Genomic DNA, 72,089 nt, shown 5'->3' on the forward strand with positions numbered 1-72,089 from the left:
GCGATATTTTTGTTAAAGGAGGTTCTTTTGTCATCTAAGCGAAAGTCGAAACATCAGCAAATGTAAAATGTATATTGCAAAGCTGCATAGCTCAAACATTTAAATTCTAAAAGGTTCGCACCAGTCTTACAAATCCCAAAAGATTCACGCGAATATCTTGTGTTGAGATTCAAGTTAGCCATGTTCACATTTTTTTTTTATGAAAATTTTATCCTGTCTGAAAAATTTTCATGCCAATATCCTTGTTATTGCGATGTTGCGACCTTCAGACGCCATACATATCTATTGTGCGTACGTTCAACTTTTGTATAAAAGGTAAAACTGTCTTAAAAAGTCAAGAATGTAATTTTTAGCACGAGCTATTTTGACAAATTAATAGGTATTTCTGAAAACATGATATTTTAGAAGGACAGTACTATCATTTTCGGAATGAAATATCCACGTCATTTGTTTTGTTTGGATTTTCTGAATTTAAAATAACAACTGCTTATGGTGGATAAACATGCGTAATCGGCTAAAATGTTATGTATTCAAATAATCCAAACGGTCACTGGTAGTGAGGCATATAATAAATGTGCATTCAGCCTTGGGCACGGATAAGTAGCATACTACTGCATGCCCTGTTATCTCCTTTGGTAGCCAAACTTGTCAATTCAACGCAGATCATAAAATCCTTGAATCGTGTCCTCATCGATAAATGGAGACCATCAATCGTGATTTTTCAAGCCTTACTGTGGAGATTGTATGAAAACAGAGAGAGAGAGAGAGAGAGAGAGAGAGAGAGAGAGATTGCTTTTAAGGAGTGAGGTTGATATTTATTACACTCACAACGGCTTATACATTTGCCATGTTATGAAGAGTGAGAAAACAGTCATCGCAATTGGCACTGATGAGGTACAACGTGATTGCACAAAAAAATGTGCCACCTATTTTTTGAAAGGCGCATATCCATTTCTACCCCAAGAATTATTATTTTTTAATGGGGCTTGGTTACTTCTATTTAGACAAGTGCCATTTAAGGTAATGGGGCTGCACATTTTTTTTGTGCAATCACATTGCACTTGATCCCTAGGCCCTTGCAACAGGAGCAATTAAATTTTATTTTTTATTTTTACATCGTTATATCTTGTTAGAGTGCCAAATTTTTTTCACACTTACACATACATATTTAGAAATTACATGTTCAACTTAAAGGTCTTATTTTATTCACATTATTTTGTAATATATAGGAACAAATAAACCTGAATTTATACATTAAAATTTAATATTAATTGTTTTGATTAATCATGATTTATTAGAATTTACCCAATTAATGACAAATTATTGAGGTACAAGGTTCCCAAGAAAATGCAAGGGACGAGTATGGCTACCATGGATAGACTCCCAGCTTTTCAGGGTTGGAACCCAACACCCTTACTTTTAGGGGTGGCAATCGTGTCGGGTCGACCCTACGGGTTGGCGGGTCAGCATACTTCAACCCAAACCCGACCCATTTAATAAACGGGTAACCCAACACGACCCGCCAACCCATTTAATAAATGGGTTGGGTCGGGTAAACGGGTTCGCAGGTTCGCGGGTTGACAGGTCGGGTTAGCGGGTTGATGGGTCGGGTTGGCGGGTTGACCCACCCGCCTAACCCATTTATTAAACGGGTCAGCCGGGCTTGCGGGTTGGCATACCCCTAGCACAAACCCGACCCGTTTAATAAACGGGTTAGGCGGGTCAACCCGTTTATTAAACGGGTTCGTTTTTTCCAAACCCGAACCCGCCTAAGAGGCGGGCGTGTCAGGTTTTGCCACCCCTACTTACTTTCATAACAACTCCGACCCTCCCCAAAGGGCATTCTTGACATTTTGTAGATTTGAACCAAGATAGAACTGGACTCCACCCTCCTCGAGTCAGAAAGATCGCAAACGTCCTTGATTTATTTAAAAAGGCTATTTTGGTAAATTAATCCATCAGAATGAGACCTCTCTCTCAAAACAAGCAATGGACGGTGATCCGACAATCACTTGGCTTTAAGAAAAGTGATTTGGCATCCTCATCGTCAACAAATTAGATAAAGACCGTAGGGGTGAAGCAATGGACGGTGAAGATGTGAAATCACTTTCTTAAAGTAATTTGACGGATCACCGGATCTGCTCTCGTCCCTGGCAGGCAATCTTTTTGAAACTGCGAAATGGCGTGTTTACCCTCACCAGCCGCGACCCGTAAACGCTGTCGCCCCAGACATCATTATCATCCCGAGACCGACGGCCGAGAGTTCACCTCCCGAATAACCATTGAATTCGAGCCATCGGATCGCTCCCGTCGACCTATACCGTCCGATGGACCCGAGGACCCCGATCCCACCGTACAATATCATGAATTCAATTTCAAAAGGCAGAGAGGGAGGAGGAGAGAGAGTGAGAGAGAGGGCCATCCTGATGCTTCGTCTCGTTCCTTTGTTTTTGTTTTGTTTTGTTTTTCTTTCCCTTTTTCGTTTTCAATTTTGTGAACCATTTTCGAAGCGAAATCCCCTCCTTTTTTTCCCCGCCACGCCCCTTCGCCGATCAGAATCTCCGCCGGCCTCCGGCGTCCCTCGCCGCTTTCAGGGATTCCGGTGGAATCCTTCTGCTCGACCGCCGGACTGGACTGTTCCTCTTTCTATCTCTCCCTGCGCCCTCTTTCTTTTGAGCGATCGCTCGGAGGAATCCTTTGAGTTTCCAATAAACGAGCCGCCAATTCTCGTCACCCTCGACTGGTATGTGAATTCGGTTCCGCTGAGGGAGAGTCCTGATGGAGCAAGGGCTCCAGCAGGCGGATTTCGCCGGGAAGAAGCACACCGCCAGGCAGCTCGACTTCACTGGAATCTGCAGCACTTCTTCCGCCGTCTCCGAGCCTCTGCCTCGCCCTGCAATTGGTGTCTTGTGAGTCTTCCCTTCTTCCCTGCTTCCTCCTCGCTCCATTCCTTTCATTTGTTGTTCTCTTTGTTGCTGAGTATTCGATCCTTCCCTTTCGAAGAATTTCGTGTATTTTGCTCCGTTTCGAAGATCGGAAGATGTCAGCACACACGGACTAACAAGGATAGCTGATTTGTTTGACTATCCTGTTAATTTTTTTTCTTTTTATTGAGAAAATTCCTGGATTTTTATGCAGTCATTTTGATCCTTGTGTAATTCTGGATCGTGGATTTATGATCCTCTTTCTTTCGTGTAATGACGTTGTTGTGGCACTTATACTGTACACGCTTGATGAATACTTAAATTTCATTGTGGCTGGTCTTGAGTTTGAAATTTACGGACAGAATGGATGGCGAAAGTGTACATTGTTCGTTCTAGAAAGTAAGGTCTTGTTTTCCTTGTTGTTGTGGTTCTTCTTCTTCATCTAAATCCCCTTTTTTTCTTCATTTTTTTATTCTTCCAGAAACTACTGCGTATAAGAGTAAGTTTTTTTTTTTTGAAAAGAAGACGCTGGGGGTTGCCCCGATTTGCTATTAAGATGCTGGAACAAATTTACAATCGATCTCCCAGAGAGGGCAGCCAATCCTGTGGTTTGTCCTTCCAAGATAGATGGTTACAAGAACACGACATAAAAAGGACATGACCATGGCCAACAGAGGGCCCCTACAAGAAATAGTATCAATCTGAAAGCAGCGGGAAAAAAGGGCAGCAGCAGATATAGAGGAACGACCCTCAAACGCAGCAGAGACAACTTTACACCAGCGCATATTATTGGAAATCATCTTTACACGGCATTGCTGAAACTCAGACACAAGCCTACAACATTAGCTTTCAATATGCACCGAACTGATAGGCAATCTCAACCCTTCAATCAGAATAAACATATGGTGGTCATAAACCGCATAGCAAACCAGATTATAGCTTCTAAATGAAACTGATGCAAGCTGCATCATCATCATCCATTCAGACCTGATCAGCGACTATTCCACATTTAGCAAATAGATGCACCTGATTTTGGAATTCAGAATCCCACTCCAACAAGAGAATTTGATCAGCACAAGCTGCCCAAATAATTTCAGAAATTACCTGCCTACCCGGACAATCACTCTCATGGTAAGACGTGTTTCACAGCCTCCAGATTCTCCAACAAACAATATGAAAAATCATATCCCAGCATGCCTTCAACCAAGAACTCTCAAACTGGACCGACATCCACCATTTTTATTCAGCAATAAGATCTAAGTGAGGCATTCTTTTTTGCCCAAAGAGCTTGCAAACATATTTCCAAATGCCACTAGAAACAGGACATAAGAAAAAAAGATGGGAGTGATTTTCCTTGAACTTGAAACATAGAGGGCAACGGTTGGGGAGGGAGACTCCAAACTCCAAAGCCTTTCAACCTGTCTTGTGTTAAGAGCCTATTGTAGCAAGCTAAGTATACCACCCAAGAAGCCCAGGGTGTGACTTTCTTAACCCAAACAAGACTATGCCAATGGTATGAAGCAGCACCTTGATGTATAGCATCCCAAATTTCACCTCTCGTGAGATCAGCAACACTATGGGTACCCTTCCACCACAAACGGTCTTCTCCTGATGACGTCTGAAAGTTTGAAACTTGCTGCCACAAGGAGTCCAAACTTGAGAATGGCAGTTGAGTATGAGAACCCAGCAACCCCTCATTCACGGTCAACTTCTTAACGGTAGAGAGTCAAGCTTTCTCTCTTCCGGAGATGAGCAAGACAAGAGGAGGACCACTCCATGGATCAATCAAAAAATGAGTAGTGGCACCATCCTGGACTTTGCCGGACAGAAAGATTTCAATCTTTTTCCACCCCCAATAAATCCCTTTTCAAGCACCCGAACCAACGTTTGAATTTGCTCCCCAAAAGCTCCTATTCTGCAGGTACTTATTTCTCATGAAAATGGCCCACCACGAATCACCAAAATAAACATCTAGTGCTAACATGGCAAGGTAAGAAGAGACTAAGATAAAGTCTCTTGGTTCATTCTCTTCTGGGGATAATGTCATGGCTGTTTCCAGGGATGTGGGTGGAAGATGTGGTGATAGGACTAGAGGATGAGGGGAGATGAGATTTGGTAGAAGAGGTGACCTTAGTTATGTTTAGTGTCGCTATTGCAAGGGTTTTGGTCATACAAAGAATTACTGTCTCATTCTTAGTAAGAAGAAAGGTGGTGCATATGAAGCTTCTACTGAGAGTGAGGGTGTAATGCCCACGGAGGAGCGATCAGGTGGCTCTTCATCAGTTGGTAGTGGAGTGATGAGTAATGGACAACTTCAGAGATTAGAGCAGGTTCAATAGGAAATTCAGCATTAGATCCAACACTTACAACTTCTTGCTCAGTTAACCGTTAGCCTTTCTTCCTCTGCCATTCCTACCTCCTCCTTTAGTACTGCTTTCTCATGTATATCAAGTCCTTTCTCTGGTTGGCTAATAGACTCATTAAGTATCATTCAACATCAGATCCAACAGTTACAACTTCTTGCTCAGTCATTCGTTGGCCCTTTTTCTTCTACCACTCCTGCCTTGTCTGATACTGCTTTCTCAGGTATCTTAGGTCATTCTTTTGGTTGACTAATAGATTCTAGAGCTTTATGCAATATGATACCTCATGAGTTTGTCTTAGCTGACTGTTGTCCCTACAATGACATTTTTCGCACTGCAGATGGTTTTTCTATGTATGTCTCTAAAGTAGGTTATATTACTTGTGACTCTTATCCTATTAGAAAATTCAATCTTTCTTAAGTGTATCATGTTCTATCTCTTGTGATGAATCTTATTTCTGTGGGTTAAATTACCAAACTTAATTGTAATGTCATCTTTTCCTCTGTTGGTTGTGTTGTAGGATCAGTTGTCATGAAAGAAGATTGGGATTGACCATAGAAAAGGAGATTTGTACTATCTAGATTGGATTGATATGAGGGAGCAAAAGGAAGTTCAATCCAGATATGGAGTTTCAGTTTTGGATGAGTTTTTTTTGTGACACCAGAGACTGGGGCATATTTCCATCTCTAGGTTGCAAAGTTTAGTATCCTCGGGAAGTTTTGAAAAGTCCAAGTTAGTTGTGTCAATTCATGTTAAAGATTGTGTAAGTTGTAGATTGACCAAGAGCCATGCTTTGCCATTCAAGTCTAGTGATATGGAACTAAAAAGTCATTTTGATTTGGTATATTCAGATGTATGGAGTCCTCCTGTTGCGTCAAAAGGAGGATCATCCTATTTTGTGACTTTCATAGATGATTGTATAAAGTTTACATGAATATATTTTATGAAAAATGAAAGCGATCTTTTTGAAATCTTTAAGAGCTTTTGTGTCATAGTTGAGAATCGATTTGCGGTTAAGATCAAAACTTTGCGTACCGAGTACCGACTATAATGGTGAGTACATTAGTTATTGTGTTTGAAAGATTTCTGCAAGAGAAGGGTGTGGTTCATTAAAAGTGTCGTCCTTATACTACTGAACAAAATGGTGTAGCTGAGAATAAAAACATACATATCTTAGAAACAACAACAGCTCTTCTGTTTGGTGGAGAGGTACCAAAGTGTTTTGGGCAAATGTTGTTCAATTGCGCATTTATCAAATAAATTATATGCCCTCCGGAATACTTAAAGACATATCTCCTTTGCATAAGCTATATGGAAAAGTTTCAAACTATGATATATTGAAGGTGTTTGGTTGTGCAGGTTTTGTTTTGCTAGCTGACAGATACACAAACAAGTTATCCCCTAAAGTTGTCAAATATTGCTTTCTTGGTTTTGCTGAGGGTTAGAAAGGATATAAGTGCTATGATCTGGTTGGAAAAAGAGTGTGGGTAAGAGAATGTGTTATACTTTAGTCAGTATGGAGAAAAGTTGAAAAATAAAACTGACTTGTCCTTTTTGGTTCCTTTTGAAGAAAGTGAAGGTGGAAGAGAGAGGATGGAGAGTCAAGGGGAACAATTTCTTGATAGAGAAGATAGGTTTGGTCAGATCTATTCGAGGAGACGTGAAGGTGTGATTGAAATTCTATTTTTTGATCAAGTGGAAGATCTGGAAAGTGAAAAGGCCAATCTTGATCCCATTCTTACAACAGATGATCCAAGACATCAACAACAAAACTTAGAGTTACCATATTCTTCTTTTTCTACGTCTTCTCAGGTACATAAAAGTTCTAGACCTTCTGTACTTCCGTCTCGTTTTGTGTCCTATGAGTCTTTTGTTCTTCGTCACCGTGCTTTCTTAACCTTAATCCATTCCTATGTTAAGCCTGAGTCATGCAGAGGCATCGGGAAAGGAGTGGCAAAGAGCCATGGTTGATGAAATGAATGCACTTGAAAGAATACATGCATGAGAACTAGTAAAACTTCCACCAAAGAAAAATATCATTGGTAGCAAATGGGTGTACAAGGTAAAGACAAAAGAAGATGGGCCAGTGGGGAGGTATAAAGCTAGATTGGTAGCTAAGGGGTATAGTCAACATTTTGGAATTGATTTTGTAGAAACTTTTGCTCCTGTGGCTCATATAACCACAATTTGTACACTGCTAGTAATAGCTGCCGTGCAACAATGGGATCTTTGACAGTTAGATGTCAAAAATGTATTCTTGAATATGGATCTACAAGAAGTGTATATGGAATTACCACAAGGATACTCAGATCTGGAAGGCAGAGTGTGTAGGCTTCACATGGCTCTATATGGTCTCAAACAAGCGCCTAGAGTTTGGTTTGAGAAGTTCAGTTCAACAGTGAGGTCACGTGGTTTTGAGCAGTCATCATGATCCTGTCTTGTTTGTGTCTTCTTCTGATATTGAAGATGCATATTTCTTCTTTATGTAGATGATATGGTTCTCACTGGAGATGATATAAAGAAGATTGAAGAGACCAAAAAGAAGCTTGCCAATATGTTCGAGATAAAAGACTTGAGGCGGTTGAAGTATTTTCTTGGGCTTGAGATAGCTTACTCTCCTACGGGACTATACTTGTCCTAACATAAGTATGCTACATATTTGGTTGTAAAAGCAAGGTTGACAACTGACTTCAAACAAGTAAATTCTCCCATGGGGGAAAACTTGAAGATGAGGACAACTGATGGTGTTGAGCTAGAGGATCCTATAGTATACATACAATTAGTCGGAAGCCTTATATATTTGACTATATCCAAACCAGATATAATTCATGCAGTTCATATAGTGAGTCAATTTATGAATTTTCCCAAATCGGTTCACTTGGAAGCCATAGTCAGGATTATCGGGTATGTTAGAAATTCTATGCACTATGTCATGTTTTTCTCATCTTCGTCTGACAAAGAGTTGAGAGCCTTCTGTGATGCTGATTTTGGAGGCTCTACTAGAGATCGACTTTCCACTACAGGATTTTGTGTTTTTTTGGAAGCTTTTTGATCTCGTGGAAGAGCTAGAAGTAGCAAATAGTTGCATTGTCCATTGCAGAAGCCGAATATAGAGCGATGACTCTGTAATGAAACAAGAACAAAAGCAAATAAGAGCTTCTTATGAGCTTACAAGAACAAATAGAAGAACACAACCATCCCACAAGAACGACTTATGGATCGATCCACACCACCCACACAAGGGCTAAGAGAGTAAAATAAATACTTTATATTACAAAGTGTTTGAGAAAGCCTTGAGAATATACAAGTGGAGAACCCCTATTTATAACAAGAGAAGGGGATTGGGGGCAGCCCAACTAATTGTTAGGCTAGTATTTGTGACTGTTGGGGGCAGCTACAACAACTAGTTGAAGATGTCCCATCACCATTTAATGTCCTATCACCATTTAATGGCAAAATACAAAGAATAAAATACAAAAACAATAAAAATAAAAATAAAAATAAAAATAAAAATAAAAATAAAAATAAAAATAAAAATAAAAATAAAAATAAAAAGAACAAAGTCAGCCCCTAATGGGCTGACTGTAATGAAAAGGGCGGAAGCACCAATAAAGAAAACCACTCTTTTAGAAGAGTGATGCCAAGAGCCAAGAACACAAACACTAAAAGTGTATACAAAACCCACTAAAGGGAAAAATGACTAAAAGTCATAAGTTGAATATTATCGAAGAAAGAAAGAAGAGGGTGAAAAACCCAATACAATGCAAGAGGAAGGGCCCTCTTTTTATAGAGGAGAAAGGGTAGAGGAAGGGACCATATAGGGGCTCCCTTCTAGTCGTTGGGAGCCCCAACGACTACAAGGTGGGGCCCCTAGTGGTTCTCTTACAATAAAAAGAAAAAAGAAAAAAGAAAAAAGAAAAAAGAAAAAAAAAGAAAAAGTAAAAGAAAAGAAAAAGAGAAACAAAAAGAAAAAAGAAAAAGTAAAAACAAATACATGGAAATTACATAAATACCCCTTTCGGGTATTTGAATTATAAATATATGTGTATATATATATACTTATATATATATACGCATGTGTAATGAAAAGAGGCGGAAGCACCAATAGAACAAAAGTCACTCTTTAAGAGTGACTACAAGAGCCAAGAACACAAACACCAAATGTGCACACACAAAACTCACAAATATAGAAAATGACTTAAAGTCATAAGTTGGATATTATTGAGGAAAGGAAGAGAAGGGTTTAAAACCCATGGTTACAAGAGGGGAAAACCTCCTCTATTTATAGAGGAGGGAGTCACAAAGAAGGGACCACAAGGGGGCTCCCTTGTAGACGTTGGGAGCCCCAACGACTACAAGAGTGGGGCCCCTTGTGGTCTTACAAAAAGACAAAAATAAAAGGAAAAAAGTAAAAAAGAAAAAGGAAAGGGAGAAAAAAGTAAAAAGTAAAAAATACAATGGGTTTTTACAAGAATACCCCTATCAGGTATTTTACTAAAAAGATATATATACATATATGTATATATATACTTATATATATACGGATGTATATATATAAGTATATGTATATATATATATATATACATATTTTAACACGCCCCTCAAACTTTACGGGGAGAAGACCGAAAGTTTGCTAAGGAGAAACATAAAGCGTGGAGTTGGGAGCGCCTTGGTGAAGAAGTCAGCTAGTTGATACTCTGAAGTAACATATGGTAATGAGATAGTCCCTCTGAGGTATTCATCTCGAACATAATGGCAATCCATTTCGATATGCTTGGTCCGCTCGTGAAAAGTGTGATTGCTGGCAATGTATATCGCACTTTTGTTATCACAGCAGAGCTTGGTGGGAGTGGAAATGGGAACGCCCATGTCAGCAAGGAGACTTCTGAGCCATACGATTTCCATAGTTGCCATTGCCATGGCCCGATACTAAGCTTCAGTGGATGACAATAAAACCTTCTGCTGCTTCTTGCATCTCCACGAAATGAGAGATTCACCTAAAAAAATACAAAGACCCGTTATTGAGATACGATCATTGAGATTTCCTCCCCAGTCAGCATCAGTAAAAGCAGTTAATTCAAGAGATGAGGAAGAGGATAAGAAGAGTCCCTTGGATATAGTATTTTTGATATATCGCACAATCCTTATTACGGCTGCCATATGAACCGAAGTAGGTGCATGCTGAAACTGACTTGCTGCATGAACCGCATGAGCTATGTCTGGACGGGTAATGGATAGATAGGTGAGAGATCCGATTAATTGACGGTAGGGGGTTGGATCCTCAAGAAGAACACCATCTTCCAGTCTCAGTTTTGCATTAATAATTTTTGGAGTCTCAACTTTCTTTTAATCAGATATTCCTGATTTGGTACAAATTTCTGCAGCTAATTTCATTTGAGATAGGATGTATCCACACGGGGAATAAGCAACTTCAATCCCTAAAAAGTATCTCAAATAACCAAGGTCAGACATGTCAAAAGTTTCTTTTAACATAGACTTAACATCATTTACTCCCTTTTTGTCATTTTCAGTAATGATCATATCATCAACATACAGTAGAAGCATAATAATAGAGTCACCTGTCCTTTTAACAAAAAAAGCAGTGTCAGTATAACAAGAAGAAAAACCTAAATTGATTAATACATTACTAAACCTATCATACCAAGCTTTAGGAGCTTGCTTAAGTCCATATAAAGCCTTTTTTAATTTCAAATTTTTTTCATTTAAGTTCATACCTGGAGGCGGTTCCATATAAACTTCTTCATTTAAATTACCATTCAAAAATACATTTTTGACATCAAGTTGAAAGATAGATCATTTTTTAACTGAAGCTATAGCAATAAGAGCTCGAACACTAGTCATTCGAGCAACCGGGGCAAAAGTTTCATCATAATCTACCCCATACTCTTGGGCATATCCCTTGGCAACTAATCTAGCCTTATATCTTTCTAATGAACCATCACTCTTAGTTTTAACTTTAAAAACCCATCTACATCCAATGGGTTTCTTGCCATTGGGAGGATCAACAATTTCCCAAGTTTGTGCCTTTTTAAGAGCATCAAGTTCTAGATCCATAGCTTCATTCCAATGAGCATATTGCTTAGCATCGTTGTAGTGAGATGGTTCATGAAAGGAGTGAAGAGCAAGTAGTCATGCTCGAAAGTTAGGAGAAAATGAATCATACGAAACAAATCTATTTGGTATTTTGGAAATCCGATTTGATCTTCTTTGAGAGGTCTCTTCGATTGACTCACTTTGGGAAAATTTTTCAAGGGCACAAGGAGGATTTCTTTCATTCCTTCTAGAGTAGACTTGAATTTGTCTTGAAACATTTTCTTCTAAGTTTTGATTATCACTTGGATGTTCAAAATGATCTTTGCTAAGGGATTCACTAGGATCAATATGGTCATCTATGATGTTTTCTTGAGGTAACAAGTCAAATAAAAAGGAATAATCAATATTTTCATTTGGTTGGTGCGAAAAACCATTTTCCTCTTCAAGGAATGTGACATCTTTAGAGATATAAAGTTTGTTCTTAAGTATGTCAAAACATCGATAACCTTTTTGTTTTTCGCCATACCCCCAAAAGATACATTCAATAGCCCTAGGAAAAAGTTTATCATTTTTATGAGTTAGAACAAAGCATTTACATCCAAAAATTCTTAATCTTTTATAATCAGGAGACATATTGTAAAGTTTTTCAAATGGAGAAAGATTTTTCAAAGAGGATGAAGGAGTTCTATTAATAAGATATGTAGAGGTTAAAACTGCTTCGGCCCAAAAAGATTTTGGAATATTTCTTGAAATTAATAACGTTCTTGTAGTCTCTATTATGTGTCTATGCTTTCTTTCAGCAAAACCATTTTGTTGCGGAGTATTGGGACAAGAACGTTGGTGACAAATTCCATTTTCTTTTAAATAGCTTTGAAAATCATTGGACATATATTCGCCTCCCGAATCGGACCTAAGAATAGATAGATTTCCCAAAAATTGATTTTTGACCATTGCATGAAATTCTTTAAAGAAGGAGAAAACTTCGGATTTGCGACTTAGGAAGTAAATCCACGTAAATCGAGTGAAATCATCTATAAAGACCACGTAATACGAAAAACCTCCTTTAGACAAAATAGGGGAAGGTCCCTACACATCGGAATGAATAAGTTCAAATGGCCGAGTGGTAAAGTAACTTCTTTGAGGAAATGAAGTGGTTTTAGATTTCCCAAAAATGCAATCTTTACAAGTCATGTAATTGTCTTTACAAGTATTGTTCAAAAACGGAAAAAGAGACATTTTTACAAAATTTGGATGGCCAAGTCTCTCATGCCATATTCCAATACTTTTGTCTTTAACAAGATTGCAAGATGACTTAGATGGAAGAGTAAAAAAATCCATAAAGTAGACGTCACCCCTTCTATGGCCTTGCCCAATCAGCTTCCCTGACTGAAGATCCTGCACGGTGCAATCTTTAGGTGAGAAAGAGACTTGGCATCCATGATCGGTGATTTGAGAAACGGAAAAAAGGTTTAAATTAATTTTAGGAACGATTCTTACTTTAGGAACGAAAAAGTTTTTAAAATCAAGTGTTTCAATACTTTCAATTTTTAATGATGTACCATCGGCCGTTGAAACACAAGAGGATATGGGTTCGGAAAAAACATTTGAAAGAGAGTTTTTATGGGATGTCATATGAAAAGAAGCACCGGAGTCTAGTATCCACATACCTCGAGGTGATGAAGAGTAGGCGATGGCGGCTCCGGATGTTGAAGGAGAAGTCTTGAGAGGATGTTGGAGGACTTCGGAGATGTGATTTAGAGTTTCTTTGATATCTCCTTCTTTGGTACTTTCTTCCTTCTTTGGAGAATTATCTCCAACCGCGGCAACCTTCCCTTTGAGTTTTGGACAAACCGGTCTAATGTGTCCCGGTTCATTACAATAATGGCATATTATTCCCTTTCTAGGCCCATTATTATTTTTGTTAAAATGGAGAGGTCTATATGCTTTAACATTCGATCCGGGCCTAGTAACAGCCAAAACTTCATCACTCTTAATGCTCAAGCCAAGTCGAGTTTCTTCTTGACATATCTCGGCAAGTGCATCTTCAATAGGTAGGGCTTTGCTTCTATGGAGAAGAGATGCCCTAACTTGTTCAAATTCCGGGCGAAGACCATGAAGGAATTGGAAAAAATGTTCCTTTTCAATTTGTTCACTTCTTAATTCAATATCTTTCGGAGCCACCCACTTAGGCTCAAGAAGAGCAAGTTCATCCCAAAGAGGAGTTAAAGAACTAAAATAGTCCCGGACACTCATATCCATTTGTTTGGTGGAACGAATTTTTTCTTGACAAAAAAATTGTCGAGCAAGATCCTTTTGGGTATACATACCCTTAAGGAAAAACCAAGCCTCATTGGCCCTTCTAAATTTGGCAATATTAGCACAATTTTTAAGGTCAATATTATTCATAAACCATGCCAAAATTTTGGCATGGTTATTTTCCCAATCCTCAATTTTGGATTGATGATCATTAATAGCTTTGATGCGCTCATCGCCATCTAAAGCTTTTTCAACTTTATTTTCAATCTTGGTGAGAACAAGAGAGGGTTCGGGAGTAGTTCCCATAACAAAACCCCAAAGTTTCTTACCTCTAAGATGATTTTCCATAGCGGCGGCCCACATGAGATAGTTGGACCCATTTAGCTTAAAAGAAAGCTCCACTTTAGAGTCACGTTCCATCGGCACCAAAAGTCCTTCCTTTCTTCAAAAGATTGAGAGGCACACGTTCCAAGGAAAAGCCCAATCACCAACCGAGCTCTGATACCATGTAATGAAAAGAGGCGGAAGCACCAATAGAACAAAAGTCACTCTTTAAGAGTGACTACAAGAGCCAAGAACACAAACACCAAATGTGCACACACAAAACTCACAAATATAGAAAATGACTTAAAGTCATAAGTTGGATATTATTGAGGAAAGGAAGAGAAGGGTTTAAAACCCATGCTTACAAGAGGGGAGAACCTCCTCTATTTATAGAGGAGGGAGTCACAAAGAAGGGACCACAAGGGGGCTCCCTTGTAGACGTTGGGAGCCCCAACGGTCAGAAATCTGACAGTTGGGGCCCCAACGACTACAAGAGTGGGGCCCCTTGTGGTCTTACAAAAAGACAAAAATAAAAGGAAAAAAGTAAAAAAGAAAAAGGAAAAGGAGAAAAAAGTAAAAAGTAAAAAATACAATGGGTTTTTACAAGAATACCCCTATCGGGTATTTTACTAAAAAGATATATATACATATATGTATATATATACTTATATATATACGGATGTATATATATATAAGTATATGTATATATATATACATATTTTAACAGCATGTATATATATAAAAGTATATATATATATATATATATATTTATATATACATATTTTAACACGCCTCCTCAAACTTTACTGGGAGAAGACCGAAAGTTTGCCAAGGAGAAACAACAAACTCGGAGTTGGAAGTGCTTTGGTGAAGAAATTCGCCAACTGATATTCTGAAGTGACATATGGTAGTGTGATTGTTCATTTGAGAAATTCGTCTCGAACATAGTGACAATCCATTTCAATATGATTGGTGCGCTCGTGGAATGTATGGTTGCTTGCAATGTAAATTGCGCTCTTGTTATCACAACACATCTTGGTGGAGGAAGAAATAAGGATGCCCATGTCACAGAGGAGACTTGTAAGCCACACAATTTTCATAGTTGTCATTGTCATGTCCCGATATTCGGCTTCAGTGGATGATAGAGAGACTTTTTGCTGCTTCTTACATCTTCACGAAATAAGGGATTCACCTAGGAAAATGCAAAAACCAGTAGTTGAGATACGATAATTGGGATTTTCTCCTTAATCTGCATCAGTAAAAGCAGTTAATTTAAGAGATAAAGAAGAGGATAAGAAGAGCTCTTTGGAAATAGTGTTCTTGATGTATCACACAACTCGCATCATGGTCGCCATGTGAACTGTAGTAGGAGCATGCTGAAATTGACTTGCAGTATGAACCACATAAGGAATATCTGGACGAGTGATGGATAAGTAAGTAAGGGATCCGATCAATTGCCGATACAGAGTGGGATCCTCAAGTAGAACGCCATCCTCAAGTCTCAACTTTGCATTAATAACTTTAGGAGTTTCCACTTTCTTTTCATCAGATACTCCTGACTTGGTATAGATGTCTGCTGCTAATTTTATTTGAGATAGAATATATCCTCGCGGAGAGTATGCCACTTCAAGACCTAAAAAATATCTCAAAAATCCAAGGTCAGACATATCAAAAGTTTTCTTTAACATGACCTTAACTTCATTTACTCCCTTTTTGTCAGTTCCAGTGATGATCATATTATCAACATACAGAAGTAGAATAACAATGGAGTCACCTGTTTTATTAATAAAAAGAGCAGTGTCAGTATAACAAGAAATAAATCCCAAATTGATTAGTACATTACTAAACTTGTCATACCAAGCTTTATGAGCTTGCTTAAGACCATATAAGGCCTTCTTTAATTTCAAAATTTTACCATTTAAATTCATGCCAGGAGGTGGTTCCATATAAACTTCTTCACTTAGATTTTCATTTAAAAAAGCATTTTTAACGTCAAGTTGAAAAATTGGTCATTTTTAAATAAAGGCTATTGCAATAAGAACTCGAACACTAGTCATTTGAGCAACTGGGGCAAAAGTTTTATCATAATCTACCCCATATTCTTGGGCATATCCTTTGACTACTAACTTAGCCTTATATCTTTCTAAAGCGCCATCACTCTTAGTTTTTACTTTGAAAACCCATCTACATCCAATGGGTTTCTTGCCATTAGGAGGATCAATAATTTTTCAAGTTTGTGCCTTTTTAAGTGCATTAAGTTCAAGTTCCATTGCTTCGTTCCAATGAGCATATTATTTAGTATCATTATAATGAGATGGTTCATGGAATGAGTGAAGGGCTAACAGCTATGTCACATGGGTGCGGGTGCGGGTGCGGGGATTCGGCACTTCCAAAAAACCCGAGTGCGGGGGTGCGACAAGGGCAAAAATGTAATAATATATATATATATATATATATATATATATATATATATATATATATATATATATATATATATATATATATATATATATATATATATATATATAGGGGGTCGGGGAACAGGCGGGTTTTTTTTTTGAAAATTTGCAGCTGACAGACAGCTGCTGCAGCTGATAGACAACAGCTGTCAGCATAATTTTTTTTAAAAAAAAATTCGAAGCCCATTTGGGCAAATTTTTTTAAAAAAAAATCCAAAAAAAAATGGACCTTAATGATCCTGGGTGCGGTCAACGCACCTAGGATCGGGTTGACCGCACCCGGTGCCGCACCCGCGTTGAGTCACGTCGACGCGGGTGCGGCACCCTGCTAGCCGAATCCCTGTGACATAGGCTAACAAACATGCTCGAAAATTTGGAGAAAAAGAATCATAAGATACAAATCTATTTGGTATTTTAGAAATACGATATGAGCTTCTTTGAGAGGATTCTTCAACCGACTCATTTTGAGAGAATTTTTCAAGGGCACAAGGAGGATTACTTTCATTCCTTCTAGAGTAAACTTGTGTTTGAGTTGGTATATTTTCTTCTAAATTTTCAACTATTATCAACTAATTAGAAATTAGAATGCTTCATTAGTGGCATAGTATTTGATTCGTCAAATTATCATTATTGTATACTGTTTCATATGTATGGCGCAACCCAACCCCTGTTTCTCAAGTTCCTAATTAGTCTCCTTCTGCTTTTTTTTCGTTTTTTTATCTACTAAACAAACCAAATAATATAATAACAAATTGACTCTTGACAGTGATATATGTTGTATATGTATATCGTATATGTGAAAAAAAAAATATACAGAATACAAAATGGAAAGAAGACTAGGTGGAAATAAAAAAATAAGGAAGACCGGCGGATGAGATATCAATAATGACTCATAAATCAAGTTCGGGTTCGAATTCAATACATTATATATATATATATATATCCATATATATAATTCTAGATGGGATTGTTTCTGTTTCTAATGATAGGTCATGTTGCCCATCATTTGGAGGTTCAAAATGATCTTCTACGAGAGTTTCACTAGATTCAACATGATCATCTATAACCTTTTCTTGAGGTAACAAGTCAAATAAAAAGGAGTAATCAATATTTTCATTTAGTTTATGCGAAAAGCCATTTTCTTCTTCTAAGAACGTGACATCTTTTGAGATATAAAGTTTGTTTTTAAATAAGTCAAAACATCGATAGCCTTTTTTTTTGCCATATCCTAAGAAAATACATTCAATTGCCCTTGAAGAAAGTTATCATTTTTGCGAGTTAGAAAAAAACATTTACACTCGAAAATTCTTAGTTTTTATAATTGGGAGACATATTGTAAAGTTTTTCAAATGGAGAAAGATTTTTCAAAGAAGATGAAGGGGTTCTATTGATAAGATATGTTGAGGTTAGAACCGCTTCGGCCCAAAAGGATTTTGGAATGTTCTTTGAAATTAATAAAGTTCTTGTGGTTTCTATTATGTGTCTATGCTTTCTTTCCTCAAGACCATTTTGTTGTGGAGTATTTGGACAAGAACGTTGATGACAAATACCATTTTCTTTCAAGTAGATTTGAAATTCATTGGACATATATTCGCCTCCCGAATTGGATCTAAGAATGAATAGGTTTCTTAAAAATTGATTTTTAACCATTGCATGAAATTCTTTAAAAAAGGAGAAAACTTCGGATTTGCGACTTAAGATGTAAATCCATGTAAATCGAGTGAAATCATCAATAAAGACCACATGGTATGAAAAGCCTCCTTTGGATAAAATAGGGGAAGGTCCCCATACATCGGAACGAAGAAGTTCAAAAGGCCGAGTGGTGACATAATTTCTTTGAGGAAATGGAATAGCTTTAGATTTCCCAAAAATGCAATCTTTACAAGTCATGTGTTTGACTTTACAAGTATTGTTCAAAAAAGAAAAAAGAGACATCTTTACAAAATTTGGATGACCAAGTCTCTCATGCCAAACTCCAATATTTTTATGCTTTATAAGATTACAAAATGACTTCGATGAAAGAGTCAAAAAGTCCATAAAATAAAGATCACCTCTTCTATGACCTTGCCCAATCAGCTTCCCTGACTGGAGATACTGCACGGTGCAATCTTTAGGTGAGAAAGAGACTTGGCATCCATGATCGGTGATTTGGGAAACGGAAAAGAGATTTAGATTAATTTTTGGAACGACTTTTACTTTAGGAACAAAAAAGTTTTGAGAAGTTTTAAAATCAAGTGTTCTAATACTTTCAATTTTTAAAGATGTCCCATCGGCCGTTGAAACATAAGAAGATATGGGTTCGAAAAAAACATTAGAAAGAGAGTTTTTATGAGATGTTATATGAAAAGAAGCACCAAACTCTAGTATCCACATACCTGGAGGTGATGAAGAATAGGCGATGGCGGCTCCTGATGTTGAAGATGAAGAAGTCTTGAGAAGATGTTGGAGAACTTCAGAGATATGGTTAAGAGTTTCTTTGATATCTCCTTCTTTAACACTTTCTTCTTCCTTCTTTGGAGAATTTTCTCCAACCGCGGCCACTTTTCCTTTAAGCTTTGGGCAAACCGGCTTAATATGTCTCGGTTCCTTATAATAGTGACAAATCACTCCCTTTCTATATCCATTATTTTTGTTAAAGTGGGGAGGTCTATATGCTTTTACATTTCATTCGGGCCTAGTAACGACCAAAATTTCATCACTCTTAATACTTATGCCAAGACGAGTTTCTTCTTGGCATACTTCGGCAAAAGCATCTTCAATGGGTAAGGCTTTACTTTTATGGAGAAGGGATGCCCTAACTTGTTCAAATTTCGGCCAGAGACCATGGAGGAATTGGAAAAAATGCTCATTTTTAATTTGTTCTCTTCTTAACTCAATATCTTCCGGAGCCACCCATTTGGGCTTAAGAAGAATAAGCTCATCCCAAAGAGGGGTTAAAGAACTTAAGTAATCACGGACACTCATATCCGCTTGTCTAGTAGAACGAATTTTTTCTTGACAAAAAAATTGTCTAGCTAGATCCTTTTGAGTATACATATCCTTAAGAAAGAACCATACCTCATTGGCTCTTCTAAACTTAGCAATGTTGGCACAATTTTTGAGGTCAACATTGTTCATAAACCATGCCAAGATTTTGGCATGGTTACTTTCCCAATCCTCAACTTTGGATTGATGGTCATTGATAGCTTTGATGCGCTCATCGCCATCTAAAGCTTTTTCAATCCCACTTTCAATTTTATTGAGAACAATAGAGGGTTCGGGAGTAGTTCCCATAACAAAACCCCAAAGTTTCTTACCTCTTAGACGATTTTCCATAGCGGAGGCCCACATAAGGTAATTGGATCCATTGAGCTTAAAAGAGAGCTCTACTTTAGATTCGTGCTCTATAGGTACCGAATAGCCTTCCTTTCTTCAAAAGCTTGAGAGGCACACGTCCCAAGACACCAAAAAAGAAGAGAAGCCCGATCACCAACCTTGCTCTGATACCATGTAATGAAAAGGGTGGAAGCACCAATAAAGCAAACCACTCTTTTAGAAGAGTGATGCCAAGAGCCAAGAACACACACGCTAAAAGTGTATACAAAACCCACTAAAGGGAAAAATGACTAAAAGTCATAAGTTGAATATTATTGAAGAAAGAAAGAAGAGGGTGAAAAACCCAATACAATGCAAGAGGAAGGACCCTCTTTTTATAGAGGAGAAAAGGTAGAGGAAGGGACCACATAGGGGCTCCCTTCTAGTCGTTGGGAGCCCCAACGGTCATATTTATGACCGTTGGAGCCCCAACGACTACAAGGTGGGGTCCCTAGTGGTCCTCTTACAATAAAAAGAAAAAACAAAAAAGAGAAAAGTAAAAGAAAAGAAAAAGAGAAACAAAAAGAAAAAAGAAAAAGTAAAAAAATACATGGGAATTACATAAATACCTCTTTCGGGTATTTGAATTATAAATATATGTATATATATACACGCATGCATATATATATATATAAGTATATGCATATATATACTTATATATATACGCATGTATATATATATATATATATAAGTATATGTATATATATATATATTTTAACACTGGCCACTAGTAGAATGTGAAATAATCGAAATACCCCTGATAGGTATTTTGGTTTACACACATTTAGATACACACACATATATATATTAATACATACATATATATATATATATATATCTATATATACATATAATGCACATATGTACACAATCTCAACATGATGTTGAGTCGGCGATGAAGCCTATTGATGATTCGAGATCCAAATGGATCTCAACGCGTGGAAGTGGGTATTACGTCGAGCGAGTCTAACTCGCGGGAATCGAACAAAATGTCTTGATTCTGTTTAGGAGCTTAGCGGATTTTTAGTCCCTGAAGTTGGAAATAATATCCAACTGACTCGGGACGGACAAAACACACAGGACAGTTGTCCGGTTGAAGGAATTTTGTTCTAAACTCCAGAAACAAGGCAGACAATCACTGTCGTCCAGTCGACAGACAAATAGTCGACTTCGGGAGGGTTTTCGGACCCTCAGACGATTGAGTTTGGGAAAATTCAAAACAACAAAGTTGTTCAGTTTTGTGTTAAACTAATATTTGGAAATTTTGGGCAAAATTCTAGTGAGTTATGTCCAAAATACGTGAAGGTGTTTTCTGTGGAAATTTAACCGCACTAACAACTCGGGATTTTAAAAGATAGGAAACATGTTCAGATTCAAGGGCTTAGACATCCGAACCACGAAATGTCTAAAACTTGAAAGTTGTTGTAGAGGATATCAACTTTCCAAAATATCAAAAATGTTGATAATCATGCAGTATTGACCGAGATACGAATCAAATACACTATGTCAAGAAAATGAAATAACAGTCATTCATGCAAATCCCATTCAGACAACCGATTTTAACCACTTGACGAAGTGGATTCAGGAAAAGTGTTAAACACGAAAGTTGTAGTGGTGGGTCTTAGCTTTCCAACAAGCTTAAGAACGCCCAAAACGGACCTGTATCTAGAGAGATACAATCCAAATACCGGGACAGGGTCAGACAATCCCGAATGCAGACACGCACAACGAGTGCAACACCCAAGTTTTTAATTTCAGTTTTACTTAGGGTGTTTAAGAGTTCAACCTGCACGAAAACACACTTCTAAAGGTGGATTCTTCAATTTCAATTGCCCTTCCTCCAAACCCAACTCCGGTTAGAAAGATTTAACTATAACTCAAAGGTATTCAACTATAAAAAATGTCCAGAACAACTTCTCAAACACGAATTTTGGGGAGAGAAACTAGTTCAAGTGAGATGCAAGAACAATCTAAACTTCAGTATTGAAATGATCGATTCAAGACATACTCCAGCAACCACAACACAAAATAAATAACACTTGGGTTTAGCCAAACTGATGGAAATGAAATGGCCGAGTTCAAGCTATAAGCACTTCTGGCAACTCCGACAGTCTCAAGACTAGCAATGCCGGCTAGAGCTGCTAGCACGCGGTCTCCTTTGGTCACGAACCACAACGTGGAGACTCTTCAAACAACAAGGCTGGATGTCTTTCACGTCCATCAAGGTATCACAATGGAGGAGGGTGTCCTACACTGCTCGTCCAAGATTCAAATGCTCCAAAACCAGCCCAAACAAAAAAAAAATTGCCAACTTCTTCCAAGTCCTTTCTTTCTCAAAACACTTTCCAGAAAAAAAAACTGCCTGCTCTACCTCCATTAGAGCTCTTAAGCTCTAAGAAGGAAAGGTCATGATGGAGGAGGGGCCTCTCCAAGGTTGCCGCCCCCTTCTCCAATCCCCTTTCAAGCTTGACGTAATGGAGGGGGCTTCTCCAAAGTTGTCGCCCTTCCTTGTCCATTCAGAAAGCATCCTTTGAAATGGTCAATAATAACTTTCCAACAGCCATATGCCTTTTTATTCAAACTGAAATTTCAAATGAGGTCTAAAGTGGTCCACTGGAAGGGGCACCACTTTGGATCTAAGAAGGATTGGATCTTGGGCAAGATCCAATGACTTATAACCTGGATCCTACTAAAAAAATATGGGAAAATTATTATTTAAAAAAAAACTACCCTATAACCCCGTACACCCTCTAGTGCCACAAAAAGATCCTACAGGGCACTAGAATTATCCAGATCCATAGAATCTGGCACCTAAAAAAAATAAAATAAAATAAGAGGAAATGTCTAATATGATTCCAAGCACCTAAAATGGAGTCAAAATATCAAAATGGAAATATCGATGGACACGGGTTACTCTGAGGATCCAATTGGACCAGAAAAGTCCTGAATGAGATTTTATTGCCTCGGGTATCGTTGTTCGGATCTGGTCTGGAGAGTTGGATTGGGATCCAACTCATCTTTAATGCTTTGATTGGCTGGATGCTCTGCATCACAACACCCCCCTCAAACTCACAGTGTAACAACTGCGAGTTTGCCAAGTAGGAAGTGAAATCTAGGTGACAGGAGTGCTTTGGTGAAGAAGTTTGCCAGTTGATACTCAGATGTAACATATGGTAACGTGATGGTCTTCTTTAAAATTTCCTCACGAACGTAGTGACAATCTATTTCAATGTGTTTGGTCTTTTCATTAAACATATGATTGCTTGCAATGTAGACTGCGCTTTTGAGAGTTCTGCAATGTGAAGTCCCAAGTCTTCTAACAATTGTCTCAACCGTACTAATTCAGAAGTAGTTGTCGTCATGATACAATACTCTGGTTCAGTGGAAAAGAGAGACACCTTCTGTTGCTTTTTGCATCTTCATGAAATTAGAGAATCACCTAAAAAATACAAGAACCAATGGTTGACTGTCTATCATTCACATCCACTCTCCAATCCAAATCAGAATATGCAATAACTTCTAACGGGGAAGAGTATGAAAGAAATAACCCATAATTAATAGAATTTCTAATATATCTAATAATTCTCATTACAACACTCATATGTACTGTAGTGGCATAATGCTGAAATTGACTAACATAATAAATAACATGAGAAATATCAGGACGAGTAATAGAGAGATAAGATAACGCCCCAATCATTTGTCTATATGGAGTTGGATCCTTCAAAGGTTCTCTATCATCTTTCTATATCTTTTTATTGATGACCTCTAGAGTATCAACTCATTTTTCATCTAAGAGTCCTGACCGCTCGATGATCTCTGCTGCATACTTAGTCTGTGATAACAATTAACCACGAGGTGAGTAAACCACTTTTATTCTAATAAAGTACCACAAAAAACCAAGGTCTGTCGTATCAAAGCTGGCTTTGAGCACATCTTTGATATTATTAACTCCCTGCTTATCACCTCCTTAGATAATCATATCTACATAAAGAAGTAATATCACTATTCCTATATTAAAAGACTTAACAAACAATGCAGTGTCAGTATAACAAGATTTAAAATAAAGTTGTGTCATTACACTACTGAATCAATCATACAAAGCCTTGGGGGCTTGTTTTAGGCCATACACCGCTTTTCATAACCGAAGGATTTTTTCATGTATTAAACTTAATCCTAGTGGGGGATCCATGTAAACTTTCTTGTTGAAATCACCATTTAAAAATTACATTTTTCATATCCATTTAAAAAATGAGTTATTTTTTAATTGATGCTATAGAAATAAGAGTTCTAACAATAGTCATTTCGAGCAACTGAAGCAAATGTCCCATCATAGTCTATTCTATACTCTTGACTATATTCTTTGGCTAGTAGTCTAACTATATATTTCTAGTGTCTCATTACTTTTAGGTTTAATCTTATAGACCCATCTACGTCCTATACTTTTCTTTCTTTTAGGTAATGTTTAAATTTTTCAAATTTTTGCTTTTTCTAAAGCTTCAAATTCATCATTCATTGCCCTAATCCATTCTTGATGATTTTTAGCATCATGGTAAGACGAAAATATATATGAGTGTATAACCATTAGACATGTTCTATATTTGGGTTCAAAGGAGTCATATGATACAAATCTATTAGGAGCTTTTGAAATTCTCATGGATCTTCTAACACTGGAGAAATCTGTATCTTAATTTTGAGAATATCTTTCTAAAGCACATGGAGGATGGTCTTCGGTACGTCAAGTATAAATTTTAATTTCACTATGCGGTTGATCTATATTATCAAGACCTCATTCACATTCTCATGTGTATTATGAGTGTCCTCATTATAACTCTCATGCACATCATGAATATCATCACAAGTCACATGCTCATTGGCAATGTCAAAAAGAAAAAGATAGTTACAATGCTCTTGGATTTTATCTTTACCAAATCCATTTTTATTTCCAAGAAAAGTGACATTTCTTGAGACATGTAGCTTGTTCTTTTTAATTTCATAACATCTATACCCTTTTTGATTTTTGGCATAGCCTAGAAAAACACAAGGAATAACTTTTGGGAAAGTTTATTATTTTTATCGGTAAGGCCAAAGCATTTACAACCAAAGACTCAACATGTTGTAATCAGGAGATGTTTTAAATAATTTTTTAATGCGAGAAATATTTTCGATAGTTTTTTAAGACATTCTATTTATCAAATAAACTGTCGTAAGAGCGGTTTCGACCCAAAACATTTTTGGAACATTTCTTGATATAAGAAGTGTTCTAGTAGTATCTGTTAAATTATGTACATAATCATATAATGTAATATATATATTTTATATATATAAGGTAATACATATACATATATTAATATATATATGTATATGTATCTACTTATTATATATATAAAATATATATTTCTATTTGTTTAGCCGTAGGGGTAGTTTAGTCTTTTCCTCTGTTTTACGCACATTCACTTTATGAATGTGATTGTAAATTTATTTTTATTTTTCTTTCTTTTTGTTTTTTTTATTTCTTTTATTTCTTTTATGTAAAGTACCAAAAGGTACCTTGGGGGGCCCACTAACATAGACGTTGGGCCCTCTCCAACGGTCACATTTGTGACCGTTGGAGGGGCTCCAACGTCTATGAGTGGAGCCCCTCCAAGGCTCCCTTTGTGTTGTTATAAATAGGGGCTTCCCCCTCTTGTATTTCTTATGGCTTTGAGTCAAAGCCCAAGTGCTCAATAAATTGATTCCATTATTTTTATGCCTTTGCGCATTTGTGAGTTATTTGTGAGTTATGCTTTTGTGCACAAGTGTTCTAAAGTGTTCTTATTGTGCATTCGTGCCGGGTTTATTATCAAGAATATTAAGGTCTTGATCTTGGTATCTTGTTGGAGATACTTTCACATGGTATCAGAGCCTCGTTGAAGAAGGAGGATCGTGCATCTCGTCACTTGTGAAGTACCTCGAAAATTGTGCCCTCAAGTTAGTGAAGTTTTGGAGTAAATCATCTACTTCGGGCAATATTTTAGAAGCAACTTTTGTCAAGAAAAGTTTGAAAATCCTTTAAGGTACGCATTATTTTCTTTCTTCTTTCCTCTCTAATGGGTGAAAAAGATTCCCACTTCTCCCTTGGGTTTAAGCTTAGTGGTTCGAACTACCATGTTTGGGCCGGCAATATGGAAGCCCATATCAAAGGGAAAGGCCTTTGGAGATACGTTCAAGGTTCCATATCAGAACCCGAACCCAAACTTTCTATCATAGAGAAAGGGGATATTAAGATTCTTGAAGGTGAAGATAGACAAAAAGCCCTAGAAGAATATTCAAAAAAGCATGATGAGTGGGAAATGAAGAACTTCAAAATATTGTCTTGTATTTTTTCATCCGTTGAAACCAAGATTAATGCCAACATCATTAAGTTTAAAAGGGCCTCCGAAGCTTGGTTGTACCTTGAAAAAATGTATACTTCAAGGGACTTATCTCACAAATATTATCTCCAAAAGAAAGCTTTGATTCTTCAACAAAACGATTTGTCTATTCGGGAATACTTTGCCGAACTATCATCTATTTGGGACGAGCTTGCTATGCTCGAACCAAAATGGAGCGGAGAAGCTATTGAGTTAAGACACAAACAACTAGAGGAAGATCGATTCTTCAACTTTCTAAATGGTCTTAGACCCGAATTTGAGCAAATTCGGTCCTCTCTTCTATCCGCTTTCACATCTCCCTCTATTGAAGATGTCATCACCAAGCTAAGTGGTGAGGAAACACGAATGAGGATTAGTAAAAATAACCCAAGTATCCTTGCTACACCCTCTCAAAGTGATTATGAAGTGGTTAATGCTGTGTCAAGACCCGAAAATAATTTGAAGACCTACAAACCAACCCATTTCAAAAATCAAGGGCAAGGAGGAAATGATCGATATGGCAAGAGAGACTATAGCAAATTAACTTGCCATTTTTGTAAAGAACAGGGGCATATCAAGCCCATTTGTCCCAAATGGAAGAAATTTCTTGCCGCGGCTTTAGCATCCCAATAAGAGGAAAGGCCTTTATCATCAAATGAGTCTCTTTCGCTTCAACAAGTTATGGATGCTCTTCAACCTCTTCTCAAAGGAGGCATTTCTGGAGCCGCTATGTCATCCTCTTCCTCTCTCGGTAAGACATCTTGGCTCCTTGATTCTGGTGCTTCATTTCATATGACTCCAAGTCCTTGTTTTCTTTCTGATTATTCTAAAAATTTTCTTCTATCTTTTGTCTCAACGGCGGATGAAACACCTCTTGAAATTAAAGGAATGGGCAATTTTGAAAAACAAGACTTCTTTATCCCAAAAATTCGTCTTATACCAAAACTAAGCTTAAATTTACTTTCCGTTTCTCAACTCTCGGACTATGGTTGCGATATAAAATTTTCTTCTGATAATTGTTGGATACAGGATCGCCTGTCCGGGAAGTTGATTGGGGAAGGCTCTAGGAGAGGAGACCTCTACTATGTTGATTTTCTTAAAATTCCCAAGAATCAATTTTTGCTCAAAACAAAGATATTCATGTATGACATAAGAGATTGGGTCATCCCAACATTGTTAAAATCTCTTATTTGCCTTTTATTAAGCATCTTTGTAATGAAAATTTTGTTTGTAATGAATGTATTCTTGGAAAAATGAGAAGTCTTCATTTTCCTCAAAGATCCATGTTTACAACAAAACCTTTTGAAATTGTTCACTCTGATGTATGGGGTCCGACTCCAGTGATATCTAAGGGAGGTTTCTCATACTATGTTATCTTTGTGGACGATTTCACTAGGTTTAGTTGGATATATTTTCTTAAACATAAACATGAAGTTTTCTCAACTTTTAAAACATTTCATATGATGGTTTTAAATCAATTCAATGGAAATTTAAAAATTCTTAGAACCGATTCGGGTGCGAGTATCTTTCCAATGAATTCAAAAATTATCTTGAAAATTATGGAATTCTCCATCAAAAGTCTTGTCCTAAAACCCCCCAACAAAATGGGTTGGCAGAACGAAAACATAGGCACATTATTGAAACAACACGAACTTTGCTCATTTCACAAAATATTCCGAAAAAACTTTGGGCTGAGGCAGCCCTTACATCTGTCTATCTCATAAATAGACTTCCATCTAAAAACTTGAACAAGATTTCCCCATTTGAAAAATTATACGAAAAAGAACCTGATTACAGCAGGTTAAGGGTTTTTGGATGCAAATGTTTTGTCCTTACTGATAAAAATGACAAACTCTCCCCTAAGGCCATTCCTTGTGCCTTTCTTGGTTATTCTGAAACTCAAAAAGGCTTTCGCTGTTATGATATTAAAAGTGATAAACTATATGTTTCCAGAAATGTAAGCTTCTTGGAAAATATTAGTGGTTTTGAAAAACTTGAAACTAATAACGAGAATATAGACTATTCCTTTTTGTTTGATTTATTGACTGAAGATGATGATACTAGTGATGATGAAAATGACTTAAATAATAGTGAAACCCATTCTGAGTCCTCAACCCTTCATCAACATATCAATGAAGAACTACATAGAGATCCCATAACCTACTCTCATAGAGATAGAAATACTTTCAGAAGTGCCCTCGAAAGATATGATAATGAGTCTACTCCTTCGAGTGAAGAAAACCTTCGTAGGCCCGAAAGACCAAGAAGACCCCCTTCTAGGTTCATCTCATATGAGTCCTTTTCGCCTAAATATAGAGCATGTCTAAGCGCCATTCACTCTTACATAGAACCTAGGAACTTTGAGGAAGCACAAAAATGTTCGGAATGGATAGTCGCTATGAATAATGAACTTGAAGCTCTAAAGAAAGCAAAGACATGGGAGTTTCAAGACCTCCCTAAAGACAAGAAAGCAATAGGGTGTAGATGGATGTTTAAGGTCAAGACTAAGAGTGATGGGTCCCTTGAGAGATATAAGGCCCGGTTAGTTGCAAAAGGATATGGTCAAAAATATGAGATTGATTATGAGGAGACCTTTGCTCCGGTAGCTCGGATGGTCACCGTCCGATGTCTTATAACCGTTGCCTCAATCAATAAATGGAACATCTATCAGATGGATGTTAAGAATGCCTTTTTAAACGGAGATCTAAACGAAGAAGTTTATATAGATGCTCCTCCTGGAATGGAGTCCCCTAAAGGAAAAATGTTTCGCCTTCGGAAAGCACTTTATGGTTTAAAACAAGCTCCCAAGGCTTGTTTTAACTCCGTAATGTTAGAAAATGGTTTTTCATCCTGCTTTACTGATAATGATTTGTTTGTTGGAAAATCTAATGCAGGGATTGTTAGTCTGCTACTATATGTGGATGACATGCTTATAACTGGGAGCGATTCTAAAGGGATTAAAAGCATAAAATCCATTTTAAAGGATAAGTTTGAAATGTCTGACTTGGGTTTTTTAACTTATTTTTTGGGTATTGAGGTAGCATATTTTCATAGAGGATATTTTTTGTCTCAAACTAAGCTTGCATATGAGATTATTGACAGGTCAGGTATTACATACGATAAAATTTGTGAAACTCCTGCTATAGTAGGAGCTAAAATGAAGATTGATGATGGTGTTCCTCTCTCTGACCCTACTCCCTACAGGCAACTAGTAGGATCGTTGATGTACCTAAGTATCACCAGACCAGATATCTCACATGCGGTGCATACGGCAAGTCAGTTTCAACATGCACCAACTTCTGTTCACATGGGTGCTATCTTACGTGTCGTAAGATACCTAAAACACACTATTAATAAGGGAGTTTTTCTGTCTTCCTCTTCTGAGTTAAAATTAATTGCTTATACTGACTCTGATTGGGGAGGTGACCTAAATAACCGTCACTCCACCACTGGTTTTTGCGTATTCTTAGGAGACTCATTGATCTCATGGAGATGCAAGAAGCAGCAAAAGGTGTCTCTATCATCAACTGAAGCTGAATATCGTACCATGGCGATTACTACCGTGAAAATTGTTTGGATTCATCAGTTGCTGGAGACATGGGAATCATAATTGAAGGGCCTACCAAGCTGTGCTGTGACAACAAAAGTGCGATTTATATTGCTAAAAATCACACTTTTCATGAGCGGACCAAACATATAGAGATGGATTGTCACTATGTTCGGGAGGCGTACCTCAAAGGAATCATTGACCTTCCCTATGTCACGTCCGAGTATCAGTTGGCGGATTTCTTCACTAAAGCCTTGTGTGCTCCGCGTTTCAACTTCCTTCTTAGCAAACTCTTGGTCATCCAGCCCTAAGTTTGAGGGGGGGTGTTAAATTATGTACATAATCATATAATGTAATATATATATATATATATATTATATATATATAAGGTAATACATATACATATATTAATATATATGTATATGTATCTACTTATTATATATATAAAATATATATTTCTATTTGTTTAGCCGTAGGGGTAGTTTAGTCTTTTCTTTTGTTTTACGCACATTCACTTTATGAATGTGATTGTAAATTTATTTTTATTTTTCTTTCTTTTTGTTTTTTTTTATTTCTTTTATTTCTTTTATGTAAAGTACCAAAAGGTACCTTGGGGGGCCCACTAACATAGACGTTGGGCCCTCTCCAACGGTCACATTTGTGACCGTTGGAGGGGCTCCAACGTCTATGAGTGGAGCCCCTCCAAGGATCCCTTTGTGTTGTTATAAATAGGGGCTTCCCCCTCTTGTATTTCTCATGGATTTGAGTCAAAGCCCAAGTGCTCAATAAATTGATTCCATTATTTTTATGCCTTTGCGCATTTGTGAGTTATTTGTGAGTTGTGCTTTTGTGCACAAGTGTTCTAAAGTGTTCTTATTGTGCATTCATGTCGGGTTTATTATCAAGAATATTAAGGTCTTGATCTTAGTATCTTGTTGGAGATACTTTCACAGTATCAACAATGTCTATGCTTCCTTTCAACTAGTCCATTTTGTTGTTGATTATAAGAACATGATTTTTAGTGAATAATCCTATGTAAGTCAAGATAGTTTTTGAAATCCTTTGATACAAATTCTCCTCCAGAGTCAGTTTTCTATATATTTTAATATTGGTTTTAAATTGAGTCATTATATAACAATGAATTTTTTTTAAACAATCAAATACTTCGGATTTGTGTTTAAGAAAATATATCCAAGTGTGTCTACTATAATCATCCACAAACACAATATAATAAGATACTCCTCCTTTTGATATAACCGGAGCCGGTCCTCATACATTCAAATGTACCAACTTAAATGAATTTTTAGATATAAAATGATTAGGCCCAAAGGGTAAATATTTTATTTTACCAAAGATGCAATCTTCATAAAAAAAATCATTTTCTTTATAACTTGTAAGAAATGAAAAAAATGCGATTTTGATACACTATGATGTCCTAATCTCTTGTGCCAAATTTTTATATCTTTTTTTTTCACAAAATTACAAAAGTATGTTTTGATAATTCAAGATTGTCCATGACATAGAGATATCCTCTTCTATGCCCTCGCCTAATCGACTTCTTGGATTGGAGATCTTGTATCAAATAATCATTAGATGAAAACAATATTTTGCATCCATGATCCGCAGTTTGGGAGACAGATATGAGGTTTAAATTTAATTTTGGTACTACTCTAATATTTGGTACAAAAAAGGTTTGATGTTTTTGTAAAGACCCAAAACCTTTGATTTTTAAAGAAGTTCTATCGGTGGTTGAAACATAAGAATCATTTGGGTTAGTATAACATTCAGATAGTGTAGACTCATTTGCAGTCACATGAAAAGAAGCAAATACCACGTTGGGGGCAATGCCACTTTGGCTCTAGAAGAGCCAATACCCCAAAGAAGAAAAAGCACATTATAATATTTCCTAATGCTCATCTCTCCTTGGGTCATACTTCTCACCTTATTTTGCACGTTGCATATGTGAGATATATCCTTGAGACTATACATATCTTTAAGATACTTCAATGTGTCACTAGCAAAATCAAAATTTCCTAAGCTAGCACATTTTTTGATTTGCCATTCAATTATCTTGGAATGATCCATCCTCCATTCTTTCTATTTTTTCTCATATTCGGTGACAACCTTAGACATCTCTTTTCTTTTCCATCTTCTATCTTGGTAAGTATAAGTTTAAGCTCTCTTTCGGTGCCATTAACCAAACCCCATAGACCTTTTTCCTATATTTTATATGGATGCTTACATCATATAGTTAGTATCATTGAGTCTCACTGGAACGGAGACAACCACTTCTCTTTCATCTTCCATTTATACAATAATGAGAGAGATGGAGAGATAGAAGAGAAGCAAAAAATAAGGTAGCACAAATTTTGTTGAAGAAAACTTTGATGGTGCGCTTCCCAATGCAACAATCTCATGAAGTGATGCTCCACCAATCTCACTATCTTTCTCTTGGCCTTTCCGAATGAAACACAACACAAGAGCACTAAAGCTCTTATACCATGTAACAAAACAAGAACAAAAGCAAATAAGAGCTTCTTATAGGCTTACAAGAACAAATAGAGGAACACAACCAACCCAATAGAACCACTTATGGATCAATCCACACCACCCACACAAGGTCCAAAAGAGTAAAAATAAATGCTTTGTATTACAAAGTGCTTGAGAAAGCCTTGAGAATATACAAGGGGAGAACCCCTATTTATAACAAGAGAAGGGGATTGGGGGCAGCCTAACTAGGGCTGCCCCCAACGGTCACATTTCCAATTGGGCTGCCCCAAGGGTCACATTTCCAACAACTAGTTTGAGCTGTCCCATCACCATTTAATGACAAAATACAAAGAATAAAATACAAAAACAATAAAAATAAAAAGAACAAAGTCAGCCCTAATGGGCTGACCACTAGTATAATATGAAATGACCGAAATACCCATCATGGGTATTTTGGTTCACACACACACACACACACACATATATATATATATACATGTACACAATCTTAACAGGCTCAAGTTGTGGTTAAGATTATTTGGATTTGATGGGTATTAAAGGAATTGAGAATTCCATGTAAAAAAAACTCAACTATATTGTGACAATATGAGTGCTATTCGTATTGCAAAGAATGCAGAGTTTTATGATCGTACTAAGCACATTGAAATAAACTGCCATTATACAAGAAGGGCTTATGAAGATGTGATTATAGCTTTAGAGCATGTTAGCTCAAAGAATCAAATTGCAGATGTGTTTATAAAAAGTCTTTCTCCTTTGCATTTCAGCTCTTTCTTTTACAAACTTGGAATGATTCCTTTGCATTCTTCCAAGTTTGATGGGAAGTATTGAAAGTCTGTATACTATAGTGTATCATAAAGTTATGTTAAGTAACTTATTAGGTTAATATGTACATACCCTATAAATAAAGGGTATACTAGTCTTTTTATCTATTTTCCTTTGTCTCAAGGTGATCAACCCTTGTATTGTATTAAAGAGCTCTCATTCATGATATGAAGAAATAGAACATTTGTTCTCTCCTTTGGTTTGTTGTACTTCCTCTAACCCTAGTTTCTATCCTTCTTTCTTAGTATATTCAACATGAGTTAGGAAAAATCAGCCACATGACTACGAAGCCTTACGGTAACCCAAAGACGTTTTGGGGTACAGAAAACGGAACCGAATCCTCCGGATTTGGGCTAGATCAACGTAAGGCAGACCTAACACTCCACACGATAAAAAAATCTGACATAATTGATCAAAATGTCTCCTAAATTAATTATGAGCGTCAAATTGTAACTGTACGAAAACTGTAATGGACGTGGGCCCTTGTTGCAACATCCAAAAAGTGGAGAGAAGACGTGGTTCTCAGATTGGGTGGGTTTATTAGAGAGTCTTGGGAGAAGTGGGGGACTCTCTCTCTGCACAATCCTAGCTGGGCGTGTCCAAGTCCTGTATGGGGTAGAAAAAGGTCCGTAACACTTATCACCTCTTGTGATAATCATGTTATCAACATAGAGAAGTAATATTATCATGCCTGCATTAGAAGACTTAACAAACAATTCAGTGTTAGTATAACATGATTTAAAGCTAAGTTGTATCATCACAATACTTAATCGATCGTACCAAGCCTTAGGAGCTTATTTTAGACCATATAAAGCCTTGCGTCACCGAAGGACTTTTCCATGTGCCAACCCTAATTCTGGTGGGGGTTCAATGTAAACTTCCTGATTAAGGTTTCCATTCAAAAAATCATTTTTAACGTCCATTTGAAAGATGGGCCATTTTTGAATCGAGGCTATGAAAACAAAAGTTCTAACAATGGTCGTTCGAGCAACTGGAGCAAATGTTTCATCATAGTCTATTCCATACTCTTGACTATATCCTTTGTGTTAAAAAGTAATATTTATAAGTTTGGCTAGTCATTCTTAATTATGTTAAATTATGTATGACTCTTTTTGTGAACCTTTCTTTGACTAATCCCTATTTAAAGGGATTAGGGATCAATGAAATAAACGATCTCTCTCTCTCCGTCCCTTTGGGTTTATCAATTGGATGCTGCTGGCCTCAAAACTGGGCGTTTTCTTCAAGACTTTGGTTACAAGTTTAGCTTTATATCTATTTAATGTCCCATTACTTTTGGTTTTAATTTTATAAACCCATCTACACCTTATGATTTTTTTTTCTTTGGGTAAAGTTTAAAATTTCCAAATTTGTTGCTATTTCTAAAGCTTCTAATTCATCATTCATGGCTCTAATCCATTCTTGGTGATTCTTAGCATCATTATAAGAGGTTGATTCTACATATGAGTGATGACTATCAGACGTGCTCTATACTTAGGTTCAAAAGAGTCGTATGACATAATGGATTTTCTAATATTAGATGAATCTATGCATTGATTTTAAGAATATCATTGTAGGGCGCATGAAGGGTGATCTTCGATACATCAAGTATAAGTTTGAATTTCATTATGTGATTGGTTTATGTCATCAAGACCTTTATTCCCATTCTCATGTGCATCATGAGTGTTCTCTTTGTCACTTTCATGCATATCATGAATGCCATTGATGTCGCTCATTAGCAAGATAAAAAATAAAAGAATAATCACAATGCTCTTTGGTTTTATCTTTATCAGACCCATTTTTGTTTTCAAATAACGTGACATTTCTTGAAACTTATAGCTTGTATTTTTCAATTTCATAACATCTATACCTTTTTTGGTTTTTGACATATCTCAAGAAAACACAAGGAATATCTTTAGCGAAAAGTTTGTCATTCTTGTTGTAAAAAACAAAGCATTTACAACAAAAAACTCTTAACATTTTATAATCAGGAGTTTTAAATAATTTTTCAACAGGAAAAAAATTTCTAATAGTAAGGCATTCTATTTATTGAATAAACCGCCTTAAGGGCGGCATCAACCCAAAATTTGTTAGGAACATTTCTTGATATAAGAAGTGGCCTATGAAATGAAATGGGGATCTTCGAAACACGAGCTTTGATTAACAAGAGCAAGTGTCAAGAATGACACTAAAGCATAACCCTTAAAAAGGGTATAACTGGAAACAAAATAAAAATAAAAATGTATTCTTTATTGATATGAAAAACCAATTGCTTAAGAAGCATTGGAGTAAAATACAAGAGGGGCTGCACCCCTTTATATACACAGCTGAAAGAGGACTCAATAGAGCTGTTGGGCACAGTCCAACAGCTCTATTTAGAGCTGTTGGAATGTGTCAGTCCAACAGCTCTATTGCTAGTCAAGTCTGGACAGGACTTGACTAGCAACAGTCATTCTAGTTCAAACTGAACTAGATGACATAAAGAAAAAAAATAAAAATAAAGGAAAAAAAATACAGAAAAGAAAGAAATTAAAAATTTATTTATATATATATAATAATATAATATTATTATATATACATATATATACAGTTTTACATTTTAACACTCCCCCTCAAACTTACGGTACAATGAGCGAAAGTTTGTCTAAGAGAAAGTGAAATCGGGGAGCAGCGAGAGGCTTTGTAAAGAAGTCTGCTAACTGATATTCTGAAGTGACATATGGCAGATCAATTATCCCGTGTAGATATTCTTCTCTGACGTAGTGACAATCCATTTCGATGTGTTTGGTGCGTTCGTGGAATGTTCTGTTACTGGCAATGTAGATCGCACTTTTGTTGTCACAACACATTTGTGAAGCCTTTGTTGCTTCAACTCCCATGTCAGCAAGCAGTCGTCGGAGCCAAACTACTTCCATGGTCGTGGTTGCCATGGCTCTGTATTCAGCTTCGGTGGATGAGAGAGATACCTTCTGCTGCTTTTTACACCTCCACGAGATTAATGATTCCCCTAAAAAGACACAAAAGCCAGTGGTTGAGTGTCTGTTATTGGGATCACCTCCCCAATCAGCATCAGTATATGCAATTAAATCAAGAGAAGAGGAGGAAGATAAGAAAAGTCCTCGTGAAAGAGAAGACTTGATGTATCTGATAATACGCATGACTGCTCCCATATGAACAGAAGTAGGAGCATGTTGAAATTGACTTGCTGTATGAACAGCATGTGCTATATCTGGTCTGGTAATGGATAGATAGGAAAGTGCCCCGACAAGCTGTCTGTAAGGAGTAGGGTCTGCAAGAAGTTCTCCATCATCAATCTTCATTTTAACATTAACAACTTCTGGAGTGTCAACTTTCTTATCATCAGTAATACCAGACCTGAAAACAATATCAAAAGCAAATTTTGTCTGAGATAATAAATATCCTCTAGGAGAATAAGCAACTTCAATGCCTAAAAAATATCTCAACAAGCCCAAATCAGTCATTTCAAAATGAGATTTAAGAAGTGTTTTGATTGTTTCAACTCCCTGTTTATCGCTTCCGGTGATGATCATATCATCCACATAGAGAAGAAGCACAATGATCCCTGCATCAGAATTCTTAATAAACAAAGCAGTGTCAGTTAAACCGAATTGAAAACCAATATCAATCATAACACGACTAAACCTATCATACCAAGCTTTTGGTGCTTGTTTAAGTCCATAAAGAGCTTTTTCTAAGCGAAGGACTTTACCCTTAGGAATACTTAGACCAGGAGGGGGTTCCATATATACTTCTTCAACTAGCTTTCCATTTAAAAAAGCATTTTTGACATCCATTTGAAAAATAGACCATTTTTTGATAGAAGCTAAGGCAATTAAGGTTCGGACAGTAGTCATACGAGCCACCGGAGCAAAGGTTTCTTCATAATCAATCCCATATTCTTGGGCATAACCTTTGACTACTAAACGGGCTTTATATCTTTCAAGAGTACCATCACTCTTGGTTTTAATTTTATAAACCCATCGACATCCTATAGTTTTCTTCCCTGGAGGAAGATCTTGAATATTCCATGTAGAAGCCTTTTCAAGTGCATCTAATTCAGCTTTCATGGCTTCTATCCATTTGATATCATTTTTTGCTTGAAAATATGTGGATGGTTCTTCATATGAGTGAATTAATGCAATAACTGCCCTATATGTGGGTGAGAAAGACTCGTATGATACAAACTTTTCTGGAGGCCTCGAGATTCGGGATGATTGTCTAGTTGGAATGTTAGAATATTTCTCAAGTGCACATGGAGTATTAGACTCTTGTCGCCTGGAATATTGAATACTAGTATCTCTATGAACTTCTTCATTTTCAACATTAAGATCAATAATTCTGTGATCATCATCAAAGTTACAATCAAGGTCATATTCATCAGATGTTGATGTTAGATCTAGCAAAAAGGAGTACTCAGTGACGTCTTTTAATTTTCTAAAATAAAAAAAGCTCTCCTTTTCAAGAAAGGAAACATTTCTAGACACATATAGTTTATTATTTTTGAAGTCAAAACATCTATAACCTTTCTGGTTTTCAGCATATCCTAAAAAGGCACAGGGAATCGCACGAGGGGAAAGTTTATCATTTTTGTCAGTAAATATGAAACATTTGCACCCAAATATTCTTAATCTAGAGTAGTCTGGAGAAATGTTCATAAGTTTTTCAATGGGAGTGATATTTTGTAACGAAGAAGATGGCATCCTATTAATGAGATAGGTGGCAGTTAAGGCAGCTTCTGCCCAAAAGTCTTTAGGGACTTGATTTGCTATTAATAAAGTTCTAGTGGTTTCTATAATATGGCGATGTTTTCGTTCTGCCAGTCCATTTTGTTGAGGTGTATAAGGACAAGATCTTTGATGTGTGATGCCATGCAATTTAAGATAATTTTGAAAATCTGTGGATAAAAACTCTCCCCCTGAATCTGTGCGAAAAATAGTAATATCATTTTGAAACTTGTTTTTAACCATATTATGAAAAGTTTGAAAGTATGAAAATACTTCAGACTTATGTTTGAGAAAGTACATCCACGTATGTCGGGAGAAATCATCGACAAAAATAACATAGTAAACAAATCCTCCTTTAGAAATTACTGGTGCAGGACCTCAAACATCCGAGTGTATTAATTCAAGTGGTCTTGAAGAGAAAAAGGTTCTGTTCTGAAATGGTAATCTTTTCATTTTGCCGAGAATACAATCTTTACAATCAAATGATTCAGAGTTACAAAATTTCCCTAGATTTGGAAAATGTTGGATTTTGGCTATATGTGGGTGACCAAGTCTCTTATGCCACAGTTCCAACTCTATTTTTTGAATATTATAACAAAAAGCTTTCTTCGGCATTTCCAAAAAATCCATGTAATAGAGTCCTCCTTCTCTATGGCCTTCCCCAATCAGCTTGCCTGACTGGCGATCCTGTACCCAACAACCATGAGAAGAAAAAGAAATATTACACCCATAATCAGAAATTTGAGATACAAATAAAAGATTTAAATTTAATTTGGGAACATGTCTAATTTCTGGAATAAAAAAAAATTTTGTTTTATAAATTTTTTCAAAATTTCCTATTCCTTCTATTTCAAGAGAAGTCCCATCAGCAGTAAAGACCTTTGACACACTTGTTTTATTTTTAACACATTTGGATAGACTTTGATTATTTGGGGTCATATGAAAAGATGCACCAGAGTCAAGAAGCCAAGAAATTTTACCTAAATCAGAAAAAGATGAGGCTGCTGCGCCGGTTGAAGCTTCAGATGAGGAAGAGGCACCTTTGATGAGAGGCTGAAGGATCTCCATTAGTTGGGCCAGGGAAACTGGTGCATCCTGATCTTTAGGCTCCGATCCAGCAATTGCAGCTCTTTTTTCTCTCAGCTCCTTAAGTTTGGGACATTGTGGCCTGTAGTGTCCCGGTTCATGATAGTGATGACAAATAACTTTCTTCTTATCATAGTCACCATTTTGTCGGTTAAAGTGAGGAGGCCTATATGATCGAACATGATTCCCTGGTCTAGACACGGCTAAAACAGAATCATCTTCAATTTTTAAAGAACCTTTCCGGAGACGATTTTCTTCCATTGTTAACTCTTCAATAGTTTCAACAATAGAAGGAATTTTTCCCCGGTGAAGTAGGGCCGATTTAGTGGTTTCAAATTCCGGCCTTAATCCAGTGATAAACTGGTAAAAATGTTCAGCATCGAGTTGTTTCTGACGAAGCTCGATGTCTTCTGCACAATGCCACTTTGGTTCTAAAAGGGAAAGTTCTTCCCAAAGTTCGGACAACCCATTGTAATATTCACGAATAGTTTTGTCTCCTCGTGTCATCATTCGAACTTTTTCTTGGAGGTTGCACACGTGTGCAATATCTTTAAGGGAATACATATTCTTAAGGTATTCCCATGCCTTATCGGCATGATCAAATTTGGCAAGACTTGAGCATTTTTTAATGTCAACGCTATTGATAAGCCATGACATTATCTTCGCATGAGATATTCTCCATTCTTTCCATTTCTTCTCGTATGAGGCAATAGCCTTGATTTTCTCTTCTTCCGATAGAGGGACCTCTTTATCTCCCTCCTTTTTAGTAAGAGATAGCTTAGGGTCCGAATCGGAACCATCCACAATCCCCCATAAGCCTTTTCCCCATATATGGTGCTTCATGATTGAAGCCCATGTTACATAGTTCGTATCGCTTAGTTTCATAGGCATGGTGGTGACTTTATCATTGTCATCCATCGATTACAAGGAGAGAAAGAATAGGGATAGAAGAGAAAGAAGAAGGAAAATGAGAAAGAAAGAAAAAAAAACAATACAACAAGATGTGAAATCTTCTCCAATGAAGTGATAAAACACTTCTCTTCAAGTGGCGAACACTTTTGCAAACGGGCACGAAAACCGAGACAGCTTTTCCTCAAGATTTAGTACTTCCGCGGCTCTGATACCATGAAATGAAATGGGGATCTTCGAAACACGAGCTTTGATTAACAAGAGCAAGTGTCAAGAATGACACTAAAGCATAACCCTTAAAAAGGGTATAATTGGAAACAAAATAAAAATAAAAATGTATTCTTTATTGATATGAAAAACCAATTGCTTAAGAAGCATTGGAGTAAAATACAAGAGGGGCTGCACCCCTTTATATACACAGCTGAAAGAGGACTCAATAGAGCTGTTGGGCACAGTCCAACAGCTCTATTAAGAGCTGTTGGACTGTGTCAGTCCAACAGCTCTATTGCTAGTCAAGTCTGGACAGGACTTGACTAGCAACAATCATTCTAGTTCAAACTGAACTAGATGACATAAAGACAAAAAATAAAAATAAAGGAAAAAAAATACAGAAAAGAAAGAAATTAAAAATGTATTTATATATATATAATAATATAATATTATTATATATACATATATGTACAATTTTACATTTTAACAGCCTAGTTATCTCAACAATTTGTCTGTTTTATTTCAGCTAGTCTATTTTGTTAAGGAGTATAAGGACAAGATTTTTGATGAATAATCTTATGTAAGTTAAAGTAAATTTTGAAGTTATTTGATAAAAAATATTCTTTGGAATCAGATTTAAAATTTTTAATGTTAGCTTTGAATTGAGTTTTCGTATAATAATGATTTGTTTTAAAACAATCAAATACTTCAGATTTGTGCTTAATAAAATATATCCAAGTATGTCTACTATAATCATCCAAAAAAATAACATAGTATGATACTCCTCATTTGTACATAACCAAAGCCTGTCCCGATATATCCGAATGCACTAACTCAAATGGTTTTTTTAGATATAAAATGATTAGGTCCAAATGACAAGGATTTCATTTTACCAAGAATACAATCTTCATAAACTAAATTCTTTTCTTTATAATTTGCAAGAAATGAAAACAAATGTAATTTTGACATACTAAGATGTCCTAGTCTTTTTGTGCCGATTTTCTATATCTTTGTTTTCCACAAAATTGTAAAAAATCTGTTTTGATAATTCAAGGTTGTCCATTACATAGAGATCTCCCCTTCTATGTCCTTGCCCAATCGGCTTCCTGGATTGAAAATCCTGTATCAAACAACCGTTAGATAAGAATTTTTTTTTGTATTCATGATCTGGAATTTGGGAAACAAATATGAGATTATTCTATTTTGGCACTACTCTAACATTTGGTACATGAAAAGTTTGATGTTTTTCAAAGTTTTAAAACATTTGATTTTTAAATAAGTTCCATTGTCAGTTGAAACATAAGAATCATTTGGGTTAGTATGGTCAGTGCTGTAAGTATCGTACCGTATTGTACGATACAATACGATACTTTTAGGTTTTGCAATATGGTATCGCGATATGAGTGTGTATCGTACAATACACTCCTATATTGTGCCGTATTATACGATACAGGGTGTATCATACAATACACCTTCAACGCACTTTAAAAAGGTCAAAAGTTATTTTGTTTTATTTTGGGTTTTAAATACCTTTTAAGGGCCGACTTCTCCATTTGTCTCTAGGCCATTAGAAGTGTATTTCCACCAAATTTTCACCCAAAGAAGTGGTTTAAGGTAAAAAAAAATGCATTTTCACCATTTTCATTCAAAAAAATGGGCTAAGGTAAAAAATCTTTATTATAAGTAAAATTATAAAGCTATTCCAAAAGAATTTCACCTCAGGGGGCGCTGCCCCCTACACCCCCCTGCCAACTTATCCGTGAAAACTAAACATTTATATCAAGGTAGAAATTAGGCTCCTTATTCCTCCAACAACGATGACATCAGATGATCCAGAATGGCAATGAAGCACTCAAGTAATGAGTGAGAATCGATTGAAAATTGAGTGCAACTATTGCCATAATATATTTTTATGTAGTATTAAAGTATGAGTCTTGTGGCATGTGTTTAATTGCAAGATATTTAATATTTTGCATTGTTCCTGTGAGATATGCATGCAATATTATCTATGATTCTATATTAGTTGATGTTTGATGTTGTCTTATGCGGCTCATAGAGACATAAATGCTTCATATGTGATTTTATGCAATTCATCATTGTTTTGTGTGATGATTTTTTTAGATTTTTTGTTATTTTATTTATTTATTTTTTGGGATTTTTAGAAATTTTTTATTAAAAATTTATGATACGATATTATACGGTGTTACTTTAAGACCGACTGATACGGGTAACGATACGATACTTACAACCTTGAGTATGACATTTGGATAGTATGGACCATGGTTGCCAGTTGAGGAAGCGGGAGCGGGAAGCGATACGGGAAGCGGGAGCGGGAAGCGAGGCACTTTCAAAATTTTAGGAAGCGGGGAAGCGTGGGACCACTTAGGAGTGATTCGGGAAGTGTCTCGGAAGCGACCTAGGAAGCGTCTCGGAAGCGAGGGGGAAGCGAAAAAAATAAAAATAAAAAAAATACAAAAAAAAAAACAGGGGAAACGAGAGGGAAGCGAGGGGAAGCGTGATGGGAAGCGCGCTTCCCATTAAAGGGAAGTGCGTCCCCCATTAAAGGGAAACGCGTCCCCCATTAAAGGGAAGCGCGCTTCCCAAAAAAGGGGGACGCTTCCCCCCACGCTTCGGAAGCGCGACGTTTCGCGCTTCCGAAGCGTGCTTCGGGGAAGCGCGCTTCCCCTTTTAGCTAGGCGCTTCCGGTAACTCTGGTATGGACTCATTTGGAGTAATATGAAAAGAAATTCAGAATCAAGAATCCAAGTCTTATTAGGATCAATACGTGTGGATACTGACGCACCAGAGAGGGAATATGCTTGACTTTTGAACATTGGTTGTAGTGCCTCCATGAGTTGCGCTAGAAACATTGAGCTAATGCTTTTGGAGTTTTCATTTACACCATTCCTTTCAAAAGATGGTCCTATGGAAGCCACCTTCTTTTCATTTCTTCGATCTTCTCTTCTCCTTTCAGGGCAGAAGGGCTTGATGTGAACTGGCTCATTGCAAAAGTGGAATATTAATTTGCCACTCTTCTTGTATTCATAGTCATTTCTTCCATGATAATTGGAGCTTCTCCCAAAGTGAGGGGCTTGTAAGCTCTTGTGTGGTTTTTGGGCCTTATCATAGCAAGCACCGATTCTTCATCTTCAGTAGAGGAATGTTTCTTTAATCTATTTTCCTCCATTGTTAATTCTTCCGTTTTAACTATAATAGGTCCAACTCCTCTATGAAGAAATGTCAATTTGGTTTCTTCAAATTCGGGTATAATCCCAATTACAAATTGGTAGAAATGCTCCGTTTTAATTTAATTTTTACGGAGTTTTATGTCTTGAAGGCAATGCCACTTAGGCTTTAAGAGATCTAATTCATCCCAAAGAAGAGAAAGATCATTATAATATTTCATGCTCATTTCTCCATAGGTCATAGTTCTCACTTTATTTTGCACGTTACATATATGAGCTATGTAACAATACATATCTTTGAGATACTTTCATGCATCACTAGCAAAATCAAAATTTGCCGAACTTGAATATTATCGATGAGCCATCCGATGATCTTGGAATGACCCATCCTCCATTCTTTTCATTTTTTTCTCGTATTTGACAACAACTTTAGACATCTCTTATCCTTGGAGTACTATTCTTTTGCCATTTTTGAGCTTGGTAAGCATGAGCTTTGGTTCTCTTTCGGTGCCTTCAACCAAACCCTATAGACTCTTTTCCTATGTTTTGTGCTTTACTATGGATGCCCACATCGCATAGTTTGTATCATTGAGTTTCATGAGAATGAAGATGACAACTTATCTATCATCCTCCATTTTTACAATTAAAGAATAGAGAGGGAGGAAAAAAAATATAAAGAGAGGAGAAAATAAAAGTGAAGTACTCTTTGGACACCACGAGCTCACAATCACATGTTCCACGCTCTCACGTCCACACGAACAAGTTCCTTAACCGATGACTTTGATACCATGTAATGAAATGAGAAATAGAATACAAAAGAATGCTTATGGGCTTACAAGAACACAATATCAAATAGCACTAAGACCACTTATGGGTCAACACAAAAAGCACATGAGGGGGAATACACATAGGCCACATAAGGGCCAAGAGCACACTTAAAATATAGAATTTTGTATAAAAAAATGCTTGAGAAAGCATTAGCATTACATGAGGGGGAATGCCCCTATTTATACACAAATAAGGCCCTTGAGAGCCATTGGGACACTCCCCAACGGTTAGAAATAGAGCCATTAGGGAGGTCTCAACGACTCTATAGGCTGATTACAAATATGCCCTCAACATTAAATTAAATACCTAGTCTATAAAAATAAAAATAAGAAGATTGTTGTGCCCCTAATGGGCACAACCTATTACAAGGCTGTGAAAAGATGAAAATACCCCTATTGGGTATTTGCCTGTTAGCTGGCTTGAGGGTCACTCAAACTTTTTTGAATATATCACAATACCTCTAGTATTTTCTAATTATGCGACTAGATTTTCGCATATTTCTCTTACAATGATATTTGTAATCATGGTATATCACATTATGATGACAATCTTATGTAATATATTTAAAAAAAAATCAATTATTTTAAGTTCCTTGAAATGTTCCTAATTTGGTTATGTTTAATATTTTCCTAAGAAAAACATTCATTCTAAATTCTTAAAAAAAACCTTTCAACATGCATGTATGTGTATGTAAACTGACAACTGATATTGGTATGAGTAACAATACTCAGAGATTAAAAAGTTTGTCAACTTTATTAGAAAATCTTAGTTATTACAAAAGGGTATATGTTATGAAAATTATTAAATTAGGAAAAGTTAGGTCTACAAATGATTTTTCACAACAATATTAAAAGTCAAAGTTAATAACTAAGGTCGATCAGGTAGGTGTAGTATTAGGTCACACTATCATGCCAAGGGGCCTCATGTTCAAATGCCACAAGGGTTATCTAATGAAATGATAACAAAAGCAAACAAGTGTCTCTTATGGACTTACAAGAATACAACCAACCATGAAGAACACTAATTGATCAATCCACACCAACCATGCAAGGGTAAAAATAAATGCTTTTGTATTACACAAATGCTTAAAAAGTATTAGAGTTTAAAGGGCTTGATGCCCTATTTATAACAAGCATGCCAAATAGGGAGCAGCTCCAACAGCTAGTTGGAGCTGTCCCAATCAATTGTACCAAAAGCAAAAATACAAAAAACAAAAAAATAACAATTTATACAGTCAGCCCCTGATGGGCGAACTTTTGTTATAAGGTAAAATGACTGAAATACCCCTGATGGGTATTTCGATTTACATACATATAGACATATATATATTTATATATATATTTACATACAAATATATATATTAGAAGCTTATCTTAACAAACAATGTTGTGTTAGTATAGATTTAAAGTGAAGTTGTGTCATCACACTACTGAATCAATCATACTAAGCTTTGGGGGCTTGCTTTAGACCATAAAATATTTTTTATAACCGATTTTTTTTCATGTGCTAAACTTAAACCTGATGGGGGATTCATGTAAACTTTCTCATTGAGATTATCATTAAAAAAATATTTTTTACATTCATTTGAAATATTGATAATTTTTTAATTGATGCTATAGAAATAAGGGTTCTAACAGTGGTCATTCGAGCGATTGGAGCAAATGTCTTGTCATAGTCTATTTCGTATTCTTGACTATATTCTTTGACTACTAACCTAGCTTTATATCTTTCTAATGTCCCATCACTTTTAGTTTTTATCTTATAGACCCATCTACATCCTATAATTTTCTTTCATTTAGGTGATGTTTGAATTTTCTAGTTTTTGCCTTTTCTAAAGCTTCTAATTCATCATCCATTTTCTTAATCCATTCTTGATGGTTTTTAGCATCATGGTAAGATGATGGTTCTACGTATGAGTGTATAGCCATTAAACAAACTCTATATTTAGGCTCAAAAGAATCATATCTTACAAATCTACTAGGAGCCTTTGAAATTCTCATGGATTTTCTAACAATAGAGGAATCTATATCTTGATTTTTAGAATATCTTTCTAAAGCACACAGTGGATGGTTGAATTTCATTATGAGATTGGTCTATATTATCAAGACCCTCATTCAAATTCTCATGTGTATCATGAGTGTCCTCATTGTCACTCTCATGCGTATCATGAATGTTATCACATCTTTCATGCTCATTGACCAAGTCAAAAAGAAATTAATAGTCACAATGCTTTTAGATTTTCTCTTTATCAAATCCATTTTCGTTTTCAAGAAAAGTAACATTTCTTGAAATATATAATTTGTTCATTTCAATTTCATAACATCTATACCCCTTTTGATTTTTGGTATAGCTTAGAAAAACACAAGGAATAGCTTTTAGGCAAAGTTTGTCGTTTTTGTTGGTAAGGACAAAGCATTTACAACCAAAGATTTTCAACCTTTTATAATCGGGAGATGTTTTAAATAATTTTTCAATAAGAGAAATATTTTCAATGGTTTTTGAAGGCATTCTATTTATCAAATAAACTGCCGTAAGAGCGGCTTTGGTATAAAACATTTTTGGAACATTTTTTGATATAAGAAGTGTTGTAGTAGTCTCAACAATATGTCTATGCTTCCTTTCGGCTAGTTCATTTTGTTGAGTATAAAGACATAATTTTTTTATGAATAATACCATGTAAGTCAAGATAATTTTTGAACTCCTTTGACATAACTTCTCCTTCAGAATCGGTTTTAAAGATTTCAATATTGGTTTTAAATTGAGTCTTTGTATAACAATAATGTTTTTTGAAACAATCAAATACTTCGCATTTGTGTTTAAGAAAATATATCCAAGTGTATCTATTATAATCATCCACAAACACAACATAATAAGATACTCTTTCTTTGGATATAACCGAAGCCGATCTCCATATATCCTAATGTACGAACTCAAATGAATTTTTAGATATAAAATGACTAGGCTCAAAGGGTAAAGATTTTATTTTACCAAGGATGTAATCTTCACAAACAAAATCCCTTTCTTTATAACTTGTAAGAAATGTAAACAAATGTAATTTGGATACAATAGGATGTCCTAGTCTTTTGTGCCAATTTTTTATATCTTTTTTTTTCACAAAATTACAAAAAACTATGTTTTGATAATTCAAGATTGTCCATAACATAGAGATCTCCTTTTCTATGCCCTCGCCCAATCAGCTTTTCGGACTGGCGATCCTTTATCAAACAATCGTTAGATGAAAACAAAATTTTATATCTATGATCCGCAATTTGGGAAACAAATAAGAGGTTTAAATTCAATTTTGGTACTACTATAATATATGGTATAAAGAAAGTTTGTTGTTTTTTAAAAACCCCAAAACTTTTAGTCTTTAAAGAAGTTCCATTGGTGGTTGAAACATAAGAATCATTTGGGTTAGTATAACATTTGGATAATATTGACTCATTTGAGGTCATATGGAAAGAAGCACCGAAATCAAGAATCCAAGAAGTCTTACTGGGGTCAATGCTTGTGGATATGGCTGCACCCGAGAAGGAAGAAATTTGATTTTTGAACATTGGTTATAGTGCCTCCATGAGTTGTGTTAAGGATAATGAGCCGATGCATTTGGAGTCGTATACACCATTTCTTTCAAAAGATGGTCCCACCGAAGCCACCTTCTTATCATTTCTTTGATTTTCTTTTCTTCTTTTGGGGCAAAAAAGGCTTGATGTGACCTAGCTCATAGCAATGGTAACATATTATATTGCCATTCTTCTTGTATTCATGATCACCTCTTTTATTATTTTGACTTATTCCATAGTCTTTGGAATTTCTTCCAAAGTGAGGAGGTTTATAACTCCTTGTGTGATTTTCGGGCTTTGACATAGTAAGGACAGATTCTTCATCTTTTGAAGATGATGTTTTTTCAACCTATTTTCCTCCATAGTTAACTCTTCAAGAGTTTCAACTATGGTAGGTACACCTCTTCTATGAAGAAGGGCCAATTTGGTCTCTTCAAATTTGGATTTAAACCCATTAACAAATTGATAGAAATGCTCAGTTTTAATTTGTTTTTCAGGAGTTCTGCATCTTGGAGGTAATGCCATTTTGGCTCTAGAAAAGCTAATTCATCCCAAAGAAGAAATATGACATTGTTGTAATATTCCCTAATGCTCATCTTTCTTTGGGGCATAGTTCTCACTTTATTTTGCATATTCATGCATCACTAACAAAGATAAATTTCACTAAGCTAGAGCATTTTTTGATGTCAATACTATTGATAAGCCATCCAATTATCTTGAAATGACCCATCCTCCACTCTTTCCATTTTTTTTCATATTCGGTGACGACCTTAGACATCTCTTCTCCTTGAAGAGCCACTTCTTTTTCATTTTCAATCTTGTTAAGTATAAGTTTAAGCTCTCTTTCGGTGCTATCAACCAAACTCCATAGACCCTTTTCCCATATTATAGACCCTTTTCCCATATTTTATGTTTCAATATAGATTCCCACATCACATAGTTAGTATCATTGAGTCTTATGGGAATGAAGACAATCACATCTCTTTCATCCTTCATTTTTACAATAATGAGAGAGTGTGATCCTTCATTTTTACAATAATGAGAGAGAGTGAGAGAGGAAGGTAGCAAGAATTTTGTCGAGATATTTTGATGGTGTGATTCCTGATGCACAAATCGATGCTCCACCAATTCTGATGATCCTTCTCTTGGCCTTTCCGAATGAATAACAACCCAAGAGCACAAAAGCTCTGATGCCATGTAATGAACTGAGAACAAAAGCAAACAAGTGTCTCTTATGGACTTACAAGAACACAACCAACCAAGAATAACACTAATTGATCAATTCACACCACCCATAAAGGGTAAAAAATAAATGTTTTTGTATTACACAAACCCTTAAAAAGTGTTAGAGTTTACAAGGGCTTGATGCCCTATTTATAACAAGCAAGAGGAACAGGGAACAGCTCCAACTAGTCCCAATCAATTGTACCAAAAGCAAAAATACAAAAAACAAAAAACAAAAAAATAACAATTTATACAGTCAACCCCTAATGGGCTGACTTCTATTACAAGGTAAAATAACCGAAATACCCCTGATGGGTATTCTGGTTTATATATATATATATATATATATATATATATATATATATATATATATATATATAAAGCTTATCTTAACAGGTTATCCCCCAGCTTGCCTATCAAAAAAGAAAAACTGTAAATACCATTGAGAAAAGAAGGAACCAATCAAAATCTTTTGCATATTCAGTTTTTGTGTTGTGTGTGTGTCGACTTAGTACAGTGAAAATCAAGCAGTAGATACATAAACATGAATTTGTCCTCATGTCATCTATTTCCACTTGTACTTGGAAATCGCATTCATACTATCCCCATTAAATGATATAAAACTCTGGGCAGGTAGGAGCTAGCAACATCTGTGATGCAAGATTTTGATGGAATGTGTAATAAAAATACAAAAGAAAGTAATAATCTTTATGTTGTCTCAAGAATTTTTTTTGATGAAAGGGCATAATAAATAGTGTTGATGACTCTTTCCACATGGATATGTCGGGTTTTTTTCTGTTATGCAATTAAAGTATGTTTTTTGCCTAAATAAATAAAGATTGGTTGTACACTCCATGATGACATGTGAGAGGATGGTGGCAGATTTAGTTTTTTGTTTGAAAGAAGGAAAAAAGAAAGTTTTCATGGATCTTTCTTGTTTTCATTGGGTGCTTGTGATATGCCATATTTTGGTTTAACATAAAACTTATTACTATTGATGTCTAATTGTTGACATTCTGATGTTTTTATCCAGAAAACCTGAATCACCAAGACCTTCAAGACCTCCCCGCCCTACTTTTGATTCAAAAGATGGTACTCCAAAGAAAACAAGGCAGTGCAACTGCAAACATTCAAAATGCTTGAAACTGTAAGTGTCTCACATTTTTATGTGTTTCTGTGCAAGTGTCTGCTTTTACCATATTGGTGGAAATCAAGGCAGGAGTTGCCCTTGTGAAAACTGTAAGGGAGAAGTAATTATGGATGCAGTGTGTGTATGCGAAACTGTGAGGAGGTAGAGATTGGGAACTGCTGTGGAAGTGGCCTCTAGAGCACTTGGAAGAGAAAGGAAATGACCTGGAAGTTTCTCTTGTAGTGTATTTGGTTATGTTGTATCTTAGATCTCACCAAGGATTCTATAAGCTGCATGAAATCCAAGATAAAGCACACGACATCTCAAAATTTGCCAAACTAGGTACTTAAGATCTTAAAAAGGCCTCAAAATCCTTTTTTCTTTTTGGTTGGAACATCCTCCGGATTCAAAGGCCTGGGGTCTGAGATCATGGATATCAAATCAGTCTGCATTTTGAGATCTGATATAAACAAATGCAACATTAGGAAACCGACTTCAAAGGGAAGTGTAGTTTCCATTTCAAGAAGGATGATCTCTATGAGGACGGAATGATGTGATGGTTAAATTTCCCTCCCCCTCTGTCCGTACAAAATTTCCTGTGGTTTGGTAGTTGTTATCTCATGTTTTTTTAAAAAGGAAGCATGTTTGTTGTTCTTGGTTTTCATGCTTCCTGTTAAATTGAAATTCAACAGCCTATAATAGCAGTGCAGTTGGGAGTCATGCTGTCTGCATTAGAAAACCAGGAGCTCTTTCATGATTCTTCTAGTTCACTTATGTTTTCAAGAAGCATGCCCAGTTCAAACCCTGACTGCATGCATCAGCATGTGCACTTCCATGCATCTCCTGTACTCATCTGCATTTGCACTTCTATGCTTGCTGCAATGCTCTTGTTGCAACTTTAGAGTAGGGTATTTATTCATATCTTTGATTAGGCATTTGATTGAATGCCAATGAATTAAATATGGATACTTGCCACTAGAAGTCTTCTTTTTTTCCCTATAAAAAAATCTAGCTGCGATCAGAATTCTGCACTGAATTTGCAGTAAATGTCTGTAGCTTGCAAGGTTATCGCTGAATTATAAACTGTGTTCTCTTTTTTCTGTCTGTAAAAATCAGATCAAAATTTCTGACTGCTATAAATATTTAATGATGTCATTTTTCATTTGCTCTGATCATTTTATTTGCTATTCTGGAATATGATTTGGTGGCTTTGCAGCGGTCATAAACTTTTTTTATGAATTTAATAGTTCAGTGTATTGGAATGAAGCTAACCTTGTTTTCTGTATGTGTGGCCAGGTATTGTGAATGTTTTGCTGCAGGGATATATTGTGATGGTTGCAACTGTGTTAACTGCTGCAACAATGTCGAAAACGAAGCTGTTAGGCATGAGGCTGTTGAAGCGACTCTAGAGCGTAACCCAAATGCTTTTCGGCCAAAGATTGCTAGCAGTCCTATTGCATCTAGGGACAGTCGGGTAAATCCCTCACATTAATAATATTGACAAGAATAACCACTCAAATATCCCTTTTGAAATAAGAAGTACATCATCTTGTTGTCTGTCTTCTTAGTACCTGTCCTTTTATGTGTTTGTGTGTGTGTGTTTATTGAGGCAATGCTTCTTGCATGTCCTATGAGAGATTGACTTTTACTATGTTGATTGTTGCTTTCTTTAGTACTCTTCATGTCCTACTAGTTTTGTTTGGTTGTCCATCACTTCAGGTGATCTTATCCTTGTCATTTTGTTTAATGGAGGAACCCCTCATCAAACTTTCCTTTGTGTAGAGTTTTTTGAGAATTCTCCATGCAATAAGCCTTCAATATATGGAAATATAGATTTTGACTGTGTTGAGGTTATAGCTGTGCCTTTTCAATTTTGTATATATAGTTATAAATGTGCTAGCTAGGGGTAGTTTAGTCATTATTTGTTCTTTTGTTGTAGTCTAATAAAGAGGGTTGGCCTATGTACCTTTCTCTTATTCTCTATAAGACACGGAGGTTGGCTATCAATTCTCTCTCTCTCTACTGTAGATCTTAATATGGTATCAGAGCTAATAGAGAGAATTTTTGCTGCAGATTTGGGGGGTGTTTTAGCATCTTCAAGTTGGTTTTCAGCCAAAACACAGAGGACACTGCTAACTTCATTCTTGAGTAGGATGACTGGCATGCTTTGAGTAGCTTTCAATTCAAATGTGCTTTGGGTTGAAAGGATACTAGAAAAAAAAAATTTGGAAGCATTTTTCAGGTCATTTGGACTTCTAGGGAGGGAGTTTTGAAGTTTAAGTTATTTTCTGAAAATTTCCTAAAAGCTTGAAATCTGAAGCTTTGTTAGTGGGTCTGAACCTATGTCACAGGGACTCGGCCAACTGGGTGTCGCACCCGCGTCGCGTCATGCGACGCGACGCTTGTGCGCGTGCGGCACCTAGTGTGGTCAGAGTTACCAGTCGAGGAAGCGGGAGCGGGAAGCGATACGGGAAGCGGGAGCGGGAAGCGAGGCACTTTCAAAAATTTAGGAAGCGGGGAAGCGTGGGACCACTTAGAAGAAAATTCCGAACCGTCTCGGAAGCGTCCTAGGAAGCGAACCGGAAGCGACCTAGGAAGCGAACCGGAAGCGAGGGGGAAGCGAAAAAAATGAAAAAATGGGGGAAGCGTGGGGGAAGCGAGGGGGAAGCGTGGGGGAAGCGTGGGGGAAGCGTGGGGGAAACGTGGGGGAAGCGTGGGGGAAGCGCGCTTCCCATTTATGGGAAGCGCGTTTCCCATAAAAGGGGGACGCGCTTCCCATAAAAGGGAAGCGCGCTTCCCATAAAAGGGAAGCGCGCTTCCCATAAAAGGGGGACGCTTCCCCTCACGCTTCGGAAGCGCGACGTTTCGCGCTTCCGAAGCGCGCTTCGGGGAAGCACGCTTCCCCTTTTGCCTAGGTGCTTCCGGTAACTCTGGGTCAACCTGACCATGGGTGCGTTGACCGCACTCAGGATCATTTATGTACAACATATATCTATATCTATATATATATATATATATATATATATATATATATATATATATATATATATATATATATATATATATATATATATATATATATATATATATATATATATATATATATATATATATATATATTTTGCCGCACCGCCACACCCAAGTTTTTTGAAAGTGCTGCACCCCCGCACCTGCACCCATGTGACATAGGTCTTACCCAATTGTTTGGGTTTTTGAGACCTCAAATCGCTTCAGTCAAAGTCTTCTTTTGATATAAAGGAGCAACAGAAGTGTTGGTTTGGCCAAATTTGCTTGGTTTTGGAGTATTGAGGTCTTGTTGACGAACATAGGGGTAGCAGCTAGTTTTTGACTCATTGCTTCATTAAAAACTGTTATTGTTTGTATTCTGTTGGTTCATGCGCATTTGAGTGCTTGCTTTATGTTGTCCTGGGGTAATCTTGATTAGAGGATTGACAAAAACAATCTAATTCGAGTGGTTCATGTAAAGCTTGATGGAATCAACTACACTTTTTGGGTTCATTTTGTGAGGACCTTGATAAAAGACAAGGGTCTTGGGGGCTATCTTGATGGAACTAAAGTGCTACTCAAGATTTGTGACACCAATTATGAAGAGAAGCTTTGAGAGTGACATATCAATAATGCTAGGGTTAACTTGTAGCTATTGGGGTCCGTGGAACAGAGTATGTTATACTAAGTATGACAATGCTAAAAATGCTGGGAACTTCTTGGCTTAAGTATACCATCAAGCCAACTGGGCTGGAGAATATCAATCAATGAAAGAACTAACAGGAATGAGGCAGGAAAACAGGTCAGATCTAAGCATTCAAAGTAGAAATGCAGTATATTTGGAATGCTATTGGTGTTATGGATACTTTACACTTCTGCATTGTGAGTTTCATGAATGCATAAAACATATTGGGATTGATTGCCTCTATGTGCCTTAGGGGCATCATGAGGGAACTGTTTCCCTACCATACACTTGTTTGCACACCGAATAGCTGATATATTTACCAAAACATAGTCAACTCATCATTTTCATACTTCAGTTTCCAAACTCTCAATGGTACACGTTACATCATCTCAAGTTTGAGGGGGATTGTGGAAAGCATAGGTTTGCTCTAGCTAGGTTTGTTTTTTCTTATTTTGGTGTACATAGTTGTGAATATGTCCTACCTAGGGGTATTTGGTCATTATTTGTTCTTATATTGTTGATGCCCTAATAAAGAGGTTCAACCTATGAAATCTTTTGTTTATGCTCAATAAGACATGAAGGTTGCCTTTTCATTGTTTCTCTTTCTCTCTATACCATAGATCTTAATACTATCCAAGTGTTATTTGTGTATTTGACTTAGTTCAGACGGAAAAAAAGCTTACTTAAAGAACATCTTGATTGGAGCAATATAAGGCAATATTGAGATCATGAAGTCAAGTTAGGCTAAATGAGCAAGGAAAATGGAGGAAATTGATGATGATGGTGTCCTAATAGACTTCCACCAAGTATTTATTTGAACATATGTAACACTTTATTGTGACTGTTGAGGAAGAAGGGCGTCCTTCAAGAGTTAGATCTTGTATCTGGGTTTATCTTCTGTAGTTTGTTACTGTGTTTGAGTAGAAAATCTGTAATTTGATGTTATTGGATACTTACTGGTTGATGAAAGTTGGAAAGAGGCAAGGTTTTTTTGTGGTGGCACTTGTATTTACTTGCTTTTGCATGGATTTCTACATCAGAAAGTAAGTGCCTGAGCTAACATAAAAGCACTGTGTGTAGTGTCATTTGGGTTGCTCTTGCCATTGGGAGTATGCTTCTTATTTTATAGTTTTAGTTACTGATGACCCCTATTTTGTGCACTATTCGTACATTGGGAGTACTGTATTTGGCGACATGTTTGTCACTTCACCATTTGCTATCTTAATTAATAAAAATTCTTGTTCATGATAACAATAACAAATAAAAAGAAAAAAAAACCCATAATATGTCTTCATGATATATATGTACGTTATATTTTTAAACTCTTCATGACTGACTTTGTTTACAATTATAACTTTGCTGCTGGTAATTGAAGTTAAGTCAACAAATTTCATTATTGTTTCAACATTCCTATAGTTATGGATCTTCTGCTTTTTCCTTTTGCACTTTGGCTGTTCCTGTTTGATCTTCATTGAGAGAGTCATGTATTTTTACATACAGCTTGCATTATAAATGATTCTTGGTTCTCCATATTTTCGGGAAATTGTAACAGTTTTAAAGGAGTCTTATTTATTATAAAATAAATTTAACCATGCTCTTTGCAGTCAGAACTTAGGTGAACAATATCTTATTCCTCTCTTTTTCTGGTAAATTTAGCTGCCACAGATTGCAGACAACTTTTTGGTGTCTGGGCCAAAAACATAAAGTTTTATTGACCAGTTCATGTATTGTGTGGAACTTAGGCTGTTAATGGACTTCTCCCTTTTTCTTTTCCTTTTCTGTCCTTTGCATCTCAATGAAATTATTGCATGGGTTGGTATGGTTCTAGGAAGAAACAAGGGAGCTGCCTCTGGTAGGAAAGCACAATAAAGGCTGTCATTGCAAAAAGTCAGGGTGTCTCAAGAAGTACTGTGAGTGCTTTCAAGCTGGTGTTCTATGCTCTGAAAACTGCAAATGCATGGATTGCAAGAACTTTGAAGGCAGTGACGAGAGAAGAGCTCTCTGCCATTCTGATCCCAGCATGGCCTTGAGCTATATTCAGCAGGCAGCTAATGCTGCCATCACTGGAGCTATTGGATCCTCAGGTTTTGCCTCCCCTCCACTGAACAAGAAGAGGAGAAACCAGGAAACTTTCTATAGCATGGCACTCAAGGATCCTTCTAATCAAAGTCTTTCTCAATTTCCACAGGTATGTTTCAAATGGCAGTCCCTTGAGAATGTTTCTGTCCTTTCCTTTTGTTGATATGTTGAAATGTTTGCCAATTGTGTTTTCAAAAGAAGTGATATTCTGTTCTGAAAAAGCGATGATCAGTTCATGCAATTTAGGGAGTGTTTGGTTGCGAAGGAAGACTTTTTTTTTTCTAGAGAATGGTTAGTGCCAACCCAAAATACCTGACCAAAAATGGAGACAACTTCTCTTGTAGAAAAGCTCTGGAAATCCACATTTTTCCCAAAAAAGTTGCACATTTGGAGGGTGCGAGATTTCCTTTATTCGCAGCAATTGTGCCATCATTCTTTTATCTCAAATTGATTAGGAGCAGCATTTGATTCTTTATATATTTGAAAATTTAAATAATCTGACCAAAGTGTATTCTACAGCAAATTGATAGCCAGAATGTTCAGTGCACAAAAAAAATGATCCGTAGTGTTCCTAAACCAAACATATATGTACAAAATTCTGGCATTTAGAAACAGAAATATGGGATTATATTTATGATCATGAGAAACAGTTAGTGATTGGAAACGTGCTCTAACTACCTGGACACATCCTCCTTACACCATGCTAAAGAAAAGTTTTGTACTAAGCAGAGGTAATAGGAACATTTCTTATGCACCAGATTGTTTTCTCTTTGCTGTCAAACTTATCTGTCAATATGGATATCAATATCATTCTCTCCATTTCTATTTGGTTGGTCTGCTTATGGTTCTTACTTCTTAGTTATAAATCTTTCCGTATTTATTCCATCAAAAGTGTATCACAATATAAGTTGTTTGTCTGAATATGTTTTAAATGTTGATCAATTTGTTTCTCCTATCACATTGATGGGACTGACATAGTTCTGCTGTCAATTCCTTTTTTTATCCTGGATCTACAGTAAAGATTCTGCGTGTAAGTGTTTGGTGAACTCCTTTTCTTTATCCTGGATCTACGTTAAAGATTCTCCTTGTAAGTGTTTGGTGAACTCCTTTTCTTTATCCTGGATATACGTTAAAGATTCTTCGTGTAAGTGTTTGGTGAATCTAAAATTCCCCTCCACTTGTAGTAGGCCTAAAGTCAGGGAAGGTCTCTTTTTCACTTGAGAGAGACAAAATGATGAATTGACAATAGGCTTTTCTGGTCAGAAAACCAGCTTAATAGCAATTGAGTGGTCAATGGTTGACTTCCTCTCTATATTGATGCTTTCTCGAATTCAGTGGGCCTTCATCTGAGTTGCCTGATTTCTAAGCCACTTTTCATTGAACAGATAAGGCCTATAATATGGAAAAACCTTTGTTGGTGATAAGAAAGTGAGCGGCCACTGAAGGTTACAGCAAATTGTTTCATTCTCTTTTTGTTATTGTTATTCAGGTAAATCATCTTAAGGCTTCATCTTCTGCAACACCCTCTTCCATGTCTTCTCTTCCTGCTGCTCGTGCAGCTCCTCCTGTGGCATTGGGTTCTTCAAAATTTGCTTACAGGTAGTGCACCTTTTTTTCCTCTTCTCCTTTGCTTTGTTTTGAAAGGTGGATTTGATGCCTAGGATATCTGCAATTTATATCTTATACTACTTTTCATAACATAGTGATTATTGCCTTAAACCTATTATTAAGGTCTCTGCTAGCAGACGTTGTCCAGCCAGAGGATGTGAAGGAGCTTTGCAAGCTCTTGGTGGTAGTTTCAGGAGAAGCTGCTAAAACATTTACAGGTATCTCTGGTGCTTCTTGATTGGGTCATTTTTAAAGTTTTAGGTTGTTTAGATATAGTCAAACAAGTAACTGTGAGAGACTAGTCTTGGCTATACAACTTTGAAACATGACCACCTAGGTCACATGGACACAACATTTTGGCCTCATGTCCCTGGTGACATGACCTGACATGCCACACAACATGGTTAAGCATGCACAACACACATTTGACTGTGTTCGAAGGGGTCAAATGCATGTCAAACACTACTTCATCCATTTTTTGAAAATGGAAAGTAAATTATAAAAAACAAATATTTTACCTTGAGCCACCTTCATCTTTCTCTCTTTTGACCTTTCCATTGCCTTGTGATACTTTCCTTCTCTCTCTCTCTCTCTCTCTCACACACACACACACACACACATGCAGACACACACAGACATGCTCATGCCCTACTTTTCCAATTTTTTTTTTTAATCCATGTCCTGTCTGTGACTCATGTCCATGCCTTTGTTACATAGATGGTCACAACATCAGCAATAGTCTAAAAATATTTTATCTCGGTCTATCAACAAATAAAAAACCCTGATAAAATTGTTATATTTACACTATTGTTTTTTCGGAAAATGTATTTTATTTTGATGTAACACTATTGTGAGATTTACCTTGCCAAGAATATCTGATGTTGAGATTTGTGATATTCCTATTTCTCTGTTAATTTTTCTTATGTGGCTGTATCTGGGAAGTATTCAATTGACAAGTATAAAATGATGTTTTATGAAATCAGTGAAACTTCAATTGTATGAAATGGTGTGAGCTCTTCTTTATAGTTTGTAATTTGCCTAAGCTTAGGCTTGAGTTCTGATCTTGTTGATTATTAATTTATCTGATTTTAACAGGAAAAATCAGCCAAAAGGAAAGGAAGACGGAGGTGGGTGTTCAGTCTGAAAAAATCCCAGAGTTGGCCACAGAACCACGGGATGATTGTTGCAAAGCAGCAGAGTGTTCAAATGAAAACCAGCCAGAGAGGACAGGTGCAAAAGAGTCAGGCTTGGAAGATGACGTGCAGAAGAGCAGACCTATGTCACCAGGAACTCTAGCGCTTATGTGTGATGATGAGCAAGACACAATGTTCATGGCATCAGCATCACCATCTGGAGTTCCAGGTCATGGCAGTAAGATGGCTCCACGATTGCCATACAATGATGGATTGTCGGAACTTTATGCAGAGCAGGAACGTTGTGTGTTGACAGAGTTCCGAGATTGCCTGCGGAAGCTCATAACTTTTGGAAGAATAAGAGGTAAACCTTTCACAGATTATTCAAAATCTTGTACACCTACAAGGATGTTCTCTTTGTTGAACTTTGTTTTGTGTGTGTGCATGTCCAGAAAAGAAATGAAGTTGTTCTAGAGTTTTGTTTGATTCTTGTGACAGGATGTTATTGCTGAAAAATGAATGACTTTTTTTTTTTGCAGAAACACATTATTCCATGCATCCGGAGAAAGCAGAATTGCATGGAAATCATCAAGAATTGGGTGGGAATGAGATTGCAAGAGCTGCAGTATCAGCAAGTGCTGAAATTCCCCAAACAACAAATCCAGTTCCTTCAGCAATTCCCGCTACAACAGTTTATAGTAATGGTTTTCCATTGAAGGTTGGGCACCCTGTCAAGAATGGCGAAATGCGTGTAAAGGTGGAGACAGCGGATCAGTGAAGGTCTGCCCTTAATCAGCATTCTTGTAGTCTCGTGATACCTTCTGCTGATGTTTCCCCCCACAGCAGCGACAAACACCGTATAAGCAAATGATATTCGGCAATTCAATGCCTTTGCTTGGGGCCAATTTTTTTCCTCATGTCATTAATGTATTTATATTGTTCTTCCAAGTTCTATATCACAATCTTTGCCTTCCATGTCTGATCCACAAATAAGCAAAAGAAAGGTACATATACGAGTCTACTGGGGCTGAATTTGACACTGGGAAGACCATGCACTTGTGAATTTGATGGGTTTCGATGATCATGTAAGCGCATCATCTTTGAAATTTCCAATTTAGACTCTCCAAATGTTGTTCCCACCCATCACTAGACTTATGGTCGTCAAAACCAACAAGTTTGGTGGACTTAGTGGAAGATCGCAGTCATTTATTCATCTTATAAAGATATGATATCTTGTCTTATTATATAATTTCACATGAACATTAATATCCGTGCTATAACTTTGATAGTTAAGCTATTTATCAATATGTCACATGATAAAATAGCCAGTTATATGTCTTAAAATGTAGATATGGGTACGTATGCATTCTACTTAAGTATGACATTAAATTTTCAATCTTGGTGAAGGCCCCGCTCTATCTTAAAGAAATTACCCAGATTCATTATCCAATTGACAAACTTGGGATTAAGCTTCATGTCCAGCAAACAGAATCTAATGCTTTCACCACATCAAGTTTGAGAATGAAGAAAGGTGTACCTGACGCTCCAAGGAGTGGACAATTTCGCTTGTCATGAATGTGACGGGGGAAATCAAGTTTGCAAGAACTTCCATCAATCTATTAGCTAAAATATTGTATAAACTGCCCAATAGGGAGATGGAAGGAAGTCTAGATATTTCTTCTGCATGCAACTTCTTTGGAATAAGCATATATTCCGATTTGTTCAATTCCCTTAAGGTTTGGTTGCAAATTCAAAAAATTGTTTTTCTGGTTTTCTACTTTTTATATTTTTTAAATTTCAGGTTTTTAAAATTCTAGAAAGTGCAGTGTTTGGATGCACTTGGGAAAAAATCCAGATTAAAAGTTTTCATCTGTTTGACTATCCATTGGAAATTTCAAGATCTCTAAGTTTTAAGATGTTTGGTTATTTATTGAAAATCTCTCTCCCTACTGCAAAGGATTCTACATGCATATCCTACACAATTAAGATATACTGGTACATGCTGCTATCTTTGTTAACGAAGGTGACAGCCCCAATTAAGAAACGCTACCATTGCATTTCACGAGTAATGCTAATGTTAATAAAAAACGCAACCACTTCAAAAATAAAGAATTGACCAGATCCAACCACTATGGCATAACATCAACAGGCACATATGAAAGCTACCGTAAAAAGGAAGAAAAAGTTCAAAAATAAACTATTTTTTATTATGGGAATGTACATATCACTTGCTCTTTATAAAGATTTGGTTCATTTATTATTTCCACCATTTTTAAAAATTGTATAGCTCCATATTTAAGATGATTTTTTTTGTTGGTTTAAATAGCCTTTTCTCTATTTTAATACTTTGAAAGCCCTCGTGTCTTAGGGTGGCTTGTGCACATTGTTGCGCAATACGCAGGAACATGTGCGCTAACTGCGCACACACGTGTGTGCGCGCAAGGGCGCTTGAGGCTCAATGTGGCACTTTGATGGCACACTGTGCACTTTACAACAACACATGACACATTCAGAGGTTCCTAGGTCCAAGCTCACTTTGACTTTTTGATCGAGTCAACTTTGACTTTTAGTTTCTCACATTGATTTGGTATGTTTGGGAGTATTTAAAGGTGTATGGGAGTCTTTGTGACTATTAGGAGGTTTTGGAGGTCATTGACCATTGGTCAAAGGTGAGTGATCATTCAGGGTTATTTTCGTTTATTTTTTTAAATGTTAGATTTATGACCATTCAATCTCATTTATCACCTAAAATGTTGTTAGTCTTCCTAAGTTATAAAAACAGACATAACAAATTACAAGCTTTCTTAAATGGCCCATAATTTCTGAAATTCGCATGTCCAAAATTACCAATAGCCAACTTTGTTAAGACATTTTTACCCTTCACATATGCAAAACTCAAAATTTGTGCAATATATCACTCCACTCGTCGGGTATCACAAAGTCCCACTTAAAAGGTGGTCAACACATTTCTTTATGCAAACATCACAAAGTTCGCATAATCATAATTGCGAACATCCTGTTAAACCCAAACCTTGAAACTTTGCAAATACCTTACTAAGTTTGTATATATAATATAAAATTTGCATAAAAAAAAGTGTGAACCTCCTGTTGAACTAAACCTCATAACCTCGCAAATATCCTACTGAATTTGCATATGCCTCATGAAATTCACATAAAAATATTTTCGAACCTCCTATTAAATTGAACTTAAAAATTTCGTAAATAATGGGCTAAAGTCTCATATATGATACTAAATTCGTGGGATATCATGCAGACCTTCTTTTAATAACAAGGAAATTTGCAAATATGTGGCTATCTATGCAAATATTGGGCATGCAAACCTGTGTAACTTCGCATGCTTGCCAAATCATATATAAATTTATTTTTCTTGTTTTGTTTATATCTAGAAAGAATCATATTTTTATTGTAGAACCCTTAACATTGTTCCTCTCCCCATTGCGGTGAAGCTAGGGTGATTTTTGGTGTTGTATTTTGATGAGGTTGTAGTATCATCCTTCTCATCAACTTTCTCAATTAGGTCGAAATGTGAGTTTCATATAAACAATATATATGCATATTATTTTATTTCACTCTAAACTTTTTTTCTTTTTTAATAGATACGATCATTTAATAACCCCATGTGTATTTGTGTTTGGTTGTTGTTGTGGATGTGTTTTGTATGTTTTCATGTGTTTTATTTAATATTTGCTATTAGATTTATCGATTAAGGTTTACTATATTTAGAGTTTATCTTATATATATAATTTTTTTGTGTTGTACATAATTTATGTTTGTTTGCTTCTCCTTTAGTTAATATTTGTTGTTTTTGTGTTGGTGTAATAAGGCTAGGGTTTACTGTGAACAAGCATTGAATAAGGGATAGTTGGTTTTTAGAGTAGTTGTTGTAGGTAGTTATGTTAATTGAATGTATGAAGTATATATATGGATGATCTTTTTTTATATGCTATTTTCATTAGATGAATGATATGTTTTTGTGGTTGGATTAGATAGTTAATAATAACCTTTGAAATGATTAAAATAAACTATCTTAGCACATATTTTCTTACTTGGAGATCTATAATGGTCTCCAAAAATAGTTACTATAAGAAATTTATGAATTTGATGTCTCATAAAATAGGATACATAGAAGAGTCAATGATCCTTCAGTATAGTTGTTCAGAAAACATAAATAACCAACATATATGGATAGTTGTGTTGGATGATAATGATATACAATTGATATTATTTAGTAGCGATGTTTACTTAGTTTCTCATAAAACTAAAAAAGTTGTTGCTTGCAAAGTTAAACAAAAAGAGGTTGATGAATTGAATGATGAGAATTCTGTGGAGAATGCACATCTATCTGAGGCACCATCTATCGAGCTCAGTCATTAGGCGATCATGCAACTGTCCCAAACAATGAACGATATTGATGCCTTAAACACTGAGTTCAGGAATGCAGAGGGCATATTATTGCTTGATCTGATTAGGGATATAGATGTTCTATGTGCAGACAATAAAGAATAAATAATTGATGTTGTACATGATCAAAGGATTACTGCAAAGAATGTAGAACCATGTGGGAAAACCAATGACAATGATCTTTATCGTAGTAATTTGAATGGCATTCAACCTTCTTAGGTAGATGACAAAGCTATGCATAAGTTGTTAAACTTTGTAATTTATACTTGAGATATAAGTGTAATGATGGATGTGATATTTTTATGGTTAATCTTGAATGTTGAATCTATGAAAGCAAAGAAAGCGATAGATACGATAAATTTTGATTTAGTTTATACAACTGAATAGTCAATTAGTGGTAGCAATGATCACGTTGATAGTGAAAAAATCAGGTAATATCAATGATGATGATGATGATGATGATGATGATGATGACTATATCATGTCGATGTGAAAGGGCGAAGATAGTGGTGACATGAGATAAATAATGTCAGGTGAAAGCAATGCACAACTGACATTTGAGAAGTCAAACCCTTGGTATGTTGTATAAGTTATATGAATATTTGTTGCACAATATAACTATTTTATTTTATTACACTAATGAAATGTGGTTGAATAAGTTCTGGTTCATTGGATTTACCTACAATCAAGAGTAATTGAAAATCATCAAAGCAGAGACATCTCGTTTGTATGACGAGTTGTGTAACAGACTTAATGATTGTGAACAATTCTAGTGACTAACAATAAGATCAAGTGAACAAAAAAATTCTTTCAGTAAAAGGTTTAATGATCTTTAGCACTACCATGAGTTTTTGAAATTTCATGTAATCAGGAATAACTTCAAAACAAAATTTTTAAAGAGCTGCAATAACAGAGTCACTATCATATTCATGAGAAAGAACCCATAGACTATGGTTGATTGCCACTCGAAGATCCATTGCACAAAAGTATGTATAACAAGATTCTTTTAAGTGAATAAGTATCAAAGCGTACATATATGTGGTTGATCGCTAAGCAACCTTAAAGTGAAAAAGGTGTCTTCCAAGTGGATTTCAAGCGTTATTCACAAACACATGCATGATAACCTAAAGACAACTCAAAGAGAAATTATAAATGACTTTAATTACGAGGAAGGTATAAAGGTTACTTATAAACAACCATGGTGTGTATGAAAACAAAATAAGGAAGCACTATATGGTTTATTTGAAGAGTCCTTCAAGATGCTTCCCGCCTATTTGGATCATTTGATGAAGGCTAACTGAGGATTGCTAGAGTATATTATGATCGATCGAAAAGATCAATTTTAGTATATATTCTTATCATTCTATCCAAGCATCGATGAGTTTTTGAAAGGATTTTCTTTAGTTCATATGATAGATGATACATTCCTAAAATAAAGATACACAAATATATTTTTCTCAGCCCATAGTATTGATCTTTGTGGTGTAATGTTTTCGGTAGCATTCACAATTGTTGATAAAAAGTCAAGGAATTCATGGGTGTAGTTTTTGAAACATCTAAGGAAAGAATTCATATGCTTCAACAAATATAAAAAGAAATTAAAGCTTACAAATATTTCAAATAAGCATGAAGGTCTAAAATATGTTGTCCCCCACACATGGCCTATATATCGTGTTGGATATTGCAAGAAATATTTGATAGAGAACTTTTCTATGAAATTTGGTTCACCACTCAATGAACTTTGGTTGCAAATCGAAAAACTATGAGATGACAATGCAATTATTTTCTTCAAAAAAATTGAAAGCAAAACAACACCGCCAATTATGTTACCACTAACGTGAAACTGAAATATTGGGCTAACAATCACTTTTCAAAAAAAAGATATGTGTGCTTAATGTCTAATATAGTAGAGAGCTTCAATTCATATATTCTTGCTATACATGACAAGCCCCTAATTCATCTTATTAAAAGACTTCTTTTCATGTTGCTGGAACTTTTTGAGAAAAGAAAGAATACCGAGCAACATATGTCAGGCATTGTGGTGTCAAACGTAAAAGAAAAACTAAAAAAGAAGAAGAAGACATAACTACGTGTAAAAGTAGTGCATTGCCACCAACGTCGGTACGAAGCCCACAATCAATTTCATAGTTACATTATTGATCTTGAGAAACAATTATGCTCTTGTGAAGAGTGGCAAGTTAGCAAGGTTCCATGCGAACATGCGATTATATGAACTTTGTATGAGAGCAAGCTACCAGAGATTTATTGTGATAAGTTCTTGACAGTTGAATCATATCGAGTTGTATATAATGAATATTCATTCTTCTCGATGGTGGATAATGTCCTATACATCACTCCATCGACTCTTATACTTCTCTATCGAATAAAAGTAGTTCATAAAGCAGGATGACCTAAGGTGAAGAGACGGAGAACAAAACAAAGGAATATTGTGCCATACAAGTGCAATGTATGTGGTGATGTTGGCCACAATAGGCAAAAGCATAAATAACAATATGTTAGATTACGTATGCTTTGCAAAATATAGGATTTATTAAGAGTTGTTTAATGAATTGCTTCTTTGTATTTATCTAATATTTTTAGTAAATCATTCAAATGTCTTATGTCCTCTTTCTATATATATTAGGTATGTCTTCTATGTATAAACATAAATAAAAATGTGGTAGAGAGGGAACCAAACCTCCATCCCCACCCCTAAGGAACCAATTGTAGTACATGAGGTATAATCAATGTCTCGAGTCATGTGTGTATGTTTGTCCTACTATATATGTATTTATATATAATTTCAATTAGTGATTAGAACATGTTAATGAGGAAAAAGAAGTGTAACAAAACACAAAAGAGCCAAAGTATGAATTTAGTGAAGAAAACCTATTGGCAAGTGATGTAAGTGTTAGGTTTGCTCATTTGTATAGTTGTTCTTTTGTTACGCTTGTATGTAGACTCATTCGAATCTAACATGAACGTGTCATGTATTTTGACAATGTAGCATCTAACAAGATTCATAGAAAGACTTCAAGTGGCCTACAACGAAGACATGAAAAAATGAACGAAATTGTCAAGGACCCTTTACCTTGCGCCATATCTTTTTGTGAGTTTAAAAAATAAAGTTGTTGTTTTTCTACCGATTAATAAAACTACTTGGTAAGCCTTTTCTGTTCACAACAAATGATTGCAACTAAAGGGCAGCGAGATAGGGCAATTGTGTGCTTGGAGAGCAACGAGTTGTCATATCAATTCTTAGAAGCTGACAAGGTATCCGTTGGCCAACTTTGCGTACTTACAAAACTTAAATTTTTACGTGCATGACCTTAAACTTGATTTATGTTATAACTCTTAATTTTCGTCAACTGAGGCAACTATCACTGGGTTCTTTAGAAAATAAACATGAAGGAGAAGGTGTTCAAGTTGTATAATTATACGGGGTCCACATATTGTGCATATGAGAATGCCATACAAATAGTACACTAACCTTACTTATTCAATAATGTACTTATTTTTTGCATATATTTATTAACTCACTTTTTTTGCAATGTTTGTTAACTCATTTTTTTGCAAGTTCATTTTTTTCAAAGTGGTTTGGCTAAGACTGTTTCAGTGATTGGATAATTGAGAGCATAAAGGGTATTCCTCAACAACAACACGGGTAATTACTTTGTATATGTCTATTAACTCAATTTATGCATATAAATGTTCTTGACTTGGTATATGATTGTGATAGATTTGTCCTACTGTACATGCAATACTTGGGCAAAAATTGAGAATTGAAATTTACACATGTACGTATTTATATGTCATGTTTTGTTCTATTCTTTAAGATATAAGATATAGTTAGTTGTTTGTTAATAACTTTTTTTCAATAAGATGTCACAGAGTACAAGAGGAATATGATCAAATTCTATGAACACATGAAGAAGAAGGCTTTGAAGGGTACCAAAAAGAAGGCTGGCAGTGAGACAAAGAAATAAAATGAAACACAACATAATACAAATGGTACTAAGGCCAATAAAACGACAAAGGTTGAGGAGACATCGGTTAATGAAGTGCTAATTGACAAGGTCTTGATAGTTGAGCTGTGGAGAATTATGGTGAGTTTAGTATGAATAATCAAATATAAATTTGTATGAAATATCAAATTTCAAAGATGTAAATTATGAGTTTAAATTTTGGATGCTTTTTAAACATTCTATGATCTGTAAATTATGTTTTATAAGTGAAAGATGTTCTTTATACAGTTAACGAGGTTCTACAAATTTTTTATATTTATCTTCATTTCATATGTGAATTGTGTAAATGTTGTCAATTTAAATTAAGTAGGTAAAACTATAAACTTGTAAGGATGGGAAAGTTCGCAAAAAAAAAAGGTATAAAATGACCAATATTTGCGAGGATGAAGAATTTTGTATAAAATATAGGTAAACAATGGCCAATATGTGCGAGGATGAAAAAGTTCACATAAAATACAAATGAACAATGGCCAATATTTGTGATAATGTGGAAGTTCGCAAAATAAATTTGTCAATAGTTGACCATTACATTTGCGAATTTCACATAAATATGTGATTTATGATATTAATCGTATATTTAGGATGAATTCACAAACGTATTGGTCAATTATTTGCAAATTCATTTTGTGGACTTTCACATCCTCGTAATTGGTCATTATTCATGAATAATGTATACGAACTTTATCATCATCACAAATATTTGTTATTTTTTACCTATTATTTTTTATAGACTTCGTCATCCGCATAAATATTTATCACTTTTATTTATTTATTTTATACACACTTTCTCAACCTTGTAAATATTTATTCTTTTTTTACTATTATTTTGCAAACTTTCGCATCCATGCAAATATAGAATTTTACCTGCTCAAATTAAATTGACAACATTTACACAATTCACCTGATTACATTTATAATGTATGATTAAAATTTATATATTATAAAATCACATGTTATATTCAAATTCACAACACTTATACAATTCATATATTTATAATTAAAATCTATAAATATAAAATCTATAATTATAATTTCATAAAAAAATTAATATTTATACAATTTACATGTTACATTCAAATTTACAATACTTATAATTCACATGTTTATAATTAAAATTTTCAATATTTACAATTCAAATTTATAATTGTGGCTTTGACTTGCTACATGGGACATGAGATCCACTTAGAGTCTATTTCCTATGTCTCCAAGGAAACCCCAACTTATTGAAGATTTTCTTCTTTATTTTGGAAACTACCCATATAGGAGTGTGGCTCTAACATGTGATATTGTATGAGAGGACTTTGAGGGTTCTTGTGCACAAGTGTGAAGGACTTTGAGGATTCTTTCTTCTCTCTTGTTCAGATTGCAATAAGGGAGGATAAAGAAGGTCAAGGAGACTTCGATTTTGACCTATCAGGTTAAGGTAATTGGCATTGGTTGCATATTAATTTATTTCTTTTTATTATTGAGAGTCTTGTAACATCGTGTACTTGTCAGTTTCAATAAAGATTTTTCTCATACTCTCTCTATGAACGTAGGTAGTTTTGTCCAACCATGTAAATTTGATGTCTTGTGTGCTTAATTGATTTCTTGTTCTTTCATTACATCATGTGTTTACACGCTTCTTGCACCTATAGGTTTTGTGTAAACCTACAAGTTTTATTTTAGAATTTTGGGCCCGATTATACCTGAATTAAAGTCTAATTTTTTAGTTCTAATAAAATTGCACTATTCATTAGAGTGGATTGAGTATTTAATCCAAACTCATTACATCTGCATCCATCTATAAGCCATAAATTGAATGCCCCTGGTAGGTTTTCATGCTTTAAAGGATAAATCAATTCTATCTAGTTAGTAGAGCAAACCATAATAATATAAAAAATTGCCCTTTCTTTGATTCAAATCATGTATCCTACCTAAATTGACTTGCAACATAAAGTAGGTTGAATATGTTAGCCAAAAGAAAGATTTGAACTTGATTTCATATGGCAAACAATGTCAAGCATTGAGTTCTTTTCAGCAGGGAAAAACCGGTGATGAATAAAAATTTGTTTTTTGGAGAATTTAAAGAGAAATAGATAATGTTAAGACATAAAAATCTAGAAAATATAGAAACACTAAAAAAAGTGTCAGCATCATTATGGACAAATATCAATGATTAGGGGTGGGCTACTATGGGTCGAGCTGTTCATAGGTAGTTTTCTTTAAAAAGTGAGTAGGCTCAGCCTAACTGAAATAACAACACGAGATCCCAATCTTCTTACCAACCACAATTCTCTCCATAGTGGAAGTGTATTTTCGAGTGGAACATGCCCATCCATGTGGAATTGAGAAAAGCAATGACTTTTAGCTCTAGATTAGAAGCTTCCGAAGCAGAATGAAAAAAGCTCATGCGCTCTCTATCCTTTATCTTTTATTGCCATCCATCTATATATATATATATGTGTGTGTGTGTGTGTGTGTGATTTTATAAGTCTTTCAATTTACAAAAATTCAGAGTCCTTGATTTTGAAGCCTTGTAAAAACCTGCTCACATGTTATAATTAAATTATCCAAAAGCTTATTCTGAATAAGAAGACCACGTGGATCACATCTGTAAGGCCAAATTCTAAAAAAAAGAAATTTGTTTGCACCCGCCTATCATTAGGAGGAACCAATCTCTCTCTTTCTCTATATTATTTATATGTGGTAAATATTTGGTACTAATGAAAGTACATAATATTAAGGTGGAAATCACCTACATATAAGTGATGCAAACATGATAAATGGGTTTTTGTGCCTTTTCGTTGCTTTCTTCGCTATTCTAACTCCATGGATGTGTTCAATATGGTCAATTTACTAGGAATAGGTAGATAATGTGTTTTAATAAAAAAAATATATTTGGAGCCTCAAAATTTTAATTGGACCGTTGATTCTTTGAACGGTATAACATATGTTGAAATCGAACACTCCAAGAGTTGAACTGCATAAAATCAAGTACGTAGATCATACATGTATTGGAGAAAAGCCTGAAAACCTATTTAGAATGTTTTCATCTCTCTCTATATATATAGATATATATACCTAATCCAGGAAGCACTTCTCTCAAGACTTGCCCCGAAGAAGAAACAAGTCTCTCTATTGTAATTAGATCCATATCCAAAAGAGAACTACTCAGCATCCCCTCCATCTAGTTGCCACTTGGCCCCATCCTAGAAGAGAAATTCACCTCAAAGTTGATCCTAACTAACTCTTATACATGGCAGCCAAACAAAAGAGAAGAGTTACCTCTCACTTACACAAATAAGAGTTTTCTTGCCACCCAAGGAAGCCAAGCAAAGTTTCCGCCTATTCAGCCCAAAGGCACCAAAGAAGAGGGCGACAACCTCATCATGGGAGGCCTATCATCTAGGCCAATCAGCAGCCAACATGTCACCCAAAAGGACCACTTACAAGTTGCCTCTTTCTTGATGAATAGTAAGGAACCACTTCCAGAGGAGGTGCTGCCCAAGCTAGAGCCTCTTGCCACCCTGAGGTGCAGTCAACCTACAAGAAATAATTCACATGTAATTATTGGGATTCAAGGCATTTAATGCAGAAGAAAAGCATAGAAAAATATCTTAGAATTTTGAATAAAATCGTGCTCTCTCTCTCACAAGTTTAGGGCTATTACCTAAAAGCTATGTCACAAGGACTCGGCAAACCGGGTGCCGCACCTGCGATGCAATGCGGGTGCGACACCCGGTGCAGTCAACCCGACCCTGTATGCAGTCAATGCACCCAGGGTCATTTATGTCTAATTTTTAGACTTAAAAAAAAAATTATGCCCGATGAACTTTGCTATTGAGGGAGGATTAGGGCAAATTTTTTTTGCCCTAATCCTCCCTTCCTCTCCTCCTAAAGCCTCTGTCAGACCCCGACACCGACTGCTCCACCTCTGCTCTCCTCCTCAGGTATGCTCTCTGCTCTCTGCTCTCCGACTCTCTCTACTCTCCTCCGCTCCTCTTCGACCCCTCCTCTGCACAAAGAGGGCGCAAGGAGAGGGTTCGGCCCCTCCCCTGCCAACAGGGAGCGTAGGGAGGGGGCTCAACCCCTCCCTTGCACAAAAAGGGCGCAAGGAGGGGGCTCAGCCCCTCCCCTGCCAACAGGGAGTGCAGGGAGGGGGCTCGGCCCCTCCCTTGCACAAATTTTATATATATATATATATATATATATATATATATATATATATATATATATATATATATATATATATATATATATATATATATATATATTACCGCACCCCGCACCCAAGTTTTTTGAAAGTGCTGCACCCCTGCACCCACATTTACACCCATGTGACATAGCCTAAAAAGATGTGATTTTCTATTTCGGGTTCCATCTCAAGTGCAACCTTTCCAACTCAAAGTTGTGTATGCATCATCTTTTTAATAGATTTCTTTTCAAAATAATGTGCAGTACTCGTTGGTATGAGGCTATACTGTTTCTCCTCAAGTGGCAAAGGATAATCCAACTGAGATTTCCTTAGACAGGTTAACCATTAGAAGCTTCCTTGAGCACATGTGCAATAAGCCTAGAGTGATGGACCCACCCAAGCTTCAAACAAGAGAAAAAAAGTGTGTGCAATTAATGAAATATGAGTAGGAAAAACAAATAACAGAAAAAAAAATAAGAAAAGTGAAAAAGAGATACTTACTTTAGCTTTATGAAGCCCTATCCCTTGTTCCTTGTGATGAAAAAATCTTCCTACTCATTCATGATCCAAAAATCCAGTAAAATAACAATGCTCTAACAAGGATCTTACTTGAGAAATGACATTCCCAATAGGAAAAACCACTATACTAAGCTAGGAAAAGAATTTCCTAGGCTATAGTTGTAAACTTAGAATTTTCCCATGTTAAAATGCGAGAAAATCCTACGTGGGAAGTAGTAAAAGCAAACTATTCTATGTAGAAGGGGTGCTAAACACTCTCTCCTATTCCACAAGCTTGGTGGCTAACCATGTGAGAAATCTAGCCTAAGAACTAGAAAAACTAGCAAGAAAAACTACCTAGATGAGCTACCTAACCTAGAGAGAAAGTTAGAAATTTTACGTAGTGAGGCCACTCCCCAAAGCGAATGAAAGGAAGGAGGAAGATAGACGCTCCCGATTCTCTACCGAAACACAAGAATTCAAGTGAAGAAGCTCACCCAAGCTTGAGATATCTCAAAAATGGACAAAAGAGGGATATTTATAGGCTTCTGCTGGAGGTAATCCCATAGAGCTT

General features: G+C 36.0%; 1 protein-coding gene across 1 annotated transcript; it reads left to right on the forward strand.

The window, feature by feature from the left end:
- The first annotated feature begins 2,405 nt into the window (after positions 1-2,405).
- On the forward strand, positions 2,406-59,521 carry LOC149814806 (protein tesmin/TSO1-like CXC 5). The gene is made up of 8 exons (XM_089989086.1): positions 2,406-2,909; positions 49,787-49,900; positions 51,179-51,356; positions 55,402-55,761; positions 57,142-57,251; positions 57,384-57,478; positions 58,356-58,757; positions 58,933-59,521. The coding sequence occupies exons 1-8, from the start codon at positions 2,779-2,781 to the stop codon at positions 59,169-59,171; spliced, it is 1,629 nt and encodes a 542-aa protein (XP_089845212.1). The 5' UTR covers positions 2,406-2,778; the 3' UTR covers positions 59,172-59,521.
- Positions 59,522-72,089: the final 12,568 nt, after the last annotated feature.

Source organism: Nuphar pumila, chromosome 15 (assembly GCF_984573655.1).
Source record: "Nuphar pumila chromosome 15, dmNupPumi1.hap1.1, whole genome shotgun sequence".
Classification (NCBI taxonomy): Eukaryota; Viridiplantae; Streptophyta; class Magnoliopsida; order Nymphaeales; family Nymphaeaceae; genus Nuphar; species Nuphar pumila.

Coding starts and splice junctions, on each gene's coding strand:
- LOC149814806 (XM_089989086.1), top strand. CDS start 2,779: ATGGAGCAAGGGCTCCAGCAGGCGGATTTCGCCGGGAAGAAGCACACC. Junction 49,901..51,178: donor CATTCAAAATGCTTGAAACT/GTAAGTGTCTCA, acceptor ATGTGTGGCCAG/GTATTGTGAATGTTTTGCTG. Junction 57,252..57,383: donor TCTTCAAAATTTGCTTACAG/GTAGTGCACCTT, acceptor CCTATTATTAAG/GTCTCTGCTAGCAGACGTTG.